We start from the raw sequence: 72089 nt of genomic DNA, 5'->3' as shown, positions 1-72089 counted from the left end.
AATAATATACATAATTTTGATGCATTGGATGAGGAATTGAAGTTTTGTTTGATCATTTGATGAGTTTTGGATCATTTTTTTTTTAAATGCATCTCTAACTTTTTCTTGTAAAAGTATTTTCATTTGGAGGAAGACGGACTTTTTGAAATTCCAGTAACAGTTAGATGACCGTGTGTGAGCAATCCAGTTTCTCAGCCCATTGAAGCCCAATTGGAACACATAACTGAACTGGATAAGTTCAGTTAATACATGACGGTTTGTGCTATAAATTTGGATCGGTCTTGTTAAGAGATATTGGAAAATTGGTTATCTTTGTTAACTGACCAATTCTCTCTCCGAGTTAGACATATGAAGATGTGTTTTAGCTAATTGCAGTGTTATTTCAGCCTTAATGCTATGTTTGTAACTAGGAAGTTTGGAGATGAAGGGGGAAGTGTTTCTATAAAATATAGTATGGAGTGAATAGGAAGTAAATGTATTGTGTTACCTTCTCACTACTTAGATATTTTAACAAGGAAAAGAGACGATAAAAGCAACGCATGTTTTCCATTTTTTGTTAGGTGTAGGAGAAATGAAATGAAAATTTTTAAGTGTAAAATTGGAAAAATATTTTCCATTCTCATCTAAATATTAAGAGAAAAGGTTAAAAGTTAGAAATTGGCAATACAGTCATAAAACTATGGCATCCCAATCTCGTTCTTTACCTTACTCCTTGTTCTTGATGTAGGTGTACAACTTCTGGGTATCATAGAGGATAAGAACTATGAAAATGGATTGTTGATTACCCTTTGATGCAGTATTGGAAGAGGATTATACATAGGAAAACCAAACATTGTATAATTAGGAAGTTTAGATTTTTATTATTTACAAATTTACTTCTCTATTTGAAATTTTTTTTGAATTTTTTTTTTGAATAGGGGGCAATATTGTGGGTATTAACTCTCATGAAAGACTTGAGTAGGGATCCTTTTACAAATGCACCAACAGTAGTTCTGACAGGATACCAATATTTTCTTATTAATCAGTTGATTGAAAAGCAAAATGAAACTTGTGAGGAAGTAAATGTCAGAAGGCACAAAAAATGTGAATTGAAATGCCACTATAGCTTTTAAATGTTGATCTGCAATTGCTAGTTGCTACCATCGGAATTTACTTCTTGATTTGAATTTCCTGTGCCTGTTAGCTCTCATGAATAAAATGCACCATTAATCTTTAAAATAAAGTATGCAATCCAAGATAGTGGACCATATCAATATATCTTATTATAGCCGTAACATAGGTTAGCAAATTGTATCTAACATACTTATGTGTATGTGTTGAGAGGCAGTTTCATTCTGAAGTGATCTATTAGCTAAAATTAGCCCATTGAGCTTTTACAGTTATGTAAAGTACAGAACATTGTCATTTTTATATTAGGAGCTGTCTCATCATTTAGAAATTTTAAATGATTGGATTTTAATGAGAGAGCAATTTGAAATGGTTACTCAACTCTGATGGCATGCTTTCAATATTTATTTTAGTCGAGGGGCCCTTGGAAAGTCTTTAAGACAAAAGTGTGTGGGGAAAAAATAGGAGAGAAGTTGCTACATCAAAATTTAGTTTTATTGTAGGACTGTTACAAGGATTCTAAAATAAAAAACAAATAATTAAAATTTACGCCATTGTATGGTGTGTGGCACAAATGGGATGGCGGGGCTATGCCTAGAAATAAAATAGTATATATGAACTAGACTCTTAATTGAATTGTATCCTATTATTGAGGAGTTAGGCAAGGCGCGATTCTAATTGTTTGGGAGTTTGAATAGGAGTTGATCAGAAAGAAGTTTTCAGAATCAAGAATAATAAGATTCTAAGATTTTCTAAAAGGGAGTTTCACTATTATGTATAATAGAATATTACTTTTCTCTATCCTTTCCTCTGCAGAGGAAATGTTCCACCTGATTTGTTGTACTGTGTGATGAATCATATTTTTTTATTATATTTGTTTTAGTCACTTTCTTCTCATTGTCTTTCTTGTCGTTATAATGTATATGGTTGATGCAGCCATTTTGATGTGAAATGGCTTAATAATTTGTTTGTTAATCATTAATCATAGCAAGGAAATAGCTTATATTAATAAATGTATGTGGTATTGTGGTCATGATTGTGAAATGGATTACTTGGCACCGGCTGGATATAGTACCTTTAATTATAATATATCGATGCACCAGGGTGAGCTTTTACATTGCTTCTTTTTAACTAGAAGATCATGTATTTGAGTCGTGGAAACAATATCTATAAAAATGTAGGGGAAGGTATATGTATAACAGATGATTGCGGAACTGACGTCATTCTTTTTTTATTGTTTATCAATCCATGTGAAAAAAAACTAATTTGCATAATAAAAATAGGTCTCTTTCTTCTTGCAGGTGACGTAATTAGAAGGAGATTTACTCGGAAGTGGGGGGAAGCTTGGGATTTATTAGTTGAACGCATTGCTGTCATTGTGTCTGCTTAATCTGGATTGGTATTATCCAGTGTTTTTTTACTTGTCTTTCCTGCCATGTGCAGAAGCCAGAAATTACTCTGGATCTTATGATCCTTTTGTTTATTGACATCCAAATAACATCAGCGACGTGGACAGGCCCAAGGAATGAAAGAAACTTAGATAATGAAATAAAATTTTTTTTTTTCCTCCTGTCATTGATTGCTTTAGTTTAATTGTGATGGATTATGATTTTGTGACACCTCAAATTACTGATTTGTCGAAGGAGAAAGACATTGGAATTTTTCTATTCTTCTTGCCTTGTCAACATTTGGTTTTAAAAATTAGTTAATTTCGCTATAATGGTATTTCTGGATGTGAATTGATGGGCGGCGCCGCGGTATAAATGGCGGCCTTAAGAAGTCGTTATCCCCTTATCTTCTTCTGGTAAAAGTTGACCTTTTGTTTAACGAGACAATTGTGTTTGAGAATTTGAGCTGGGTGATTTATTATAAAGTTTTTTAAGGTTTTATCATTGTTAATATTTTAATATCTATATTTTAAAAAAATTATTTAATTTTTAAAATTTAATTTCGTCGTGAATCAATTAAGTTGTTCCTTTCATTTTTAATCAATTTGTCATTTAGTTATAATCAGCGTAAGCTAATCGTGATTACATTCATTATGTACTCATAATTTGTATTTTTATATGATTTTTTGTTTATATTTTATATATGATATTATTATAATAGTATTATAAGTATTATATTTAATTATTTAAATTAAAATACTAATTTTAATATTATTTAATTAATTATATAAATAAAAATATTTATCAATATAAGAAATTTTTTTTATTCCATTATATTTTTATGAAAATTTTGTGTTATATTATTAATTCATAATATTAACTTAATTGTCAATTTAAATGTTATATAATAAAAAAATGTAATAATAATTTTTAAAAATATAAATTAGTCAAAATATTTAAAAATTAAAATAAATTAATAATAAAAATAAATTAACTCATTAAATTAAATTCATTTAAATTTTATTATTTTATTTTTTTTAAAAAATAAATTTAATTTACATATATGTTATTAATATATTATTGATTAAAATATATCATGCATTTTAAATTATTTCATAATAATTATATAAGAATATCCTTTAAGTAGTCAATTTTTTTCTTTTCTTATTTGTATCTTCCTCTTATTTTTATTATTTTAAAAATTTAAAAGTATTCTAACTGTACCTTAATAAATAGTATTATAAAAGTATTTTCTTAGAATACTTATTTGACTTCGTTTTGGATTTTTAAATTAAATATGAATATGAATTCTTTTTCAAATATGTTGCTATACTGTAAGTGCAATCCTTTTTTTTTGTATTTTTTTTGAAATAATAATAAACATTATATAAAAGTAATTTTAAAATAGGATTTATAATAAAATTTTAATTTATATTAATTAATATATTTTGTGAATAATATATATTTATAAAGATATTTTTGTAAGTTAAAAGGTTCGCCTCCCATTAATATATATTATTTTTTGCTTTCTTATTTTAATTAGTTATTTTTTGTAAAATTTTATATTTAATTGAAATTAAATATAAATAGATTAATAATTTTAAATTTATATAAATATTAAAATTAATTTAATTAATAGAAACATAATTATAATTAATTTAAAAAATGATGAGATTTTTTAATGAAGGCAAACATTTATATATAGTATAAATAAAAAAGATTAAAGTATATTTTCTTCCTTTTTATCTCTCTGTTAGTTTTACAATAGAACCTTAATAAATTACTAAATCAATGTCGAGTATTTGGTATGAATAGTTTAACACTCTTATTCTTTAAGCGAAATTGAGTGTTTAATCCTTATCAATGGAAACAATGTCTATTGAGATTGTTTCACCCTTTAGTAGGCCGATCTAGCATGAACAAAACTACTATCGTAGTCTATTCAATTGGAGATACTGTGCAATATGAAAAAAAAAATTAAATCAACAAAATTTAAAATGAATAGAAAAACTAAATAATTTATTTTTTAAAATCTAAAAATAAAAATATTAATAATAATAAAATTTGGCGATTGGAGAGCATATGAGAGAGAGGCAATGTATGTATACCTGAAATTATCATCATTATACCCATTCAACAGGCAGTGATTCTTTCACTTATTTTATTGGAAGTAACTCATTTGTGAAAAATCTTATGTAGAAATTAAATCATCGAGAAATGAAAGTTGTTTTTAGGGTAGTTAAATATTTTGTAAAAAAAAAGGAAAAATTATATCTTGACCCTTTTTTCTACTGGAAATGTCTTTTTTAACAAAAAAAAAAAAGAAAAATTTTACTCTTTTATTGCCTAATTATTTATTTACCGTCATAGGAATTTGGTAATGGGTGAGACTAAGTGCACATCTCTGTTTTATTTTTATAATTTTATAAGTTTGATATATATTGTATTGCATTTTATCATTGAAATTAATGTATCATATTTTGAATATTATTAATTAAATATTTTAGAAAAACAATATTTAATAATAATTTATAAAACAAACTTTTCATATAAATAAAAAAATAAAAAAATAATATTATAAGTTTTAAATTGGATAGGTCGAACTTTTTTTTAATTTATTAGAGTTGCAATGGACCAAGTAATAATTGGTGAGCTATACACTAACCTTTTCTTTTTTCACCATAAAAGTGAATAATTTCAAAATAAGTAGATGGAGAGATTTAAATTTGAAATCTCTCTATTTCATATGCCTTAAAGAAAGAATAAAAAGAATTTAACATTGAAGAAATATATTTTATTTTGTTATAATTAAGGACAAAAACTTTATTGCCTTTAGTACTTTAAAGACAAAAGGCTAAATATTGCTGATATGGTGCTGCTAACATCATCATCATATTTAATGTGGCACTGATATGATATGCTGACATCATCACCATATTAATAATTTTTATCTTATAATTCATTTTATAACCTAAGTGTAAAAAGACCGAAAATACATATCCTAAATTGACAAAAGAAAAATTCAATCCATAAATTTTAAAAGTGTAAAAATTTCAAAAATAAATAAAAAATTAAAAAAAAGAGAGACATAAATAGGAGAAAAGAGAGGCATGAAAGAGAGAGAGAGAAATGGAGAGAGATAGAGACAAAAAGACTCTCCCACGTCTCTCTCCTAATTTCTCCCTCTCTTTCCTCTCTCATTTTTTTTTCTTTTTTTTATTTTTTATATACTTTTAAAATTTTTACGCTTTTAATATTTAAGGTTTATAGAATGGCTATATATATAGACTATGGAGTAGAATAAGTTTCTTTATGATGGCTGTCAAACATCATAGAATATTTGCTTAAAAACATAATAAGAAAAAAATTACAATTAATTTTTAGAATAGGATATATCACTGATTGATATTATGTAAAACTAGCTTAAATGTTTATGCTATGCATCAATTTAATAGAAATTAATTTTTTATATATCTTATTTAAATTTTAAATATTTCATTTTTTTTTATTAAAATCACTTTTAATATTTTTTATATAATTTGATTATTAAAATTTCTAATATATACTATTACTACATAAATAATTATGAAAATATTTAAATTTAATAGAATAAATATAATTAGTAATTAGTTATAATTTTATTATCAAATTAAATTATTTTTTTAAAATGATATAATAATCACGATAATCGAATGATAACTAATATTGTGATAAAAAATAATAATTTTCTTTTATTAATTATTGTATAGGTTACAATGTGTACTAATATTAAGAATGTAAACTTTAAATAAAGAAAACAATTTTATAAAACTAAATAGAGTGATCTTGGAGCATAAAAAGAATTAAATAAGACCATTTTTATTAATTAGGCTACAAATTACTTTTTATTAATTATTACATAAGTTGTAATAAATATTAATATTAAATATAATTTAAATAATTAAATAAAAATAATAATAATAATAATAATAATAATAATAATAATAATAATAATAAAATAATTAATAATAAACAAGTCAAACTATCCTCGTGTCAAAATTTAACTTATTTTATATTAAATAAAATAATTTGAATTATTCACTAATTTCAAGATATATATAATTCTTAATTTTCTATAATGAAATGATACTAAAAAATTTAAGAACTATTAAAAATAAATATTAATTAAATATATAAAATATTTGCATCACAAACCATTTTAATATTAATAAAATTTTCGTGATAAAAAAAATTAAATACGTTATAATTTTAATAGTCTCACATTAATCCAAATAAGCTCTATTAGATTTTACAACTCTTATTTTATATATATATATCCTCTTGCTAATTATTCATAAATCACTAAATATTTTTACTGATTGCAATAATTAATAAATCTTAAAATCTTAAATAATTTTATTTAATTATCTCATTTAAGTTAAATTATCAATCCGTTTAAAAAAATTTAAATTATCAATCCTCTAAAGTTAGTTAAATAAAATATGATTCAACTAACATAAGTAACCTAAATTCATCTTATAAAATGTATAATATTCGATGAAACATACTAAGGAGTTGTAAAAGAAGAAAAAATAATCCAAAATAAAAATATATACATACTATGAGATGTGTGAGCATTAAATAAAGAATAATATTATTTCTATCTTTGATAAACTAAAATAAATATATAATAAATTTTCAAATAATATATTTAATTATAAAAGCCTTAATTTTTAGAGAAATTATAAAATAACGGTTTTATTATAACTGTTTATTATAATAAGTGAGTTGTATTATAATTACTAATAAAAATTTATTATGATAATTGAGATAACAATGTCAGTAATAAAGATACTTTAAAAAAATAAAAAGATAATTAAATAATTAACATAATTACTAATGATAAAACAAGCCAATTTTTAATGGTAAGTGCTATATGACAGGAGGAACAGATAAAAACTAGCCTCAAAAAATATTTTCTTTGGTGTTGCCATGTGAAAAGATTTCTCTCTTGGTTATTAAGTATTTAATTATTTTTTTTAAATATCTTTATTATTATCATTGTTATCTTAATTTTCATGTTTATTTAATTGTTAAATTTTTATAATCTCTATTTCTTTTTTTTTTCAATTTCAATGTTTTATTTTATTATAAAAAAATTAAAGAATTATTCATCTTAAAATTAATAAAAAAAACAAAACTATATTATAAAGAACTTTAAACATATTATGCAGACAAGCATTTAGCTAGTTAATTAAAAAAAGTAAAAAAAGGACTCATGCAGTAAGCAGGGCATCTTCTTTGGTATGTGCCAATTGGAGGTAGCTCAACGCTTAGCTAGATATGATCTTTTTGTCATTACCTGCATATCTGGGTTGGCTAGACCGTTAGAATATTGTCATAGAAAAAAGAAGAAAGAAAGAAAGATAGAAGAGATGATGGTTTTACAGTAATTTTTTTAAAAAAATCATTTAAAGATTTTTTTTTCATATATAATTAGATTTAATTGAGATTCAAACTCGAAACTTTACAATCTTGATCCATCAATTATCACTGAGTATAAGCATCACTAAGTTAAACATCATTGGTAAATGAGGTATTGTGTAAGATGAAATGATCTCAAGTATATAATTTCGATTATTAGGCGCTAAATTAGTTGAGCAATATATATTTATCTATGGACTCATTCGCAAGGCATAGAATCTTATCGACCCCATATATGCTCAGGCTCGTGTCATAGCTAGTAAAAAAACTTATGATCTCTGATCTCCTTGACATTCTAAAATAAAACCAAATGCAAGTTAAACATATTGAACATAAACTAGGCAAATATTGGAGACTCACCTGGATTTAGGGTTTGAATCTTGCCAAGATTATGCACAAGATCATTGAAAGAAGTAGCTATGTATAGTTGAAGGAGCTCCCTTCAGTCCAATGGGTGGGCGCGAAGCACGGAAGGAGTTGCTCCCACACCATGCACCTGGCCTAACTTAACATTTCCCTTTTTCAAATGTCAAGTGTTGCCATAGTGCATGAGATGGCAGCTCTTGCCGCCATCAGCCCTCTTTATTGGACTCAAAGGAGCTCCCTTAGCTCCTACTTCTCTCTCTCTCTCTCTCTCTCTCTCTCTCTCTCTCTCTCTCTCTCTCTCCCTTCCTTGAGTATTATCTCTCAATCTCACAAGGGAGATGTCTACGTATATATATTATAATCCCAGTAGCACGGAGGAGGGACATGCTGCAGAGGAAATCTTCTAATCTCTTTCTGGTTTGATTCTTCGCTTCAAGAGGTTTGTTGTTATTCAAAACTTTTCACAAGTTGACAAAAATAGGTATAAATAAGCATATTGCCGTTTTTTTTTTTATAAGCATAGATTTTTTTTATTGACAATATAAAACCGCAAAAAATTTAAAATGGCAACATCCTTCTAAATCCTTGTTATTGGACTTCTTCAGAACACGTAATTTAGGACGAAACATGCTAAGTGAAAAAACTTGACAAAAGAGTACATCAAATTAAGTGAACCAAGATAATAAAAAAAAATGCAAAGCAACAACTATATATAGGCAGCAGAAGATTGCAATTTCGAATAAGCACTAACAAAACTAGCATTAATTTTCAGGATTGATAATCTATCTTTGTTCATTTTAAAAGTTATGCATGTAAGAAGGAAGGATTATACATTCCCTAATAATTTGTAAACATTCTGAGAAAAGAAAATAAAAGATAGAAGGCAAATTCCATCTTTTCTTGTAACTTAAAACTTAAACGTGCGATTATACAGAGAAATCCCATGAGAGACAAAATCATATATCAATTTAACATATCTGAGAAGAAAGAATTCGATTCCAAACACCAAAATGCCTACAAACACTAAATCCCACAGCCACCCATTCCTAAAGTTAAAGGCTTTCCTCGTAACTCACATCGTATCCAATATAAAAACTATATGTGGGATTGCAGCCATTAATGGTGCAGAGATAAAGATACAATATTTTGAAATTATCTTCATCCTGCATTTCTTAAATTTCAAGATTAGGGTTTTCTTGTTACAGATTAGTATTATGCTGGATATTTAGTGGTTCTGTGCATATGGGCACCTAAGTGTTGCCATTAACAGTTTGGATCTTTTTTCCCTTGACAAGAGATTGAAATAAAAGACACACATTCACCTCGTTAATTACAATTGAAATTGATTAAAATAAATCAAAATTTTTAATCAAGATTCGAAAGTGTAAAATTACAATCTCGAATGTTTATATATTATTAAATTTTACTATAAGACAAAGGGAGTTTATTAGTATCCACGTCTCAGTCTAATATAGATTTCATATGAAATGGCTTGTTAAAAATATTAAAATCAAATCTTCTATCTTAATTATAAATTTAAAAGTTTAGATTGTAGGTATATAGGGAGAAAAACATAGAAGAAGAGAGAAGCTTTTGCAAATGTCTTAAACGAGGAAGAGGTAAAATCAGGACTAAACTATTCGCGTTGAATGGGCCAATATGCAATCGTGGTCTTATATATATATATATATATATATATATATATATAATTTGAATTCGAGATCTCTCACTCTCTACACCTTATAACATATTTGGATAGTTTATAGAGCTTTTTTTCATACCTTATAATATATTTAGATAAAGTGTACGGAGTTTTTAAAAATAAGCTAAGGTAAAGTAATTTTAGATAATGTTGACCCCGTGTAGCTCAAAATGAGCATTGATTTTGATGATAACAAAACTCAAAGGGAATCTATCTAACCCAACTTTAAAGTGATGTGTAGATTCTTTGTCTTATTGCTAAAGAACTTTTGAAATTACATCTAAGGAGAAAGGATACTCAAAGGCATATTAAGACAAATCCAAAATGAGAAAAGAACAAGACTATGGAAGCCAAGACTCAAAGAAAAGGTATGAAAGGCATAGTATTAGAGATTGAGTCTTAGGTCTTTTGTGAAAAGAATAGATGGGAATTTAGTCATATGGAGCTCAAAAATGAAATTTTATTTTCTGATTACTTTTTCTCATCATGACCTTGGATACTACTATTGAAATATTTTTTAAGGTCTAAATCATTTGACATTGCAAGTTGAGACATGCAGCTGTTGACTTAGTTTGCTAACTGGTTTGCTAACTGGTTTGCTAAATTTTTTAGTTTGCTAATGAGTTTGCTAAAAACTTTAGTTTACTAACTTGCATCGATCGCTCCTAAAATTTCATTAGTTTGCTAATTTATCGAGTTGCTCAACTTCGTACAAAAGGACAAAATAACGGCTATTTTGTCTTGGGCAGTGTGTATAACGTTCCAAAAGGGTTTCAAACGGTCTAAAATGATTTGGGACTATAAATACACATTCTTGACTTCATTTACACTTGATGAAAGCTTACATTTGAACTCCAACATTGATTTTTCATTTATTGCTTTCATTCAAGAGCTTTAAAGATTTTGAGCTACCATTGGCAAATCAACTCATCTCTTCTTTATAGTTTGATTTGTATTGAGTAAGAGTGAGTGTTACAATATTGAATTGCATTTAAGAGAGGTTGTACAAGCACCTATTGAAGCTTGAGAGAGAAAGTGCTTGTGATAGCATTTGTGAAGGTTTCAAGCTACCTTGGTAAAAGCTTGGTGTTGAAAAGTTGTAAAGGGTTTTTGGTCTCTTGCCTTTAAAAGAGCAAATAGTAGAGAGAAAACTCAAAGAGGGTTCTTTGAGAGAGTGGATGTAGGCTAGTTAAGCCAAACCACTATAAAAATCGTTGTGTTTGATCTCTCTAACCTTTACCTCTTTACGTTTGTGCAATTTAAATTTTTCCTCATATACATGATATTGAATGTTGGTTAAATAGATTGAGTTGATAAATTTGTGGACATATTGAGTGACTTGAGAAATTGGTTGTATGTTGTATGATGCATGTTTTGTTAGATATTGCCATATACATTGATTGAGGCTTGAATTGCAACTTAGGAACATATTGTTGAAGCACATATTACTTTCATTTTATATACAGAAGCACCTAGTTGAACAAAGCCACAATTTTTCATTAGGCTACAAGCAAGGGCCGAAAAATTGTTAAAGTCTAATTCACCCCCCTCTTGGACTATTTTGGGACAACAAATTGGTATCAGAGCCTGACTCTCTTGCTTAGGGTATTACAACCTTAGAGTGATCCATAATGGCTAGTTCATCTAGTATCGCCAAGATACCCGCACCATTAGTCGAAGGCTACTCAATCACTAGACCACCACTCTTCAATGGCACTAATTATTCATTTTGGAAAGTAAGAATGAGAAATTTCATACAATCTGTAAATATTGATGCATGGAGAATTATTAAAAATGGTCCACATGTTCCTCAAAAGAATGGTCCAGGAACTACAAAGGTTCCAAAACTTGAAGATGAATATGATGACAATGATTGGAAGAAAATCTCTATAAATGCTAAAGCTATTAATATTTTGCATTGCTCACTTGACCTTAATGAATACAATCGTGTTTCAGGATGTCAATCTGCTAAGGAAATTTGGGATAAGCTTGAAGTCACTTATGAAGGAGCTGATGTCGTCAAAGAGTCCAAAGCAAACCTTCTTATTCGAGATTATGAGCTGTTTGACATGAGGCCAGGAGAATCAATTGTGGATATGAGTACAAGGTTTACTAATCTTGTAAATCTTCTCAAAGCACTTGGTAAAAGATTTGAGGAAGCTGAACTTGTGAAGAAAATTCTTAGATCACTTCCAAAGTCTTGGGAAGCAAAGACAACAGTTATCCAAGATACCAAAGATTTTAAAACATTCACCTATGATGAACTCATTGGTTCTCTCATTGCACATGAGATGGTATACAAAAAGGATGAAGTTGAAATTGAGCAAAAGAAGAAGAAAAGCATTGCTCTCAAGTCAAACATAGATGAAGATAAGAAGAAAGGAGTTGCATTCAAAGCTGATTCTAGTAACAACTCAAGTGCTTCGAGTGAAGATGATGATGAAATGGCTATACTTGCAAGAAAATTCAAAAGAGCTTTCAAGAAAGGAGGAAGCAAATACAAGAAATTTTTGAAAAAGTATATTCCAAAGATAAACACTTCAAAGAGTCAAAAGAAGAAATTGTATGTTATGAGTGTCACAAACCTGGACATATCAAGCCCAAATGTCCATTACTCAAAAAGAAGAAAGGAAAAGAAGATAGGAGCAAGAAAGCTATGAAAGTAGTTTGGAGCAACAGTGAAGAATCTTCAAATGATGAATCAAGCGATAAAGAGACTGCTCTTCTTTGTATGATGGCACTTGAAGAGAAAGTAGAGAGTTCACAAAAGGAAGAAGAAAGTGACAATGAGGTTTGTTTCAAAGGGATGAAGGAAAGTGAAAAATGGTACATAGATAGTGGTTGTTCAAAGCACATGACTGGTGAAAAGGACAAGTTTTCAAAAATCACAATGAAAGATGGAGGATACGTAAAATTTGGAGATAAAGGGAAAGGAAAAATAATTGGAAATGGCACAATTGAAACCAAACCTTGTATTGAAGATGTATCGCTTGTTGAAGGTTTGAAATACAACTTGCTAAGTGTAAGCCAACTCTGTGATAAAGGTTTTGAGGTAAAGTTTACTTCTTCCCTATGTACAATTAATAACTTAGATAATGATACATTGTTCATTGCAAATAGATCCAATAATGCTTACTTGCTTGACATGAATAATTTTGAAACTAATCATGGTACATGTCTAGTATCTCTTGATAACTCTAGTTATTTGTGGCATAGAAGACTAGGTCATGCAAGCATGCATACACTCTCAAAATTGTCTAAGAAAGAACTTGTTAATGATCTTCCTAAGATTAATTATGAAAATAAATTTCAATGTAGCGCATGTGCACTAGGAAAGCATACTAGAGCATCTTTTAAATCTAAAAATATTGTGTCTACCACTAGGCCACTAGAATTGCTTCATCTTGATTTATTTGGACCCGTAACTCCTACTAGTCTTGGTGGAAAGTCATATGCTTTAGTTATTGTTGATGACTATTCAAGATATACATGGACATTTTTCCTTGCTCACAAAGATGAAACTTTTGAAAAATTCACCTCTTTTAGTAAAATTGTTCAAAATGAAAAAGGCTTTTATATCTCATCTATAAGAAGTGACCATGGAACTGAATTTGAAAATCATTTATTTGAGAAATATTGTGATAAACATGGAATCAATCATAATTTTTCAGCTCCTAGAACACCACAACAAAATGGGGTAGTGGAAAGAAAAAATAGGACTTTGCAAGAAATGACTAGAACTATGTTGAGTGAAAATAATTTGCCAAAATACTTTTAGGCTGAAGCTGTTAATACAATTTTCTATGTGTTGAATAGAGTTTTGATTATACCAATTTTGAAAAAGACCCCCTATGAGCTATGGAAAGGAAGGAAACCAAATATCTCATATTTCAAAGCATTTGGTTGTAAGTGCTATATTTTAAATAACAAGAAGGATAACTTGAAGAAATTTGATGCTAAATCCGATGAATGAATCTTTCTTGGGTATTCAACAAAGAGTAAAGTCTATAGAGTGTTTAATAGAAGAACTTTAGTTATTGAGGAAACCATTCATGTTTTATTTGATGAGACTAACTCTTCTATTAGAAGGAAAAATGTTTGTGATGATAATAATGAGCAGGTTTTTGGAAAAGAAAATATAATATCAAGTCAAGAAATGGAACAAATTGATGACAAAGATGAAGAAACTCAAGGAGAAACTACAATAGATGTCCATGATGCCAATGAAGATCAAATCAATGAAGAAATGCCAAATTTGGAAGAATTACAAGTAAATGAGCCCCAACATGAAGATTTACCTAAAGAATGGAGATTCCATAGAAACCATCCTCAAGAAGACATTATTGATGATCCATCTCAAAGGATGATGACTAGAGCACAATTGAGAAGATATTTTGGTAATGTTGCTTTTGTTTCACAAATTGAACCTAAATGTTTTGAAGATGCTCAAAATGATGAAAGTTCGATTCTTGCCATGCAAGAAGAACTAAATCAATTTGAGAGAAATAAAGTTTGGAATTTAGTGCCTAAACCAAAAGATCATTCAATTATTGGTACTAAATGGGTTTTTAGAAACAAAATGGATGAAAAAGGCAATGTTGTTAGAAACAAAGCTAGACTAGTGGCTCAAGGCTACAACCAAGAGGAAGGGATTGATTTTGATGAAACCTTTGCTCCTGTTGCTAGAATTGAAGCTATTAGAATGTTGTGTGCCTTTGCATGTTTCAAGGATTTTATACTTTATCAAATGGATGTCAAGAGTGCATTTTTAAATGGTTATATTGATGAGGAAGTGTATGTTGCACAACCTCCAGGCTTTGAAAATCATGAGCATCCAAATCATGTTTATAAACTTACTAAAGCTTTATATGGTTTAAAGCAAGCTCCTAGAGCATGGTATGAAAGGCTTAGTAAATTTCTCTTACAAAATGATTTTCAAAGAGGCAAAGTGGATACAACACTTTTTGTTAAGAAGCATCATAATGATATGCTCATTGTGCAAATTTATGTTGATGATATAATTTTTGGTGCTACTAACGAATCTCTTTGCAAGAAATTTTCTAAGATTATGCAGAATGAATTTGAAATGAGCATGATGGGTGAGCTCACATTCTTCCTTGGACTTCAAATTAAGCAAATGAATGATGGCATCTTCATAAATCAATCAAAGCACATCAAGGATATGCTAAAGAAATTTAAGATGGAAGATTTAAAGAGCATGGTGTTAGTAGTATGCCCTAGAGCATATCATTTAGTATGTATCTTGTACATATTTTTAATAATAAAAGGCATTTCCACTTTTCCGTTTACATAATATATTTATGTGTAATAGAAAAGGTCCATTGATATTTTGTTAGAAATATTATTCTTAAGTTTTTAAGAATATGAGTGACAATATTTCTAGCACAAAGTATCATAAATAGGTTCACAATCGAGGATACTTCATAATAAGGACATGACTTATCCAGAAAGATTGTATTCTTGTTTGTTCCCAAGTTATTTATATGAGATATAAATAAGATGGAATGGTGAGTCTCATGCCATATAACAAACATGATAGGCACTTATAAATGATAAGTAGGCCGAACCAGTGACACTTATGACAAGCACATGGAGTTTACTCTTGTCAATGTTTTGTCATAAATCATATCAGTGCATATAATCTTTAGACCTGAGATAGCACAGTTATCTTGTATATAGGTAGTTTGAGTTTGATACTGCTTTCATACTTGTACTATGTATGGGTATATGGGCATGTGTTGGCTCCTGCTAGTTATATATGGAGGTAGATGTTGATCAAGATGGAATCTGTTCCTCTAAGTAAATAGAGTTAAAATCCTATGTTCATTTAATTGTTCTTGATGTTTCAAGTTCTGGCCAGATAGATAGATTTATTGTAAAAGAGTTTCGATGAGAAAAATCTTTTAATCAAGAACTGGAATTAAAGAGAACATAATATTCATAGCAAATGGAGTTTGACATAAACCATGACTCACTTGAGTTGGGGTTTTGTAACAGAGAGATTCTAGTGCATGGTAACATATGATTATAGGTTCATTTAAGGTAAACCTTATTACTAATTGGGTGGCCATGGCATGCTATGCTAGGTGTTAACCATGGTCTATGAGGTTCATAAAATGATTTAGAGAAATCATTTATGGTAAGAAAGAGTTCTGATGATATTAAGAGTTGATATCATGTCTCATTGCCAATTAGTGATGAGCCTAGTAAGTCACACACATACACAAGTTATCACCTATTTAAATATGATTTAATTAATTAATTAAAGAGTTTAATTGATTAATTAAATAGATTTGGTTTGCAATTAAATTGCAAAGTCCCTAGCATGACTTGAAACCAAATCTAGATTATTGGATGTGTAGTATAAATTAAATTTATATTTAAAGTGTTTAAATATGAATTTAATTGATGAGAAATTAATTAATAGAGATTAATTAATTAATTTATATTTGATATAAATTAATTAGAAGAAGAAAATAATTATTTTGGGTTAAGAACTCAAAATTAAGACACAGGGCATTTTGGTCATTTCATTGTGACACGTGGCACCATGAGATGGTGACACATGGCATAACACATAAGCTTGCCAAATATTTTTTAATCATGTAAGATGATTAAAATCAAGATTAAATATAGGTTTGACACTTGGCACAATGTGATTGGGTCACTTAAACCTAGAGCTAATCAAAAGGTGACATGTGGCTAGGGTTTAATGTATTAACCTAGCTATTTAAGTGTGGTTATGAAAAGAAAACATAACCAGCAGCCTCTCCTCTCAATTGTCACGCCACTTTGAGCCTCTCTAGCTATTTCTCTTCATCTCTCATCAATTCAAAGAGATTAGCCATCAATCTCTTGAATTAAGAACACTAGAAATTGTTTCTAGTGTCCTGTTTACATCTCTAATCTCTTAAAAGGCAGAACTTAAATTTCTAATTAATAGAAAAGGCTTTAGAAGCTGTTCAAGGGCTGCCATAGGTGTTCTTGGTGTGGACAAGCTAGAGGGACAACATCCGTGTCCTCAAGACGAATCTCAAAAGCGCAGACACGCCGCAAAGACATCAAGAGGTTAGTGTAATCGTTCTTGATTTAATCTAGGGTTCTAAAATTAATCTGATTAATTTTAAAAATCTTAATTGGCAAATACAGATCCAAAAACATATTAAAAGAGTTTTAATATGTTGTTTATCATTGAAATCAAATAGATAAAAATAAATCTTGCATGGTGCATGTGACCCTAGGTGAAAATTTTTGAATTCAATGGTATAATCTTGTGTTTTTCACGCTTCCGTTCCTTCACATGGGCACCCCTATGAGTTCAACAATTAAAATGGACAGTGATGAAAAAGGTAAAGAAGTAGATACCAAGCTTTATAGAGGTATGATTGGCTCTCTTTTGTATCTTATCGCATCTAGGCGGACATACACTTTAGTGTTTGCTTGTGTGCAAGATTTCAATCATGTCCAAAAGAATCTCATCTAAGTGCAGTTAAAAGGATCTTTAGATATCTCATTGGCTCACAATCAATTGGTTTATGGTATCCAAAGTGTGAATCATTTAATCTTGTTGGCTATAGTGACTCGATTTTCTGGAAGTAGATCGGATAGAAAAAGTACTTGGTACTTGTCAATTTCTTGGTCTTGCACTAGTTTCTTGGCACAAGAAGAAGAAACAAACTACAGTAGCTTTATCTACAGCTGAGGCAGAATATATAGCTGCTGGTAGTTGTGTTGCTCAAATTTTATGGATGAAACAACAATTGGAAGATTTTGGTTTAAAATATAATCTTGTTCCAATTAGGTGTGACAACACAAGTGCCATAAACTTGGTCAAAAATCCAGTCCAACATTCAAGAACTAAACACATTGAGATCAGACATCATTTTATTAGAGATCATGTTCAAAATGGAAATATCAAAATTGAGTTTGTTGCCTCTGAAAATCAACTTGCTGACATTTTTACAAAACCTCTTAATGAAGAAACATTTTGTAGAATTAGAAAGGAAATTGGTATGTGTGAACCATTTGTTTGAAATTTAATTCATAATAATTTCATGTTTTACATTTTGTTTAATATGTGAGTGAACTGCTGTAATATAAGTTTGCTAAGAAATCTTTAAAGAATATTAGCTAACTTGTTTGTGTACTCGTGAAATTAGTTTACTAAGTTGTATGCTAATAGTACGTGACTAAAATTAGTTTGCTATATCTTGTACTGTTCAAATTTCAAACCGAAAGGTGATTATTCTTGAAATTTTCTACGTGTCCAGCAATGCATTTATCTTTTCACATTTGATATCACATTCTCAATGCTGTGTCAGACATGTAGAAATGTTATGGTGTGCATATAGGGATAGATAAACTTGTTTGAAATATAGAATAAAATAAAATAAAAAGTAAGAAAACTGGTTCAGTTGAAAGTACAGTGACACTGAAAAGCGCAGGACTCAAGAGGACTTAAACCCTCTGCCACACGAAACCCCCGCGCTTTCTCTCTCTCCTCTGTATCGATTGCTGACACCTCCCAAAACACACCCATTCTCTCTTTCCGGCAAAACATACCCTAACCCACCAAATATCTCAACTCTCCTTTCCTCGTCCACTCTTCACTCACCAAAACGCCATTATCAGATTTCATTTTGTTTTAATGGCTCGTACCAAACGAAAGTCCCATGTTGCTGCGACTGCCTCATCTTCCTCATCAGCATCCGACGATGTCCCTGTCGCCACATTGCGAAGAAAATGAAAGGGTAGAAAACCTTACCCACCTCGAAATCAGCTAGTGAGTCTTCAAATCCATCTAAGGGTGTCGAACCCACTAAACCGACGCCAGAAAAGAAAAAGAAACGGCAAAAGTCCAGGTTGGATACCCAACGAAAAATGCGTGCCATGAAATCTTCGGGTTCAGTGGATAAAGCACTGTTGGATTGCAAATTTATCAAATGGGAGCATTTTAATCAGGTAAACTTTCAATTCAAAGAGCTTTATGAGTTTCAAGGTTGGTTGGATGTGTGTGAATGTGCGAATGAGTATTACCCTAGGCTTGTTCAAGAGTTTTATAGAACCATGAGAATTGTTGATGATGAGGACAGATTTGAAGTAATTTTGAATAACATTACATATGGTGTTTCTGTTGAACTGATAGCCACGGCTTTAAAATTGCCCAATGATGGAAATAAAATTTCCACACATACGGATGTTGCTAGGGTGGCAGGATTCAATTTGGTAGAGTTTGAAAATGAGGTGTTCCCTGTTAACACTGCCGCAAATGAAAAGTCCACCAGTACAAAAGCCCTTCAAAATATCAAAATCATTCACAGTATGGTGAACTACATTTTCTGTCCTAAATCAGGTAGCTATGGTTATTTGAGTCACTTAGACATGTGTATTATGTGGCACATTGTGAATAAAGTTAGGATGAATTTGGCTTACTTAATTTTCAAGAACATGTGCAAGGCTTATGCAATTGGAAAACTGCCTTATGCACATCTTTTGACTGCTGTGTTTAAAGAGCTACATGTGAATGTTTCTAAGGAAAACTCTAGAACTGATTTGATAGTGCTTAGGGAAATACATTCAGACACTGATGGGAGAAAGAAAAGATTTGAAAAGGGTGGTTCCTCCTTTGCTAAGGTTGATTCTGAATCTGCTAGTAAATTTTTGAGTGAAATTCAAGGGATAAAAGCTACTGTTAATGAACATTTTAGTTCAACAAATCAGTCCCTTGACATTCTCAGAAAATTTGTGGATGTGGTTGACTATAGAGTGAGTCACCTACTCACTCAAAATGAGGAGTTAAAAAGGCCGATTATGGATCTTCAGCGGGCCAAGGAAACTGGTGTTCCCACTAAAGTTGAGGCTGCTACCCAAGTTTCTGCTGATAAGGGTGAAAGCAATAAGGTTGGTGAGTCTCCTGATGCTATGGCACATGAACGTGACCAAGTAGCTGAACCTGAGCTTGAACCTGCAGTAGAAGCTCCTGTTGAGCATGCTACTGAACAGGTCATTGAACCTGAAATTGGCCTCGCAACTGATGTTCCTACTGAGCATGCAATTGAAAAGGTTGTAGAACCTGAAAGGGAGCTGCCTGTTGAACCTCCACCTGCACCACCAGTTGAGACTGCTGCTGTTCCTACGCAGCACCAGGAAACTTCTTTAAAAGATCACCAAGCTAGTGTTCAAACTCAGCTATCTGCAGCTGCTGCCCCTGCAGCCAAGAAAGGTAAGAAAAGGTATAAGTCAACCATGTCAAATCCATACCAGACCCTCACTGCTGCTCTTCACCCACAATCTGAAGACGATGAGCCCGAGAAAGATGATCAAGTGGCTGACCAAGCACCTCAGCCCCCTGTTATTAAACTCCCTAGGAAGAAAATGGTGCCCTTAAAATCCACTCGCAGGAGTAAAAGACTTAAATAGCATCTCATCTGGATGTTTAGTTTACTATCTGCATATTTAGTTTACTAGTCTGTTTGCTAATAGTGGTTTTTAGTTTGATACTGCTACCTTCATTTGCGTTTACTTTGGGCTAACATGATTCTTTTTGGATTATTTTCTCCTGTTTCCTTTTTGATTGATGACAAAAAGGGGGAGAATGGATATAGATATGTGAATATGTGTTCATGTGAATATGTGTTCATACTTGTGTTGATGAACATGGAAATATGGAAATGTGTTGATATACTTGTGAAGTGTGATGATATGTGAATATGTGTTGATACTTGTATTGATGGATATGTGTTTATACTGGTGTTTATATTTGCGAATTGTGAATATGCTTTATAGCATAAATTCAGGGGGAGCTTATAATAGAATACTTGGAAATTATGTGCATATATTTAGGGGGAGCATTTTCGGTATACTATACTTGGATTTACATACTCACATAAACTTTCACACACTTTTATTTTTGATTGTTGATTCAGTTGAGTTTTGTCATCATCAAAAAGGGGGAGATTGTTGACCCCGTGTAGCTCAAAATGAGCATTGATTTTGATGATAACAAAACTCAAAGGGAATCTATCTAACCCAACTTTAAAGTGATGTGTAGATTCTTTGTCTTATTGCTAAAGAACTTTTGAAGTTACATCTAAGGAGAAAGGATACTCAAAGGCATATCAAGATAAATCCAAAATGAGAAAAGAACAAGACTATGGAAGCCAAGACTCAAAGAAAAGGTATGAAAGGCATAGTATTAGAGATTGAGTCTTAGGTCTTTTGTGAAAAGAATGGATGAGAATTTAGTCATATGGAGCTCAAAAATGAAATTTTATTTTCTGATTACTTTTTCTCATCATGACCTTGGATACTACTATTGAAATATTTTTTAAGGTCTAAATCATTTGACATTGCAAGTTGAGACATGCAGCTGTTGACTTAGTTTGCTAACTGGTTTGCTAAATTTTTTAGTTTGCTAATGAGTTTGCTAAAAACGTTAGTTTACTAACCAGTTTACTGACTGCTCCTAAAATTTCATTAGTTTGCTAATTTATCAGAGCTGCTCAACTTCGTACAAAAGGACAAAATAACGGTTATTTTGTCTTGGGCAGTGTGTATAACGTTCCAAAAGGGTTTCAAACGGTCTAAAATGATTTGGGACTATAAATACACATTCTTGACTTCATTTACACTTGATGAAAGCTTACATTTGAACTCCAACATTGATTTTTCATTTATTGCTTTCATTCAAGAGCTTTAAAGATTTTGAGCTACCATTGGCAAATCAACTCATCTCTTCTTTATAGTTTGATTTGTATTGAGTAAGAGTAAGTGTTAAAATATTGAATTGCATTTAAGAGAGGTTGTACAAGCACCTATTGAAGCTTGAGAGAGAAAGTGCTTGTGATAGCATTTGTGAAAGTTTCAAGCTACCTTGGTAAAAGCTTGGTGTTGAAAAGTTGTAAAGGGCTTTTGGTCTCTTGCCTTTAAAAGAGCAAATAGTAGAGAGAAGACTCAAAGAGGGTTCTTTGAGAGAGTGGATGTAGGCTAGTTAAGCCGAACCACTATAAAAATCATTGTGTTTGATCTCTCTAACCTTTACCTCTTTACGTTTGTGCAATTTAAATTTTTCCTCATATACATGATATTGAATGTTGGTTAAATAGATTGAGTTGATAAATTTGTGGACATATTGAGTGACTTGAGAAATTGGTTGTATATTGTATGATGCATGTTTTGTTAGATATTGCCATATACATTGTTTGAGGCTTGAATTGCAACTTAGGAACACATTGTTGAAGCACATATTACTTTCATTTTATATAGAGAAGCACCTAGTTGAATAAAGCCACAATTTTTCATTAGGCTACAAGCAAGGGCCGAAAAATTGTTAAAGTCCAATTCACCCCCCTCTTGGACTATTTTGGGACAATAGATAAATTATCAAAACTTTTTCAACTCATTAATTTAATAGGTTTGAAAAAATGAAAATTTTAGAGGTTTCACGATTTTCAAAAACCTTATCCTTTTTTTAAAAAATCTTCTTTAAAAAATAAGTAGGATATTTTAGAAACTCTTATCTTGCCTTTAAAAATTTCCTCCCAGTTTACTAAAATGAAGAAAAATCAATTAGATAATATGATTGATTATTATTGTATAGTTAAATTTGTCACGGATATATATAAAAAAATAAATAAAAGGAGTCCATATAATAATATACTCACTTTAATTTTTATTTAAATTATAATTTGGAAAAGCTTATAAAATATTTAAAATCTTTAAATATTTTTTGAATTTATTATTAATTTGTATAATTTAATTTAAATATAATTTATTAAATTTAAAATTATAAAATTTTAAATTTAATTTATAAAACAATGTATTTAATATTAACTTATGAGAATAAAATTAATAACAATTGAATAAAATATTTATATTAAAATATATACAAAATTAATTAATATATATATAAATTAAATTCATGTATAAAATCAAGTTTATAGTCACTACAACATTTATAAAATTTCCCATTATAGAATTTATTTATTTGAAACAATCCAATTCACAATCTAAAATTTGCCATCCTATGAAGCAACAAAAAATGATATTCTCCTTATTTATAATGTAGAATTTTTAAAAATTTAATTCAAATAATTTTTTTTATTAATTTTCATAATTTAAAATTTTTTAAATTTTAAAAATTTTCATTTAAGAAAAAATAAAATGCATACAATCATAATTTTTTTTTTTATAAACAATATATTTCAAATCAATTCATTAAGAATTATATATATATAATTGAAAACACGGTGTCACAACTCAACCTATAGGCCGGACCGGCACTAGGACCTGGGCCAGCCTAAAGCTCTTGAGACCCGTAGTAAGCCTAACTATTCCTCAACCCAACTCTAAGGCCCATTTGGGCCCAATTTCAAGAATTCAACCGGACAGAGTCCGGCCATAAAATGGACCATTTAACGTGGAGTTTTTGACTCGCCCGACCTGTAAACACAATATGTAATAAGTTGGGGAGCTCAGCTCACCTTCCACATAATCAAAATGTCATAACTCAAATGGGAGCTTAGCTCCCTCATCCAATCCCATCATGCATACAGTTAATAATTTTACAGGTCCAATATAACTTTTATAATACAGGCCCAAAATAAAAATAACTTTTATAACTAGTTATGTAGAGCTCCATCCAAGTGTCAAGCGTACCCTACACCACTTATCAATATTGGAAAGTGAACTGGGTCTCTTCTCTTATAGGATAGATGTATTTATATTCCCTAACAACCCAGTTAATCCAACTTTATCGTTTCCCACTCCTTCTCTGGAATGGAAATATCTAGACTTCTTCCTAAAGCTTCTTAGTATGTAGCCTACTTCTGACACATTGGCACTCAGATCGAGCCTCTATTACTCCTTTAATCTATCATCTCATAATAACTTGTTTCAAACATTTCTTAGTGTGTTCCTAGCATACCTATTCCTTATTATCCTCATCATTATAACTAGCTCTACCGAGCTTTCTTCCTGTCCTTTGGATCTTATCCATTTTCTTTTCCTATTTCTGCTATTGTTGATATCTTTTCAACATGCTGTACTTATTCCTTAATCTTAGTCCTATCTCACTCTTACACCTTTTCCTTCGAGGATGTCCATCCCATCATCAACTTTAACTTTTTTTTTTCTTAGTCTTATCTTGATTACTAGTTCCATTACTTCGAGAATTCTAACTTTACGATTGACTCCTTCCAGCACATTTTTCACATTACGTAACACTTATAATTAACCATAGAAAATTCTTTTTGTATTCCCTTTCCCAACTTACCTATCAGAACTTCATCATTCCCTACCAACCTTAGTAGGAAATTGCTGATCTTGGATGGATAGGAGCCCCAGAAATTATAAGTTCCATCTGAACTAACACGGCTGTGGGAAATATGTGCCATGCCTTAATTCTGAACAAGATACTTCACGTGTTCATTCTCCTTAATATAATCACATATACTGCCCATAGCTTTCCAAACTTCAGCCTCAACTTTTCCCATTAGCAACAATTTCATTTGCTGTAACTCATTAGCAAATAGCACTTCCTCCAGCTTATAGTTCAAAAGGGTTGTAAGCCCTAGTAACTAGCTCGATTTAACTCCTGTCACCTCTCTGATCATTCTTTCATACTTAACATTAGGTACACCATTATCGTCATTTTCGCCTCAAAAGATTAGATATGTACTAATGCCCATCAAATTTTCAATTAATTGGGTCACTTTGACACGACCTCTCTTCTTAACATAATCTCCTAGAATCGAAACACGAGCCAATTTGAAAAGAAGGAGAAATGTTCTCCCACCATTTATGGTATACCATTGTTTGATAAACAAGATTTAGCTCATACCCCTTAGTCTCCCTTTTTAGTTTCATTATTTCTTTGTAATTATTGTGCTTTATTACAAGATATCAGTTGTATCTACCATTTGTTATACTGTTGTCCTGCCTGACATATCATCTTAGAATTTACTATTTTCTTTTTACTCTCCATTTATCTTCCATACTTATAATTATTTGTCCAATGCTCCTTATACTTAGTTATATTCTAGAAGATAAAAGCACTCACAGATTCTTTCAGATCTACTCCAATCTTACCAACAATCACTCCTCTAATCCATGTACTTCTCAATATCTTATAATTACACCTATACCTATCTTGTCCTATTCTGATCGTTATTAGCATTTTGCTACATATTATCATACTATTATTTATTTATTTATTTATTATTACTCTTTTTTTACATAATTATTCTATCGATCACACTGAAAATATATGTCTAACTCCAATTTTTGACTCTAGGTCTCACCACTCTAAATTTTAATATCAAGCCTCTGTGACATTATCCCTCATCTTGCATATTTATATCCCTTATGTTGACTTTTATCCAACTTACTCCTATTGATTTTGCTTCTTTATCTAACAATACAATTCAAGTTACCACAGCACGCTCAACAGTTACTACCTACTTTGGTTGCACACCTCACCTAATTTCCATTATACTGTCAACAACCAAAAGGGTTCTTATGTCATTGTCCCATTATCCTACCTTGGGAGTAGAAAACAGATAAAGTCTAATCCAGATCCTGTAACTCTAGGCTCAGGCTCCTAACACTACATCAATTATGACCTGCTCTAAGTCCTGTACTTCTGGGTTCCATAACTTAACAATGTTCTTCCTAATGCCATCCTTTTCTATGCTCTCTATCCTTTTTTTTTTTTTTATCTCGTTTACCCTTCCTAGAACCACATTCACCTCCTCGGTATTTTGGCTCTATTCTTCCTAATCTTATCCTAATATGTTTTTCCAGTTTATTCTTTAGCCAACTCTTTTTATCTTACCCAAATTCGAACACTCTTCCATCCTTTAGCTCTATTTTCTTTTTGAACCTGATTGTCATATCAGAAACTTATACCTTTCCACTATCCCTACCACGTCATCTATACCTCAATGTTACTCAGAATTGATCCTCTAACTACCCTAGCTAGACTTCTACTGGCATTCAGGCTATCTCTCCTACTGCATTTGAACTGCACTATATATATATATATATTCTATGATTTATCGATGCTAACTTTTGTCATTTTTCTTTTATTTTATTTGGAGTATACTTTAGTCTTAAGCATTAAGAAGCTAAGTATGAACTTAGGAATAGTAGTCATACTTCTCCTGCGTGATCTCTATTCTTACCCTTTTGGACTGCATACTACCCCCTACTACCTTAGGGAGGGGATCTATAGCAACTCTAATTTTTCATATCCATTTAATTAGCTGAAACTTAAAATAGTAGGTATCCAGACCCGTCATTCAATTTAAAGGCTTACATACATCTTGATCTTACATCTTATAATTCCTACATGGATCTTGTATCCTCTCCAGAACACTTGAGCTAGCAACTCTCTATCTCACGCTACAATCCCATCTGAGACACTACTCCATAAGTCATCATTATCAATAATAATGTAACACCCCTATTGGTATAGCCTAGTATATTTCATTGTTCCGGTGACTGGTGTAGGTCCGGACAATTAAGGAGATTAGAGCCACACTTAAGACAACTTGAGAAGCCATAAACACAAATAATTAGTAATGTTTAATTAGTTAACTATAAATAAGAAAAACAGAACATAAGAGGTTAAACGAGCCGAGAGTCACAGCGATGAGTGACCTTCCTGAATGATGCTAAGTCATTTTAAACTCAAATTTCGAACCGTAAAATGTGACGCCGCGGTCCTTAGGACCCTTATGGACACAGTGGAAAAGAGAAAATCACGAAAAAGAACTGTTAAGATAGTCAAATAATTAGGTCAGGGAACCGGAAGAAATATTGGATTATTTGCAAACCGGGATGAATCGGCGAGGGGCAATTTGGTCAATTGACCCCGAGAGCTGAATCTTGACCTAACTGTCAAATAAAATCGGAGAAAAGAAAATTTTGAAATCGAGAATTAAATTAAAGAACTAATAGAAAAAAATAAATAGAAAAAAAAAGAAAGAAGTTAGAAAAGTCAAAGGTGATGACATCATGAATGATGTCATAAAAGATTAATTAAATTATTCTATTAAATTGGGAATTTTGGTCTTCAAAAAGGGATAAAGATAAAGAAAACAAAAGAAAAAAAAAATTTAGAAAAATGTCTTCTTCTCCCTTGGTTGCCGCCCCATCCTTTTCCCATAAACACTCCATGAAAATCCTTCATTTAAGCCTACATCTAAGCTTAAATTCATTCACCCAAACTACATAACTCCCTTAAATACCTCACTAGACCTTGCAATCTCAACTTAAGCGCAAGAAAGAAAGAAGAAAAGGAGAGGAAAATTGAAGATTTAGAATCCAAAGCAAAGGTTAGTGTGCTAACTTTCAATTTTCTACTTCAAATGCATGTTTAGGTATTTAAGTGAGCTTATAACTTGATTAAATGAAACAAATATGGGGAAGGACCATTGCTGAAATTTTGGCCTGGTTGAAGGGAGTATGAATTGCATGAATTAAATGAGTTAAAATGAGTTTAAAAGACTTAATTAGTTGAATGATGATAGTTTGGAATTTTGAATTTGTTAATGGCAACAAAGTAGTGAAATTAGGGTTTGAATGCTAGGGTTTGTGAATCAAATTTTGGAGAAATGCTTAAATGATGACTTTGGTCTATTATGAGATGAAAAATGGTCAATAATGACCAAAAGAGATGTGTGGGAATTGTTGGAATGAAAACCAAATTCGTAAGTCAAATGACCAAACCAACTTTGAAGGACCAAAACGGAAATTTTACAAGTCCAATTGATATACCACCAATTGGGGATGAAAATAGACATAAAATAGCACAATTTTCATTAAGGAACCATGGCCAAAAACTGACTAAAACTTGGTGAACCAATTGACCAAAGTGAAATGAGAGCAGGCTGCCTCTCAAGATTAAATCGACCAAATGAACAGTAACTGTTCATTTGGTCATAATTCGAGCTAGACAGGTCAAATTGACCTGAAATTTTACCAGCAATTAGATAAGATATAGATCTAAAACTTTCATGAAGAACACCACCCCAAATTATGCCATTAACCCATTCAAATTATTGAGCAAAGTTGAGTTACTGTACCTGCGATTCTGCAGAATTCCATTTGAGCAGTAATGTTTGAAGGGCTATAACTCTCTCTAGGAAACTCGGATTTAGGTGATTCTTGAACCGATGGAAACCTAAGACATAGTAGAACATTTCATATGAAGAAAGTTAGACCAAATTATGAACTTAACTTGATCAAATTACTGAACAAAGTTGGACCAAAAATCTGCCAGAACCAAAATCTCAGCATGAACAGTGCACGTGAACAGTAATTGTATTTTGGCTATAACTTGAGCTACAAAACTCCGATTGGGGTGATCCAAAAATGAGAATACACTTAAGACAATAAGGAACATTTTCTATGAAGGAAGTTTTGCCAAATTCCAACAGTAGATTGACCAATGGAACAGTGCAACTTCGGAGCACCAAAACCGAAAATTGGCAATTTTGCCAAAATGACTTAAGCTTTGAGAAAATGACCAAAACCAACAAGTTTAATGGCCAAAATGTGGTTTGTGGGTGAAGTTGGAGTTTCCATACCTATTAAGCCTTAAAAAGTCAACAATTTAACTTGAATAGTGTAGTGAATAGTAACCCAAAACACAAAAATTTCAAGAACGTCGAATTAGCACGTTAGAGCTAGGTATAAGTGAAGTTAAATTTATTTTTGGATTTATGTTAAATTATGGTACTGAAACACTATAAAATTGTGTGTTTCAGTGGAAAAGAATATCGACGTAACCCGAGGAGTCGAGTTAAGGCCAAAAGGCGACTCATTTGAGGTTTGTGCACAACATCACTATGCTTTAAAATGTGTTGATAAAGTGAATGAAATATGTATTTTACATTTGCTTTGAATTATTGAGAATTTATTTGTGACATTAGTTATGATGTTTTGACTTAAATTGTTGGAAGTTATTGTGTATATTTGAAATGACAATGTTTAACAAATTGTTAAGATAAGTTTTAAAACCACAGTATCATGACCATATATTTGAACACCTCACTAACACGATTAGTGGGGGTAATTATTTTCGAATTTTGATTCCTTCTCTGGAGAAGTGTTGAGGTGTGCGAGAAGAGGATTTGAATGGATATCCATATATTTGAGCTAGCTAGCCTTGTGATGTGATTTCTCTTTAGCCTCTGGCTATTGAGATTCTATTTGTTTCGAATGGCATGATCTAACTGTGGGATTTATGAAACGTGTTTTGATACTTTGAAATGAACTTGGTTTTCATTAAAACCTCATAATTCATGTTTTGTGTTTAATGTTCATGTTTAGTCAAATTTTTGAAATAAACGTGATTTATATTTTGCATAAAAATTATTTTAGTATGTTGTGTACCACTGAGTCCTAGTACTCGTGATAGCCTATTCATTGCCACAGATACAGAGACTAGAGGAGCAGCAGACTGAGCTGCTGAGGTGTGAGGAGTCATCAGCTTGAAGTCTTTGGGTATAATTTATACCCTAACTGTAAATATTTCTTTTGATGTATATATTGCACATAAATGTATGGACATATAAATGGGTTTAGAGCAGCTTGTACAAGAAAATTTTATATGAAATTTGTAATAAAGTTTAGTTGTATTTCTTTTGATGTAAAGTTTATAAGAATGTATATAAATTATTTTGTCTCTAATGAAATATGAGTACAACTATTTTATTTAATTTGAATGAAATGGATTGCTAATATCTTGATGATCGTTGGATAGTGGATTTGAAATTTGAAAGTTGATAAATGTGTTGAGAAATTGATTGGGATTGAGTATGAAATTGAACTAGTGGTTGAGAAAAATTTTTAGAAGTGCTTTTACAATGTATTTGAAGAACGGGTTTCTCAAAATACAGAGGAAACTCACAAAATTTTTATAGAATTTGCGGAAAACAAAAATAGACCAAAAATATTAACTAGTTTTAATTTTAACTAAATGTTTTAAGTACTTACTAGAAAATGCTCACCACTTGTCAAAAATAAGAAAATTGTTTTAAAATCCCTTGTAGGGTACCTAATGAGTTATCGGTAGGTGAAGTTCGGTAGTTCATTAGGTATTCTATGGGATCATGTTATGCCTTACAGAGGGGTAAGGTGTGACATGTTTTAGTGGTATCAGAGCAAGTTTTTGAAGTACGTTTTAAATTGTGAATTTGTGTAATTTTTTGTTAAGTACAACTGCTCAATGTCCATAATTATTACATACAGTGCATTACATCATGAATATGAACTAACGAAGAGAAATCTCCATGTGTTACTTGTTCAGGAGATACCCTACTCCAGACTGTTATGGAAGATAGGGATCGCTCAGTTGAGCAGTCTGTTGAAGCTAAGGCACAAGGGGAAGCCCCAGCTTTACCGAATGTTAGTGGGTCAAGAAGACCACCCCACAAATGCCGCAGATTCCTCGCATTTGCACAGATGGTCGCGATGTTTCAATAAATGGTCAGTATGCTGCTCAATCTCCACCCCAACCACTGTGGCACAACCATCGCCTCCACCGGACAATATGATAAATTATCAAGTATGGGGCTGCAGAATTTAAGGGTACAGTGGACCTTTTAGAGGCAGAGCAATGGCTTGAAAGAATGGACAGAGTATTTAAGAAGCTACATTGCCAAAATGAACTGAAGTTTGAGTACTCTGTGTCGCTACTGCAAGGGGATGCGTATGATTGGTGGAAGACCATCCCCCACAGCTTGGCTGAACCACCAGTGTTGACCTGGGATGACTTCATCAGAGAATTCAGACAGAAATACATCCCAGATGCATATGTTGACCAGAAATTGCAAGAATTTTTGAGTCTGAAACAAGGGAACCGATCGGTGGCAGAGTATGAGAGGGAGTTCTCCCGCCTGAGTCACTATGCGGGGAGTCTCCTTACTACCAGTAAGGCAAGATGCAAGAGATTTGAGACGGGTTTGAAGCCCAGCATAAGGATGCAAGTTGTGGGATTCCGACACAGCAACTTTTCAGAGCTCATGTCTCAAGCACTTGAGTTGGAAAGAATAGAATCAGAAGCAACCCCAGTCAAAGAAAAATCAGAGAAAGCTGAGAAATCAGACAAAGACAAGGGGGAAAAGTCTGTAGAGCCGAGTTCTGGTGGGACTTCTGGGAAAAAGAAGAAGTTTAGTGGACCCAGCAGGGGTCGAGGTGGAAGATTTGGTAGGGGCCGATTCTCCGGACAGAGACCCCCTAGGTCTGGTCAGCAGTCGAGCAGGGGTTCACATTCTGCCCGCCCCTGTGAGACTTGTGGCAAGATTCATGGGGGGGAGTGCTACTGGGCCACTGGAGCCTGCTTTAACTGTGGTGGCAAGGGCCATATAGCTAAAGACTGTACTAGTGCTCCGAGATATAGTCCAGCTCCTACTACTGTCGAGGGATCTATTCAGAGTCCTGCTCTCAGAGGTTCACAGTCAGTTGGCAGAGGAAGAGGTAGAGGTAGAGGCACTACTTCAGGCAGTCAGGGCACAGTTGGTCAGTCAGGACAAGGAAGTGCTTCAACCAGAATCTACACAATGAGACAGCGAGAAGAGGCTGAGACTTCTGATGTGGTAGCTGGTACATTCTCTATCTCTGATCAAGAAGTATTTGTGTTGTTTGATCCGGGTTCAACCCATTCATATGTTAGTACTAGCATAGTTAGTTTACTTGCTGTTCCATGTGTGCAAATGGATTTTGAAGTGCTAGTAACTAGTCCGTTAGGACAAGAGGTCCGGGTCAACAGAATTTATAGAGACTGTCCTTTGGTGATCCAAGGACATATTTTCCTGTCAGACTTGATTGAAATGCCCTTCAGAGAGTATGATATTATCTTGGGCATGGATTGGTTAGCCAGGCATCATGCTATGATTGACTGTAGACTGAAGACAGTCACTTTTGGTCTCCCTTTGTACGGTGATGTGGTAATACATGGGGAGAGGCATTTACTGCCATCAAACATCATTTCGGCTGCACTAGCCAGAAGAATGATCAGAAAGGGGTGTGAAGCATACTTGGCACATGTGATAGACACCCAAGTGGGGAGTCCAGCACTAAGGGACATCCCTACTATATGTGATTTTACGGATGTGTTTCCTGATGAATTGCCAGGATTACCTCCAGAAAGAGAGGTGCAGTTTGAGATTGATGTTATGCCTGGTGTGGACCCAATCTCCATAACACCATATAGAATGGCACCTGCAGAATTAAAAGAGTTGAAAGTGCAGTTGCAAGAATTACTTGACAAGGGCTTTATCCGCCCTAGTGTGTCACCTTGGGGAGCGCCAGTGTTGTTTGTAAAGAAGAAAGATGGCACTCTCCGTTTGTGTATTGATTATCGGCAGTTGAATAAGGTGACAATAAAGAATAGATATCCATTGCCCCGCATTGATGACTTGTTTGATCAGTTGAGGGGTGCAGCTGTGTTCTCCAAAATTGACCTGAGATCAGGTTATTATCAGCTGAAAGTACAAGAGCAGAGTATTTCTAAAACTGCCTTCAGAACCCGCTATGGCCATTATGAATTCCTAGTCATGCCATTCGGGTTAACTAATGCTCCGGCTGCTTTTATGGATCTGATGAACACTATCTTCAGACCATACCTCGACCAGTTTGTTGTGGTATTCATAGATGATATATTGGTCTATTCGAGGAATGCAGAAGAGCATGATAGACATCTGTGGATTGTACTACAGACTTTGAGAGAGAAACAACTATATGCTAAATTGTCGAAGTGTGAATTTTGGCTGAAGGAGATATCCTTTTGGGGCATGTAGTATCGAAGAGGGCATTAAGGTAGATCCAAGTAAGATTGAAGTCGCCCCACTGGAGGCCACCTAAAATGTCACGTAGATTCGCAGCTTTCGGGTTTAGCCGATACTACCGTAGATTTGTGAAGGATTCTCCATGTTGGCATCTCCATTGACCAAGCCGCTTAGAAAAGATGTAAAATTTCGTGGACGGATAAATGCCAACGAGTTTTGATGAATTGAAGAGATGTTTGACAGAGGCTCCATCGACTTTACCTACACCGTAAAGAATACACCATTTACTGATGATGCTTCTCACAATGGGTTAGGCTGTATTGATGCAAGATCGAAATGTCATTGCCTATGCATCACGCCACTAAAACCGCATGAGAGGAATTATCCAACACATGATTTGGAGCTTGCAATTATTGTGTTTGCTCTTAAGATCCGAGACACTATTTGTATGGGGAAAAGTGTAACATCTATACAGAACATAAGAGTATGAAGTATTTGGGCACCAAGAAAGAGTAGAAATTGAGACATAGGAGATGGTTAGAGATGATAAAAGACTATGATTGTCTGATAGACTATCACCGTGGAAAGCTAATGTTGTGGTGATGCCTTAAGTCGCAAGACTATGACAAGTCTACGTTACTCCTTTGTCTTTGGTACATGAGTTGAGATCATTGCATGCCGCCTTAGAGATTAATGATGATGGGCGATGCAGCTTGCATGGCATGTACAAATGTTGATTGATCGATTAGAATGGTCGCTCGTAATGATCGAAGTATCGGTCGTTGGAAGAAGTTAAGCGGGCAAGAAACCAGAATTCTCAATCGAGATGATGGTCGATCACACGAGGCGTAATATGTGTTCCTAATGATGTTGAATTGAGGAAGATCATTTTGAAGGAAGCACATGAGTCTCCTTTTGCCATGCACCCTGGTGGTACAAAAATGTATAGAGGGCTAAAGGAGCATTACTGGTGGATGGGTATGAAAAGAGATGTGGCAGAGTTTATTTCTAAATGCCTAACTTGTCAGCAAGTAAAGGCAGAGCATCAAGTACCCGCTGGGTTGTTACATCCACTACCAGTACCAGAGTGGAAATGGGAGAGAATAACGATGGATTTTGTGATGGGACTTCCGAGGACACAGAAGAGTCATGATGCAGTTTGGGTCATTGTTGACAGACTGACTAAATCTGCTCATTTTCTGCCAGTCCGAATGGACTATAGTTTGGACAGATTGGCCAGGTTATACATCGATGAGATTGTGAGACTTCATGGAGTGCCAGTATCCATTGTATCAGGCAGAGATCCTAGATTCACTTCTAGATTCTGGGGTAGTCTTCAGAGAGCCCTAGGAACTAGATTGAACTTCAGTACTGCATTCCAACCACAGACAGATGGCCAGTCTGAGAGGGTAATTCAGATCTTGGAGGACATGCTACGGGCTTGTGTGATTGAGTTTGAGGGTAGCTGGGATACACACTTGCCTTTGATTGAGTTTGCTTATAACAACAGCTACCAATCAAGCATTGGGATGCCTCCATATGAAGCTTTGTATGGCAGAAAATGTAGAACCCCATTGTGTTGGGATGACGTGGGTGAAAGAAAAATGATTGGACCCGAAATAGTTCAACAGACTGAAGAGAAAATCCGGGTGATCAGGAGTCGACTTAAAATTGCATCGCATCACAAAAGTCCTATGTTGATTTGAAAAGAAGGGATATTGAGTATGCAGTGGGTGAGAAAGTTTTCCTCAAGGTTTCTCCTTGGAAGAGGATTATGAGATTCGGCAGAAAGGGGAAACTAAGTCCTCGTTTTATCGGGCCATATGAGGTATTGGAAAGAGTGGGTCCTTTGGCATATCGGTTGGCACTACCTCCAGAGTTGGAGAAGATACATAATGTCTTCCATGTGTCCATATTGAGGAGGTATCGATCAGACCCATCTCATGTACTACCAGTAGAAGAAATTGAAGTAAATCTAGACCTCACATATGAAGAAGAACCCATAAAGATTCTTGCTTATGAGGTGAAGCAGCTACGGAACAAGCAGATATCATTGGTAAAAGTGCTGTGGAACCATCATTCAGGCCAAGAAGCTACTTGGGAACGAGAGGAGGACATGAGGAGACAACACCCACAGCTGTTCAGAGATTGATACCAGGTAAAATTTCGAGACGAAATTTATTTAAGGGGGGAGAATTGTAACACCCCTATTGGTATAGCTGAATATTTCATTGTTCGGTGGCCTGGTGTCATCCAGGACAATTAAGGAGATTAGAGCCACACTTAAGACAACTAGAGAAGCCATAAACACAAATAATTAGTAATGTTTAATTAGTTAACTATAAATAAGAAAAACAGAATATAAGAGGTTAAACGAGCCGAGAGTCACAGCGATTAGTGACCTCCTCGGGAATGACTGCGAAGTCATTTTAAACTCAAATTTCGAATCGTAAAATGTGACGCTGCGGTCCTTAGGACCCTTATGGACACAGTGGAAAAGAGAAAATCACAAAAAAGAACTGTTAAGTCAGTCAAATAATTAGGTCAGGGAACCGGAAGAAATATTGGATTATTTACAAACCGGGATGAACCAGCGAGGGGCAATTTGGTCAATTGACCCCGAGAGCTGACTCCTGACCTAACTGTCAAATAAAATCGGAGAAAAGAAAATTTCAGAATCGAGAATTAAATTAAAGAACTAATAGAAAAAAAATAAATAGAAAAAAAAGAAAGAAGTTAGAAAAGTCAAAGGTGATGACATCATGAATGATGTCATAAAAGATTAATTAAATTATTCTATTAAATTGGGAATTTTTGGTCTTCAAAAAGGGATAAAGATAAAGAAAACAAAAGAAAAAAAAAATTTAGAAAAAGGTCTTCTTCTCCCTTGGTTGCCGCCCCATCCTTTCCCCATAAACCCTCCATGAAAATCCTTCATTTAAGCCTACATCTAAGCTTTAATTCATTCACCCAAACTACATAACTCCCTTAAATACCTCACTAGACCTTGCAATCTCAACTTAAGCGCAAGAAAGAAAGAAGAAAAGGAGAGGAAAATTGAAGATTTAGAATCCAAAGCAAAGGTTAGTGTGCTAACTTTCAATTTTCTACTTCAAATGCATGTTTAGGTATTTAAGTGAGCTTATAACTTGATTAAATGAAACAAATATGGGGAAGGACCATTGCTGAAATTTTGGCCTGGTTGAAGGGAGTATGAATTGCATGAATTAAATGAGTTAAAATGAGTTTAAAAGACTTAATTAGTTGAATGATGATAGTTTGGAATTTTGAATTTGTTAATGGCAACAAAGTAGTGAAATTAGGGTTTGAATGCTAGGGTTTGTGAACCAAATTTTGGAGAAATGCTTAAATGATGACTTTGGTCTATTATGAGATGAAAAATGGTCAATAATGACCAAAAGAGATGTGTGGGAATTGTTGGAATGAAAACCAAATTCGTAGGTCAAATGACCAAACCAACTTTGAAGGACCAAAACGGAAATTTTACAAGTCCAATTGATATACCACCAATTGGGGATGAAAATAGACATAAAATAGCACAATTTTCATTAAGGAACCATGGCCAAAAACTGACTAAAACTTGGTGAACCAATTGACCAAAGTGAAATGAGAGCAGGCTGCCTCTGCACCAAACTGACCAAATGAACAGTAACTGTTCATTTGGTCATAATTCGAGCTAGACAGGTCAAATTGACCTGAAATTTTACCAGCAATTAGATAAGATATAGATCTAAAACTTTTATGAAGAACACCACCCTAAATTATGCCATTAACCCATTCAAATTATTGAGCAAAGTTGAGTTACTGTACCTGCGATTCTGCAGAATTCCATTTGAGCAGTAATGTTTGAAGGGCTATAACTCTCTCTAGAAAACTCGGATTTAGGTGATTCTTGAACCGATGGAAACCTAAGACATAGTACAACATTTCATATGAAGAAAGTTAGACCAAATTATGAACTTAACTTGATCAAATTACTGAACAAAGTTAGACCAAAAATCTGCCAGAACCAAAATCTCAGCATGAACAGTGCACATGAACAGTAACTGTATTTTGGCTATAACTTGAGCTACAAAACTCCGATTGGGGTGATCCAAAAATGAGAATACACTTAAGACAATAAGGAACATTTTCTATGAAGGAAGTTTTGCCAAATTCCAACAGTAGATTGACCAATAGAACAGTGCAACTTCGGAGCACCAAAACCGAAAATTGGCAATTTTGCCAAAATGACTTAAGCTTTGAGAAAATGACTAAAACCAACAAATTTAATGGCCAAAATGTGGTTTGTGGGTGAAGTTGGAGTTCCCATACCTATTAAGCCTTAAAAAGTCAACAATTTGACTTGAATAGTGTAGTGAATAGTAACCCGAAACACAAAAATTTCAAGAACGTCGAATTAGCACGTTAGAGCTAGGTATAAGTGAAGTTAAATTTATTTTTGGATTTATGTTAAATTATGCTACTGAAACACTATAAAATTGTGTGTTTCAGTGGAAAAGAATACCGGGACAGAACCCGAGGAGTCGAGTTAAGGCCAAAAGGCGACTCATTTGAGGTTTGTGCACAACATCACTATGCTTTAAAATGTGTTGATAAAGTGAATGAAATATGTATTTTACATTTGCTTTGAATTATTGAGAATTTATTTGTGACATTAGTTATGATGTTTTGACTTAAATTGTTGAAAGTTATTGTGTATATTTGAAATGACAATGTTTAACAAATTGTTAAGATAAGTTTTAAAACCACAGTATCATGACCATATATTTGAACACCTCACTAACACGATTAGTGGGGGTAATTAGTTTCGAATTTTGATTCCTTCTCTGGAGAAGTGTTGAGGTGTGCCAGTAGAAGAGGATGTGAATGGATATCCATATATTTGAGCTAGCTAGCCTTGTGATGTGATTTCTCTTTAGCCTCTGGCTATTGAGATTCTATTTGTTTCGAATGGCATGATCTAACTGTGGGATTTATGAAACGTGTTTTGATACTTTGAAATGAACTTGGTTTTCATTAAAACCTCATAATTCATGTTTTGTGTTTAATGTTCATGTTTAGTCAAATTTTTGAAATAAACGTGATTTATATTTTGCATAAAAATTATTTTAGTATGTTGTGTACCTATCCTAGTACTCAGCGATAGCCTCTATTACTGTCGCAGATACAGAGACTAGAGGAGCAGCAGACTGAGCTGCTGAGGTGTGAGGAGTCATCAGCATGAAGTCTTTGGGTATAATTTATACCCTAACTGTAAATATTTCTTTTGATGTATATATTGCACATAAATGTATGGACATGTAAATGGGTTTTGAGCAGCTTGTACAAGAAAATTTTATATGAAATTTGTAATAAAGTTTAGTTGTATTTCTTTTGATGTAAAGTTTATAAGAATGTATATAAATTATTTTGTCTCTAATGAAATATGAGTACAACTATTTTATTTAATTTGAATGAAATGGATTGCTAATATCTTGATGATCGTTGGATAGTGGATTTGAAATTTGAAAGTTGATAAATGTGTTGAGAAATTGATTGGGATTGAGTATGAAATTGAAGTAGTGGTTGAGAAAAATTTTTAGAAGTGCTTTTTACAGGTATTTGAAGAACGGTTTTCTCAAAATACAGAGGAAACTCTGTCAAAATTTTTATAGAATTTGCGAAAAACAAAAATGGACCAAAAATATTAACTAGTTTTAATTTTAACTAAATGTTTTAAGTACTTACTAGAAAATGCTCACCACTTGTCAAAAATAAGAAAATTGTTTTAAAATCCCTTGTAGGGTACCTAATGAGTTATCGGTAGGTGAAGTTCGGTAGTTCATTAGGTATTCTACGGGATCATGTTATGCCTTACAGAGGGGTAAGGTGTGACAAATAACCTTCGATCCCTTCTAAAAAGATAGGACTATACCCTATCTTACTGCAATAAAGGTACTAAATTTACCACCTTGCCAAAACCATGTCAAATTAATGACTCTCTTATCATATCATAGCTTTGTAAATCATCAATTCATAGTTTCAACCTTCCCTAGGTAGTAGGGTTACACTTTACACCTTGCTGATACACACAAGATATACTATTCTCACTAAGCTCTAAGCAAAACGTTTGTTGTACTGCAAAAACCATCTAAAATTCCATACCAAAGACCAGATGGTCTCACTCTATAGATGTCACCTTTACTTTGCAACTAATCCGCAACCTCTAGTCTGATGGCAACTCTTGATGTAACTCGAGCTCATGCTAGGGTAACCGAGTTACTGACTCTAGTTACCACCCAACTGTGACCTTTCGATATTCTAGCTCTAAATCCCTAACCAGGAGTTCCCAACTCCTCTGCAGATATAAAACTCTATTCTGGCATAATTGTACTAAAACAGAGGCCATCCACAAACACTCTCATTATGGAGCACCACGGGGATGCATGCAGCTCTACACAATAATCACATGTCGGTACTGTAATCTGCAGCTTACAGAGCAGATATCGAGAACATTGTATAGTTACTACGATACGTTCTGACAGACTAGGTCTCCTAATCTCTTATCTCTCTTAAATCTACTATTATCATAAACTTACTCTGACTAGGTCATCCACTAACAACTGCCAGCAGTGGTATCCTCACCCTTATCTAGTGCAATTATACTATCAAAAACTCACCTTTATGTACTCGTGCCTAGTACCAGATAGACACAACACTTTGACCCATACTGATAGAAATATAGTGTTTCTTGGAGAGCTTATTTCCATGGCATACCTCAACATATATGCTAACTCTATTTTACACTTTTATGTACTTCACAAAAATCAAGACACTAACTAAGGCACTCTTATATTTCCCGAGATATAACGCAGAATCTAGAAATAAAGAATTACAGAAAAAGACGAAACAGAATCCTATACTCCGCATGTGATAACTCTAGGTGCACACTTTCCCATGAATCTAAAGCCTAAGCTCTGATACCACTTTTGTCCTGACCCAACCTATGGGCCAGACCGGCACTAGGACTTGAGCTAGCATAAAGCCCCCGAGGCCCGTAGTAAGCCTAACTATTCCTCAACCCAACTCTAAGACCCATTTGGGCCCAATTTCAAGAATTCAACCGAACAGAGTTTGGCCATAAAATGGACCATTTAACGAGGAGTTTTTGACTCGCCCAACCTATAAACACAATATATAATAAATTGGGGAGCTCAGCTCACCCTTCACATAATCAAAATGTCATAACTCAAATGGGAGCTCAGCTCCCTCATCCAATCCCATCATGGATACAGTTAATAATTTTACAGGTCCAATATAACTTTTATAATACAGACTTAAAATAAAAATAAGTGCTTCTAACACATGTGGAGTCTAAAATTTAACTCAATTGTACAAAATACAGTAAATACTATTAATGGACCTGTGAAGAAGAAGAGCAGGTTAGCCACAATAAATAATCCTCCTGTAGCCTGGAAAAATAGATGAACAGGAGTGAGCGTTAAACTCAGAGGATAAAATGCCAATTTTAATCATGGTCTCTATAACTATCTAAAGCTAATGCACCCTGTGGAGTGAAATGCAACATCGTCATAATTTTCATATCATAATAGCAAAAAGGCAATTTGGAGCACTCACACACCCAACACTATCAAGCAATACATATATGGGAGCTAATCCCCTATACAGCCCTTTTAATGCAACCTCTGCCAGCGAGTGTCTCTCAAGCCGGACTTTTGCTTAATAAATCAAATGCGGGATCCCAGCGATGTCTCTCAAGCCGTGTCTACCTCGAAGGACCGGGTCCCAGCCAGTGTCTCTCAAGTTGTGTCTACCTATCCTGTCCATATCCAATACCATACTACACGCACGCCATGCACACACACTGCTCCAAATTACCACAAACATCATCCATGGCACTTCAACAATTATGAATGCAATATAAAACGTGCATAGTGTTTAACTACATAGATACATATTTATAAGTGATGCATGGGCATGCTTGAACATATAATAATATCGAAATTACAATTAAAATTAATATTTTACTCACAAATTTAACCGAAGTCACTGCAGCGGCTGGGTGGAGGAGGAAGGCTGTCTCGGCTCATCTGACAATCTCATAGCAATTATTTAATATATTTGACTCGATACAAGCTTGGAAAAAACCAAATATGTCCTAAGTCGTGCCGAAAATCCGGCAAAGTCTCCTCTATACCTAGGACCTACCCAACTTGCAAAATGGTTCAAATAACACTTCTAAACTCAACCCATATCTCATCATCATTATATGGCCCCTCTTGGGCCCTCCAAACCAAGCAATAATCACAACATCAGAGAACTCAATTATAAGACTTCAAAATTAATATTTTTCAAAAACTATCCAAACTAACTTTAAAAAATTCTATAAACCTGTCCCACGATCCTTAACAATATTATAAGGCTATTGCAACAGGAATTGTAATTTTCTTATCATTCACGAATATTTTATAAATTTTATTCTAACCCAATACAAGGCAAAAATTGAGTAATGTAGAGTTCGAGTTTACCTATGCCAAATCTGACAACTGGAACGCGTCCCAGAACGCGTCTGAAAATGGTGAGGTAGCCTATAATCTTGACCCGGTTCTGAAATGGTTCCAGTAGCTTATCTGCTCGGCCCTAAATTGCAAATCCGGGCTACGATCGAATTTCCATAAAATGAAAGTACATACGCGAAGTTCACAATACCAGGGTTAGAATAAAAAAAATATATATAAAATAATTATTTAAAAATTAGGGATGTTACATATATATATATATATATATATATATATATATATATATATATATATATATATATATATATATATTTATATTTATATTTATATTTATATATATTCACAGTGAAAACAAACAAAGATCGCACTCCAAGCACAAAAAATAGCATTTTAATGATATCAAGACATATGGAGATCACATAAATCCATGCTAGCTGTTGATCATAATGTGTGTGTATATATATATATATATATATATATATATATATATATATATATATATATATATATATTTATTTATTTATTTAAGATTATATTATAAAAATAGTTAGAGCACATCAAAATGAAGACTGATTGTATCCAAAACATGAAAAATAAAATGTAATAATTAATTACTGATTCAGCAAATTTTTGTAAGAAGGAACATACAAACCAAAATGCCAAACCAAAATTTGTCCAAGGGGATCTTATCAAAGAGGTCTACTAATTTGTTTGGGGTAATTAAAGTGAGGTTTAAGCAATTTTTTATTTTAAAAAATATTATTTTAGATGTTATTAATTTAACAATTTTAAATTACTTTACATGTTAATTATTTTTTATTTTTAGTTAAAATTACAATACATCAATTTTAATTAAGAAATAATTTTTAATAATATCTAATTATTATATTCAATCTTCTCAACAAAAAAAATATTATATCCAAGATAATATTTTTCTTAATAGTTAACTTTAACAACCATATTAAACACTACATACCAATTCAATCTCTTCATTATATGGACTGTATTTAAAATTCTACTGATTATTGGATAAAGTTAATGATTGGTTTACTGATATGATTGGTTAAATTAACTTTTTTTAAGAAAATTTGTTTAATTAGTTTTTTTATATAGAATAGGAAAGATATTTCATTAATTAAAAATAGAATACAAAGATAAGTATATTCTGCATAAATGAAATTAATCACTTATTAAAAAAATAATATAAAGAATTTAAAAAGTTTAATTGTATTGACAGAATATGCAGATTAGTCAATAGATGAACTACACACTCCACCTTTTAATTTATAATCTTTTTACGAAATTAATCAGATAACCTTCAAAATTAAATTTTAAAGATATGCACTTCTCAAAAAAGATAAAATAAAACAACTTAATAATAAAAATGCATTATAACTCTGTTAAAGGAGAAAAATACAATAAATATAACTCCAAAATTAGATCTTCTGTTGAAATAAAAATCTACTATTCTAAAAAAATAAATAAATAAATAAACAACTCAACAATAAAAACACATTTTAACTCTATTAAAAGAGAAAAACACAATAAAATTATATACTGAAAATCTACAAACAAGTTGTTATTGGTAAATAGGTACCAAAGAGGAGATTAAAGAGAGAAAATAGAGAAAAAAAAAGAATGATAAGTAAAATGAAGAATTTTTAAAGAAAAGGTAGAGCCTCTTTCTAAAAGAAAAAAAAAAATCTTCCATTCACGCAATTGAGATGTATTGCAATAGGTTAATTTAATTAATTTGATACAATAAAAAATTAGATAAAAGTTCAAATTTTCAAAGATTATATTTGCATTTACACACGCTTTTTTACTCTTTGAAGATGACATTCTAATAATTTAAATTTGAAAATGTCAAATTGAATATTATAAATTCAATTTCCTTTTGTATGAAGGGACGATTCCCATTATCTCGCCGGCCTCTAGAGGAGAGGCAGAGTGAGAGGGAAAAAATCTATCATTGTTACAAGCGAAGAATCAATTTGATATTTCATAATTAAAATTTAAAAATAAAATTTAATAGTAAAAGTTAAAAAAATAACGATTAAACATTATTTTTGTTTAAAAATGACAATTAAGGGCTATTTTTGTTTCCGTTTTTTGGGCTTTTTTTCTCTGTTTATAATTTTTTTAAATATTTAAATAATATAAATGAGAGGTTAAAAATTATGAGAATAATGATTACTCATTATTAATCTTGTAATAAATGTTCAATGTCAACATTTAAAAAAATTATACTACTTAAATTTTATAATTTTCATAATCATTTTGATTTTATTAATTATATATATCTTTTAAATTTGTCAATTAATTAAGTCAAATTTGACAAGAAATGCCATACAATTTCAAATTGCTAAGTGGCAAAATATATTTTTTTTAAGTATTTATGATTAAGGATATTTTTGGACTAACATTGAGACTAAGTCTATTTTCGAATGATTTTAAAGATACACCACTACACATTAATTTGATGCATTCAGAATAATTTATTTTAGAGTGTTTCCTAACAAAATTAAACCTACGTAAGGAAAATGCAGTGAAAATTTTATCTTAATTTTATTTTATATATTTAATAATATTTTTTTTCATAATTACATTTTACTATATCATATCCCATACTAATATGAAAAGTTTTTTATTTTTTTAATAATATGTGGTAATTTAAGAGTTTTGCATCCTTTTTAAGTTTGGCTCATATAACTATTACAATTGAAAGGCTTAATTATAAATTTTAGAAAAGGTTCAATTTTGAAATATTTTTAGGATTATAGATTACATAAATAAGTGTGTATTTTTTTAAAAAATACTATAGCTTTTTTCATATGCCAAAGTTCTTCCTATCATTATTATTATTTTTTTAATTTTCTTCATACCCTAAAGTGTTGGTTAAAATTTATATGAAAAATGTTGGATTAAAAGCTCTCACCCCCTAGAGTGAATCAAATTACAACACCTTTCTTGATCTTCCTAAAAAAAATAAATAAATAAAATTCATGTAATGCTAATCCTCTAGAAGGTTAGAAGCCCATTCATTTTTAGACTCAAAACCTTAATTTGTTGGACAAAGTCAATTAACTACTCAGCTTTTCTCCTGAAAGGTAACTATATATAAAATTATAGCAATTTTATTATATATTATACAAAAATCAACAATATTTATACGAAAAAATAAATATTTTTTTGAATGTATTTAATAATTTTCTCTATTTGTACATAAAATTAATTGTATTTAATCCTACCTAAGGATATATTTGTTTCACAGAAAATATTTTCCTAAAAAATATTTTTTACATTTTTTATCATTGAAGCATTAAAAAAATTAATCAACAAAAAATATTTTCTTAGTCAAAGGGAGAATTAAATCATTTTTAAGGAAAATGACTTCTTTCTTAAAAAAAAGTCACTTTTTATTTTTTAAAATTTTGATAATCTTATCAAAATGTGAAAATACTTATATATGTATGAAATAAATACATACCATTAATATAATATTGCAACTAAATAATAAAAAATATTTTTATAAAAATATTTATTTAAAAAATATTTTTAATAAAAAAATATTTTTCTTATATAAATTATTTTCTACGAAACAAACAGAATCTTAATATATATATATATATATATACATATACTATCACTACTTATTTTGCTAGTGCCATATTTATTATAACCTGCCACACAATCATCAAATGAAAATATATACATAGAGGTTTTTTAAAAAAAAATCCATGGAACCTACCCTGTAGAAGTGTTGGTCCAAAAACAGTCGATGTGTGATGTGTAGCATTATACAATATGATGCAACAATATATATGTGCTGTACTCATCATAAATTAAAGGTCAAATTCCATTGAAAAGCAAAAGTAATAAAAATAAATTAATAATTCCATTCATGCAATTGAGTTGTCCTGTCATCTACATGAAAATTTTTGTTTTTACTCCATACAACCATATATATGAATCTTCCAGGTTACGTATTAGATCTTCTTCTATATGTAGCTATTTTTAATTTCACACGCGCCTAACATTTCCTCACAAGTATTCTTTCTTGCCTAACCTTAACTGGTTTCCTAAGGGCTAAATATGCTTGATTTGGAACTTTAATTTGGATGTGTTTGTGTATCTTGAGGATTACAATGGGTGGTTGTGGAAATTTCAGTTTTCTTCCCAGCAAGTATATTCATCACCCATGAAATTGTTTTCAATTTTATTCACATGATCATATAAGCAGTCAATGTAGGATAATCTCTCTCGCTCCTATATAGGCATGGAGTGCATAAAGTTTACAAGATTAAACATTTGCGGGTATCTCAATATCAACTTAATTGACTTAGATACGTGATCAAACCTAACTTAATCCCAAAATAAAGAAAGTTACTCAAATTTTTATATTTAGTACTTTTACCTTATACTCTACTGATGTAGAACAACATTAATTACTTATAGTGCTTACAAGACTTTTTTTTTTCCTTAGCCATCTTAATCTATGACTTAAAACGCATATATATACTTCCTTGTGCTAGCTACACCTGCATATATATTGCCAACTCAGTACTGTGCAACTAAACAAAAAGAAAGACAAGCTCTTTCTTCTACTACCACTTGTTCTCCTTCCTCCACCATTCCCTCCTCTTCCAACTTCATAAAATAATTAATTAAGGTTGAGAACTTGATATTAATACCCGAGTCATCTATTTGAAACAAGGTGGGCACAAAAACAAACAGAAAGAGGAAATAGAAGAGTATACTACCAAACAAGGAATTACATGAAAGAGGGAAATAACAGCAGACACACTTACAATATTATAAAATCAATGCTTTTAAAAGAAAATTACAAAATCAACTCAACTCTTACGAATATAGCTCAAACGCACATTTATGTATAGAGTAGTAATTATGTAACTCTTCATGTGCAAGACGCTTCACATGCTATAACAACTAAACTCTTCACTTACTAGACTTTTCACATACTATAACATTAATTAGACTCTTCACACAAATCATGCATTAATTCAAGCACAAATATCTATATTTATTTATGTTTAAATTTATATTTCCAACATCATCTTCATATGATTATGATATAACTCAACCTTAAGTAATTACATAAATTTTGCTCAAAAGAGAGAGAATTGCATGTCCAGAATTTCTATGTGCAACCAATTGATGCACACATGCAGCGATCCGAAAGACATTCAAGACAAAGAAATTAATTCATAGAAATTCTTGCTTTGTCAAGATGACATCTTCATAATGCCAAATGTTTAATTACATTACAGTAATCAAAGGATTGAGAGGAAGGCAAATGCCTAAGTTACTTCTTTTTTTTTTTCACAAGCCAACCAATTTTATTAATAAAATATACAGGGAAAAACTTAGCAGGCATAGTCTAAGCTAAAATGCAGTACACCCAACCTTGGATGAGCCATACTAAGTAAAAATACCCGGAAAAAAGTTACTTTCCTCTTATAACCTTATTAACAAGGTTAGCCCATAAATCCAACCATCCCTTGTTGCCAGCAACAAGAAACAAACATATATAGGCATTAGTAGTTAAAACAGTTATTTGTTGATGCAAGGATATGCAGTTCCCATGAAGGACATCCTCTTAACGAATCGACCTTTCATTCTAGGCCTTTTCTCTGCATTCAGTTTCCTCACCTCGTATCTTATCTTCTTTGAAAATAATCTTGTCCTTCGCTTCTCCTTGTACCTTAATACTCTTGCTTCTCTTCCTCCATTGCCACCTCCTGTGTGTCCTCCCAGGACCCCATATGGGTGGTGATGAGCATTAGGGCATGTACCCTATAACATCACAAATAGAAAGATAACTAATTATATAGATCAATTAAAACTTCTAATTAATTTTGCATAGCCATTTTATTAAAGACTATATTGATGCACTACAATGACGTTCAAATTAGCTAAGCATGCTTGAGAGAAAGACAAGTAGTGTATATATACCATGTAGTGAGGCCAGCAATCATCAGGATTGAGCTCTGGTCGGCTTCCTGTAGTCCATGGAGAGCCATGGCTGGCCCAGGCAGTGATAACTGCTTCATAATCTAGCCTCAAAGATACGTTTCTTCCCATTTCTTTCGTGTTTCCACTATTCATCATGGTCGTGTCAGTCACAGATGGTACTGCCTTCTCCTCCTCTTCCTCATCTCCAGTTATCGGTGACTCGTAATTGAAATTCCAATCAAATGGTTCTCTTGCTATGTCGAAAGCTTGATCGAAATGGCAATCTGTGAATGCTTCAAGTTCTTGTTCATCCTTGACCTTCACTACTTTGTCCTCAAAACAAAACTTGTCATCATCTTCCTCTTTATAATCTAACAACCCAAAATCCTTGATATCAGGAGAATTGTCCTCAAGTCCTCTTCCAAGTAGGTTCTTAACATCCGCAGCAAACTCAGTAAGATCCATATCTGAAGGTACAAACGCAGGTAAATTATCCAGGTCACATGTGGTTCCTTCCTGTCCACAACCATCAAAAACCATATTTCCCTCTTCGTTCCCCATGGCTATTTCTGTTTCCTTCACATGCTATCATATCATCAGTGCATAGTTCTGCAGCAAAATGATCAAACACAGGAACCCTATACAGCAACTGATCTTCATCTTCGTCGACAACAGTATTACCCTCTTCTTCACTGTCAATCTCGGAACAAGAGGAAGAGAATTCATTAAGATTTTCTCTTCATCTTTAAGTTGTTGATGTGCTAATAAAGACTTCTTGTTGTTGTGCCTTGGGGTTCTTGCCTTTTAGTGAACCCTTGAAGCCAAGGGGGAGAATCCACACTGTTTATCGAACCACTTGTCATAGAAGAAGCAGTTTCGAGCCGGACCCTTTCATGCCTGCTGGCTAACTGGTTGGCGGAATGGACTGATTCATCACAGGCCTGGCAAAGAAAAGCGTCATCAGAAGCGCAGAACCACCGAGCTCTCTTGCGGGAACAACCATCGCAAGGTCGAGCAGTCTTGCCTGCCAGGGCTTTTGCTGCTTTCCTTTCAGTAATCATTGAAGAGATTTTTGTGTAGAAATCGAATTAGCCAAAGGGAGGATTGAAGAGCTAACGAAAAGTCAAGGTGACCGTTAAAAAGAGTAATAGGGTGTCTTGTATTAAATTTGGGGGGCCATTTGATACAATTATTGATTAGAGAGAGAAGTGTCGTTTTAGGATTCTGACCCACAATTGTGCTTTTACTCGTTGCACTAGGTTGCTCGCACTTTTGGTAGGTTTCTACAGAGGCTTGATTGCGCGTTTTGGGACCCAAGAATTGCTCTTATCTCAGTGTTGATTGGCTAAAATTTTGAAGATAATCCCAATCCCTGGAATCTCATTGGTTGCCAGTCGAATGTAGGGATTCCTAGTGGAACCTCGAGGGATAATCAAGGGTCCCTTCTCTCTCTTTCTGAGTCAATGAAACTTGAGTAAGACCCTTTTGTCACTGTTTCACTATATTTGAATAATTCCCGATAAAATTTAAAGCTCCTGCTTGCGGTCCCCTTGGGTAGCTTTCAACTCTCTCTATTGTGGTTGCCTTCAACTCTCTCTCTTTCTCTCTCTCATCTAGAGCATTAATCTTCTCTAGTTGATGCATGGCAGGACTTGAACTTGGGGCACTTGGGCACAGTTTAGCTATACAGGAGTTTTACCTGTATAATGTTTCAAGTGCATCTGAGCCTTGAATTTTAGGGTCCCAATAGAAAACAATTTGCACCTCAATTTGGTTTCAAATTAATAATTTTAAATAGAATCAGATAATAATTAATGGACTATATCACTATAAAGGTTGATAATTTCAAAATCGATTTTTCTAATGAGTGCAACATTACGCACGTTAAACTTCATTAAATATATTTATTTACTATTATTTTTGCATTAGTAACATAAGAACTTATATTTTCTATATCTTGTTTCACTTGTAATATTACAACTTTTTATGTAATATTGATAATTATTAATAAATAAATAAGGAGACTTATCCATTCCCTTGACCTTAATTAAAAGTAAATGAAGATCAATCAATAATTGGTACATAAGGTAAAACAACACATATTTAAGTGGATAGAAAACCTGAAACCTTTAATGGCCTATTTTGTAGTGAGGAAGAGGTAGAGGAACATAGTAAAGAAAAAGGAAAAAAAAAAAAGTAAATTCCCTTATTTTGTTGGAAGGAAAAAGGAAGAATGAACAATTAAAAGTTCAATTCCCCTATTCTGTAAGAAGGAAAAAGGAAAAAAAAAAATTGTAAAGATTTGTGTGGAAAATGCTCTTGAGTGTTTTGAGCCATTTTGTTTTCCACCTAAGTTAGGTAAAAAAGAGTGGAAAACAATGTTAATTTTTCTATTTTCCCTCCATGAATTTTTTTCTCCTCAATTAGTTATTTTTAATAGAATTTTATTTATTCAATATGTGCATAATAGAAAAGATACAGTAATTTTCTCTCCTCATTTTCTTTCCATCAAAACATGGAAAATAAGCAAATCTTTTCATTTTCTTTCCTTTCCTTATGGAAATTATTATTTTCCTTTACATAGAATTTAACTTTCCTTATAATTTTACTCGCTTTCTGTGAAAAATATTTTTTGAAAAAATAGATTATTTTCTGTTGTTTGATATGACATGAAAATCAATTGAAAAATAATTATATTCATTGTCAAAAATTAAGTGAAAAAGGGAAAAAAAGAAAAAACTAAAGACACTAATTAAGTAGTCGCTAGTTCTGATGATCCAAAAGCCTAAGTGAGCCTACAACCAAAAGAAAAGGATCAATGATAGTCAAGTAAGCATTGGGAAAAATGATTTCCCAATCTTGAAACAGAAAATCATTTTTCCAAACTTGAAGAGCATTTTCCCATAAACGGGAAAATGATTTCCCTACAGTGTTTTTATTTTGTGCCCCCAAATAACAAAAAACATCAGAAAAATATTTTTCATAAAATAAATGGAGTCTTAATTATAAAATTAGTATGAAAGATTACTATAATGTAATTTTTAGTAAGATGTGAGGTGATTTTAATTTATAATGAATTAAATTGCAGGCCTAGTTGGTGCGACAAGGGTTATTCAAGGCACTTGAGAAAAGATATGCTTTTACCGGTAAGCATATATAGAAGATCCTAACAAAGGAGAAATTTCAGAGCGAGTGCATAGTGCGATCCCATTATGCTGGGCTAAATAGGGGTTAATAAAAATTGCGAAGGAAAAGACAATAACTGAATTAGGTCCAAATTATAGTCTTTTTATATTATCAAATCTCTAACTAACCGGTTGTATATAAAAAAACGATTACAGGCTCTCTAAATGAAAAAAAGGTACATCCATAATATATATATATATATATATATAGAGAGAGAGAGAGAGAGAGAGAGAGAGAGAATAATTCAATAGAATTATTCTAGGGTTAAAAAATATTGATATAAAAGTTGAAGATGAGGACTAGGCTATTATTCTTTGGTGGTGTTCTTTACCTCCCTCGTATGATCATTTTATTGATATCATATGATGTATGAGAGAGACAGTCTCTCATTCGAGGATGTCAAGATAACTTTGAACTCAAAAAAATTTTAAGTGACATTTGTATTAGAGTCATATTAAGGATCAAGCAGAGGGTTTGATTTGTAAGAGGTAGAAAAAGAGAAAAGGGATCCAACTGTAGAGGCAAGTTCCAAATCAAAATCTAGGTCCTAAAAAGGCTAATACTTTGAATGTCATGAGGAGGGAAGATAGATTTTTTGAAGAGCAAAAATAAAGGAAAGCATAAAGCACGAGAATCCATTGATATTGTAAACGTAAAGCATAAAGTACAAGAATCCATTGATATTGTAAATGTTATAAGTGAAGATGGGTGTTATGATGATATTAAAAATATTCTAACACTACTTATCAATAGCTTGGAAAAAGAGTGGATTCTTGATTATGCTTACACTTTTCACATGACTCTAGATAAAGATTTGTTTTCCATGCACAAAATAATTAATGGAGTTGTAGTTTTATAAGAGAACAACAAGGGATTTTCGGTTATTAGTGTGGGTATGTTATTAGAGTCAAATTATGTGATGGTATAGCATGTTATAAATTAGAGATTCGGCATGTTTCAAAGCTGAAGAAAAATCTTATTTCTTTGAGTCTTTTAGATTCTCATGATAATCTATATTCAACTGAAGGTGGTGTCCTAAAAATATCAAAAGATGCACTTGTCATGATCAAAGGGAACCAAATAAAAAGCTAGCACTATTGTTGATAGTGTTGATACATCCTCCTCAACTTATATATAAAAAATATTGATTGCTAAAACTTAAAATTATATTCTTGTTTAGAATCTAGAATTTCACAAGAATTTAATTCAATTTTTTTTTTGTCAATTTTCATGTTTAAAATGAAAGAATTTAATTCTTTCTAATTTTAAAAAAAATAAAAAATCAAATATGAATGTGTGAGGACTTAATTAAATTCTTTTTTTTATAAATAATTTATTTCAAAAAAAAAGTCCATATTAAATCATGAAAAATGATTCACTTACGAATTAACATGTTTTTTTAATTAATTTTGTTTAAATTTTGTAATTTTGTAAGCTACAACTAAGATGGTTATCCTGACAATTCAGCTTTCTTATCTGATTGAAAAACAGCCTGGGCAAGAGCCACAGTTGGTGACACAAAATATTTGGCCTGTCATAGGATATTAATTTACAGATAGTGTTCCTGAGAGAGATAGATCGATCCAGGACATATATTTTTGTTTTCCATCTATAGATTGAAAGAGAGGATACATCTGAGAAAATAAGCAAGCATGATTTTGATTATCTAAAATCTAGCACAACTGATGGAATGGTTACCTAATCATCCTTGAACACCTGTGTGTCCCCTACTCCATCAGATAAGATATTTGGGTTTTACTACTTCATTCTTTTTTATCTTTTGCTGCTCATTGGAGTAGAGAGGGACCAATGCGCAAAATTCAGCACCTGAAATCAACTGCTCCAACATCTGGCTCTGCCTTTGCCTCTACATTACTCTCTTGGTAACCATGATCTGTCTATTCTCCACATTGTGATGTCTTAGTTTGGCTTTATATTTTTAGTTTGGCTTTATATTTTTACTGATTTTTATTTTCAATAACTAAAACTCATTAATAAAAAGAAATCTTGGCTCAATTTTTTAGCTTTCTCTTCACTCCAAACATGTAATGTTATGGCTACACACCACTTTCTCGAGAAATTATTTCATATAATCATTATGTGCATACAGATAAATTTTAATAGTTCATTATAGATTTATAAATAAAAATAATAAAATATTATTATTGTTGCTTACATTTTATTTGATTATATTTTGAAATAAATTCTAGGTCGTTTTCATGCAAGAGATAAGATGTACAGAACAGAAAACGTGCCTTCTTGCCATTGGATACTCTGGCACTAATTCGACGGTGACTGCTCGTGTTTTCATGGCCATTAAGTGTATTAACTTGTACTGCAAAATATCTACTGAGCCTTATTTTTTTTCTTATTTAATTTTAATTGAAAATTTAAATTTTAGATTTTATAAATTTGAAAATAATTTAGTATTATTAAATTAAAATTTATTTTTAATTTATTAAATTATTATTCTATATTTAATTTATTATATATTAATTATAATTAAATAGATAAAAATATGATAAGTAATGAAAAGGAAAAGGTTGGTTGGGTTATAAACAAAATGTCATTATTTTATCTCTTATTAATGTGATATTTTACTCAGTTTTAAAATTTAGAGATTTTAAGTATGACTTTAATGAAATTTATCTTTACTTTTTTTTTTTAATAATAAAGTTGGGATAACTAAAAAATAATTAATACTCCAATGTTCAAGATTGTAACATATTTACTAATAAAAAAATGAAAATTTTATCAAATTTTAAATTATAGTCATAATTCTCAATAATAATTTAAAAAGTTCATAACATTTTCCATCTCTTTGACTATATATATATATATATATATATATATATATATATATATATATATATATATATATATATATCCATGCGAATTAATTAATTAATCTTAAAACTCTACTCAAAGAAAAAAAGAGACTTCAAAACTACTAGAAATTCTCCTTCACAGCAAATATGATAATACAACAAACTCAGAAAACTAAAATAAATATCTAAATTTAAAAAAATTATGCAAACATTCTAATTACATGTATTTAGGTAAATAATATATATTTTTATTTATCAACAATATCTTTCATTTTATCTAAGCAGAATTTGAAATATTTATCTTATTTGGGTAATACTTTTGCCCATAAATTTTCATTATTTATAATTTTTAAAAAAATTAAATTAATCCTAATAATGAAAAAATTAAATTTTTTTAACTTTTTACTGTTATACTCGATTCATTTAAATATTTATTATTTTTTATCGGTAGTGAAAATTGAAATAGATCAACGTACAAACTCATGATATGTCAATTAACTGAAAGAAATATTATGGTTAAAATTATCTTTTTTTACCATTAAATCTTTAAATTACATAGTATTGCTAAATATTTTTTGAAATAAGATTTATGATAAGATAAGGATTTTAATATATTAATTATAATTTATTACAAATTAAAAAATTATAAGAATAATTTAATTAGTTCATAAATTATTTTATTTATATTTTTATATTTATTACTTATTTATTAGGAAAAAAATTAAGACTACAAGTAAGTGTAAAGTTTGATTAATGAGATGGATTTTATAATATTTTTTATTCTTTTATATATATACTTTTGTATAATATAAATTAAAATCTTCAAAATTGAATTATTTAAAATAAGTTTAAATATATTAACGAAATCTTTAATTATAGAATTTAAAAATATATTATTATAATTATATACTATATATTAATTTTATTTTTTTAATATAATTTTTATGTTAAATACTTATGCATTTAAATAATAAGTAGATAATATAAAAAACTTATTTAAAAAGAAAATTTTTAAATAAAATTTTGGAATGAGTAAACATGTAAATTTGATATTATGATATTTTATTATATTTTAATAAAAAATTAAATTTTATTTTAAGATTAATTATCCGAATCTAAATATTTCTTAATAGTATCTTTTATTTTTTTAATAAATTTATAATTACAATATTTTATTAAAGTAAAAAAAATTAATTGAACATAGGACAAATAATTAGGAAAAAAAAAAGCTCCAACAACTTTTCTTAATTTTATTTGAATTTTTAATTTATTAATTTTATCAAGATTATAAAATTAGTGTTAGTTCTGTTTATCCTAAATTAGTCAAAATTTAAATGACATTCTAATAATTTTATTAAAGCTTCCAATAAAACTATTTTTACTTTATCATAGATGAAAATAATTTGGGAATATAATAATATTTTATTTTTATTTCTACTTTTACTTTTAATGAAAATAAAATATATAAAAAATTATTTATACATAAAAATAAATTCTAAGTTTAGTTAAAATTATATTTTTATTGATATCAATAATGTTATTAGAAAAATAGTTATAAATTTGTAATCAGTAGTTTTTATATTTAAATTGAATTAAAAATTCAAATTCTCCATTTTAATATTTAGTTAAAATTTGTCCGCTATTAATATTTTATAAAAAAAAGTAATAAAAAATTTATAACAAATAAAATAATTGTCATTGAAAAAATTAGAATTTATATCTGTTTTTATAAAAGTAAATTTTTTTATTTAATTAAATAATTAATCTTTTAAAAATAATTTTATAATTATGTTAGGGATATTTTTGTTTATCCTACTATTTTCCCTCCTTTTCATTTTTATACATATAAACAATTAAAAAAATAAATTAATAGAAGTGAGATTCAATGTTAAGGTTTTATTAATTTTATTTTAATAAATTAAATAATTTTAATTGATTAATAATTATTATAAGGTTAAGCTTATAGAATTACTATATTAAGAATGATAATAAGATTTTTAGTATAATTAAAATTATTATTAAAATAATATTAAAATTTTAATTTATTTTAAATATAATAATATTTAAAATTGAAATTATTTATAAATTTAGCAACAAATTTACCATTACTACAAATTATTAGCGATAAATTAAGATGCATAGCCTCTTGTTAAATGTTAAATATTGGTGATAATTTGCAGTCGCAAAAATCAATAGCGACGATTCAAAATGGATTAGCAACAAATTGTAGTCACTAAAATATTTATTTAACCATAAACTCATATATATATATATATATATATATATATATATATATATATATATATATATGGCTATAAATACATTTTTATTAATATTTTAATAAATAATGTAAATTATGAAGTATTTGACAATTCTATTGTTACTTTACTTTCCACTTTTCTATATATATATATGAACGAGGTGGCTATTTAATTAAAATTTATATATCTTTCACTAACTAATTCAATAACTCACCAAAATAGACAATACTAGATAAGTAAATATCTTGATTATATTTCACAAGAAAAGGCAAAAGACAAGTTCCACAAGGAATGAAATACACCATTTAGGGTGAGTAATACTCAGTTCTCCAAAACTAGAAATATTGAAATTCTGGTTATTCCTTGGATTAGATTTAGAACCATCAATCCCAACTGTTGGATAAGGAGCTGAAGATGGTGATAACAATGGAGGTAATGCTACAGATGGGCACATAGGATTAAATGAGGGAGAATCCAGTGGAGGTATTGCATTATTGTAATTACTTTGATTATTACCTGTTCATAGATACATAACCAAATGTTAATACAGTTGTTAACAAAGAGAAATTAAAAAAAAAATCACCCATTGAAAGTAATTTAATATAGATTTTTTATTGTCTAAAACAAGTCTATATCTTCAATATGAACCAAATTAATGATTTTTCAAATTTAAAATTTTAATTTAAAAATTTTTATTATATGTAGAAAAAATGAGTTAAGTCTAATTCAATCCCAAACCGATGTGGGATAGCAAACCTCTTTCACTCCACCTCTCTCTCATCCAAGCATATGTATTTGTAGGGTTGACGGGCTCTGGTACCATATAAATAAAATGGAGCAGACTTAACTCAATTTCAAAAGTTAGCTTAAAGGAGGGATTACTCAAATCATTATACTTAGCATAATTTTCTTATCTCAATCCGATGTGGTCAACATTTTATTCTAAAAATTTTTCTATGAATCAAGAGAGATAAAATGCTGCAATATCATCGATTGGATTTATTGGACCTAATAAAAATTTCCATACATATATACCTGGACATTGAACGCTTGAGGAATTTAACAAACTGCAATAATATAAGATGTAAAATAGATTAAAAGAAATGCTTATACATATGAAAGAAATTGTTGTAATTAATAAAATAAAAATAAATAAAAAAAGGAGATAGTATTATTAAAAGTTACCTTCTGAAAATTTTGAGGCCATAATGCCCACGGTAAACCCAAGCACTTGCATTGCAACCTTTTGCAGTATGGATCACAAGTATGTCCCCTATGAAAAGATGAGAGTTTTTGCATTGTAAATGAGAACATGAGACCCCAATGCCAGATGCTAAATACTGCAAGCTACCACTTAAATCAACAGGGTTAATATTATTGATCATATATATGCTTAATTAATCATGATTAGGGATAGATTAATAGAATGATTAGTTAGTTAATTAATTACCTGAGATTGCTTGGCAAGCAAATGCATTTGATGCAGTCGTTGGCAGTTAGAGCATAAGAACCATTTGGAACTATTAGACTCTCGTTGTGCCAGTTCAGATTTGCAGATGAACACGCTGCACTTCCATTAACAAGGAGGCTAAGGGATCCAAGTTCAGAATAAAATTAAAGTATTAAGTTGGAGTGTTAATCACAGTCAAAATCTATAAATTAATTAAAGCTGGTTAAAATTAAAAGTTATTATTTTTCCTTTTATAAATTTCCAGGACAAAAAAAGTTAGGTACCAGGTAACTTTCAACATTAATGGCATAGTGACAACACAAAATTACAAACTAATGGTAAATTAAAAAAAAAAAAAAAAAAAAAAAAAAAAAAAAAAAAAAAACTCTTGTTAAAAAATTTTGTCCTTTTATATTTAAATAATATTAATAAAATTTGAAACCTAAAACGTTTAGGTTGAGTTCTTAATAATCTCACTTTCTTTTATAATTAATTTCTATTAGAACTTAAATTCAAGAATTTATACGAATTTTCTAAAAGGTCATTTTTGATAGAATTGATGCGAAGCCGATGAAAACAAAAAAAAATCAATTCAATTAGATATGTATTCCCACTCCTGGTGGATGTACATATCTTCATCTTCTCTGGGTAAATGTATGTTTTGGCTTCCTTCGATCATTAGTTAAAGCATACACATCAGAAAGTAATTCATGGGGGACCATATCTCTCTCTGATAGAGACCACAGAGACAATCATTGGCTTCATAAACATGGCCTCTCTCTGGCTATTCCTTTGTCAGGTATTGCATATGGGGAAACATGGACTCGTTTGTGAACTGTGATCGATCATACTCTGCGAAAAATCTATCCCTTAATTTCACCTCTAACCAAGTTAGGATCATTCAGGTTTTCTACTTAACCCTTTCATATCATGAAGTTTTGGTCAATAATTCATATATTTATTTTAATTAAATCGTAATACCGAGTTAAATTTTATTGCTAATAATTCATATATTTATTTTAACATCGTAATTATATATTTAAAATAAATATAAATTATTAATAAGTTTTAATTTTATAATAGTATGAGTTAAATAATAATAATAATAATAATAATAGTAGTAGTATTAGTAGTGTGAAATGACCCACGAACATGAAATTGGAATAGCTAGAACGTCACCAGCATCAATCGCTGGCTGGCCAAGTCCATTAACAGCCTCCAAGTCTGCAACAAGGTTTTTTACCAAAGGGGTGGAAGCAACAAAAAAATATATCAAAAAAGGAAGTATTTGAATTTAATTATTAAAAGATGATGAATTATGCAGAGGTGAAAGATATGAGGGTGGGATGTTAATTATAATAGCATTTTAAGAATTCAAATATTATTATAAATAAGATATAATTTTTAAAAATTAAAAGGAAAGTTTACTTAGCGTAATATCGAGCTTTCATTTTAATATTTTTATTATTTTATTTTATATTTTAAATAAAATATAAATAATATTATAATAATTAATATTATATATTATAATATTTTTTATTATAAAAAATTATTTTTTTAATTTAAAATTAAATTAAATAAAAATTAAAATATAAAAATTTATTAAAATAAATAATTAAAAATTAAAAAATTAGATGCTACTAAGCAGCGTGCGGTTTTTATTTTAATTTTTTAATTATTTTATTTTTTTATTAATTAAATAAAATATAAATATTATTTTAATAAAAATATTATAATAATTAATATTATAAATTATAATATTTTTATTATAAAAAATTATTTTTTAATTTAAAATTAAATTAAATTTTTATTAATAAAAATTAAAATATAAAATGAAAACTCTAGCGCTATAGAAACGTTTTAAAATTTAATTAAATTCTAATTAAATAAAAAAATTAAAATATAAAATGAAAGTTATAAAATTTTTTTCTTTAATTAAAATTTAATTTAATTTTAAATTAAAAAATAATTTTTTATAAAAAATTATTATAATATATGATATTAATTATTATAATATTTTTATTAAAATAATATTTATATTTTATTTAAAATATAAAACAAAATAAATAAAAAATTAAAACTAAGTTAGACACTAGTGTCCGACTTTTATTTTATATTTTAATTTTTTATTTAATTAAATTTAATTTTAAATTTAAAAATAATTTTTTATAATAAAAATATTATAATTTATAATATTAATTATTATAATATTATTTATTAAAATAATATTTATATTTTATTTAAAATATAAAATAAAATAATTAAAAAAATTAAAATTAAAACTGGATGCTATTTTTTTAATTTTTTAATTATTTTATTTTAATAAATTTTTATATTTTAATTTTTATTTATTTTAATTTTAAATTTAAAAATAATCTTTTATAATAAAAATATTATAATATATAATATTAATTATTATAACATTATTTATTAAAATAATATTTATATTTCATTTAAAATATAAAATAAAATAATTAAAAAATTAAAATAAAAGTTAGACGCTGTAACGTCCAAATTTTCTTTTTAATTTTTAAAATTTAGACAAGATTTATAATAGCGTTCGGAACGCTATTCCGTCTCTTCCCTTTTCAATAATTAAATTCAAACGCATCCTTTTTTTTTCATATTTTTTTTATTCCAACGCTTTAGTAAAAGACCCTCTGCAACAGCAGTGCCAAACTCCATTGCTAAGCCGCCCAAGCTCTCCCCTCTCTACACCACATATGACATATACACTGCAGGAACAGCATTATCACTGTTGTTGAAGCACGTGCAAGGCAAAGGTATTACCAGTGGCTGCCCATTCATCAGCGGGTACTTTGCACTAATACCATTAGTGCTACGAATTTGCTCTCCACTAACTAGTCCTCCAAATCCCTCTGATATAGAATCGACGGTGTCAGCTGGCCGGACAATGTAAGTGGTCGATCTGGACCGTCGGATGCCATCCACACATGGACAAGAAATGGGCATTTTAAGGAGAGATTTGGCATGAAAAATTAGGTTATGAAGGGATGGTGTTGTTCGGCTGATAGAGTTTGCTGCTAAGATATCAGAAACGTTTACTTGGAAGCGAAAGGCAATCTCAGAAAGCTGAGAATCAAAAGGTAGGATATATGAGAGAAGAGAAGGGCAAGAATCTGAAGAGTTGCATGGTTCGATCATAGATTTTGCATGTGTAGCATTAGGGAAAACAATAATCAGTAGTATAGAAAGCAGAAACTGTGTTTGATTTTTCTTTTTTCTTTTTCTTTTTCCTTCAAAATTCTAATTAAGTTCTATAAGCTAAAGACATTTTGAACAGAAACTGTAGCTAGCTAGTTGTCATGTTAGCCATATTGATCATTTTTTGCATTTGAGTTGTTAGGTGAGGTTGTCTTTAATGGCATGGGCTTATATGCCATGAGTTTGAATGGATGGTTTCAACTTTTTTTTTTCCTTGAGGTTGCTAACGAGGCGTTTGGTTCCGGTTCGGTTCGAGATTTGTTTAGGAATCGAAGCCAAACCAAAATTTTGATATAGTTCAGATTTGATTCTTCATTATTTTAGTTCCGGTTCTATACAGTTTTAGGTTCTTCGGTTCAGTACGATTCCAGTTCAGTTCTCAGTTCTTAAAATAATTTTATGTAATTATTTTTTAAAAAAGTCACACTTGAATTGGCATTTAAGTTTTGAATTGGGTTATTAATACATAATATATCATATAATATATCTTTTAGCTATACTTAAATTATATAATCTTTAATTATAAAGTCCATATATAATTTAGAATTAAATATATTATATAATATAATAGTATAAATATATCATATAATATACATTTTAACTATTTATTAATTGTCTGATATTTAACTATAAGATACAAATATAATTAAGAGTTTATATATATATATATTATAAAATAATTTAATATATTTATAACTAAAATTATTAAGAAAATATAAAAAATAAATATAATATTAAGTTGTATTTAGTTCATAATTATACATATATAAATATATATAATTATATTAAAAGTATATAATATATAAAAAAATAGAAAAATATATGTATAAATTCAGTTCTTGATTCAATTCTGGTTCGGTTCTTAGTAAAAAATCATAATTGAATTAAAGTATCAAAATAAATTCAGTTCGATACAATTCCTATTAGTTCGATATAATTTTTCAGTTCAGTTCGCTTCCCCAAGAACCGTGCACAACCTTAGTTGTCAATCAGATTACACCTGAATACTAGAAATAAGCTAACACTTTTAAATAAAATTGAATTAATTTAATTTTATTTAATTTATCAAAATTATAATAATGAAATTAAATTATAATTTTCCGAAAATATTTGAGAAGAGATTATTAATTTACTCTACTGTATCCAAACCTATAAGTCCCTCTAAAACAATTTATTTTTAATTAAGGAGTTTTAATTTAATAATATTTAAATCGTTTTCAGCAGGATTGTAATATCTTAAATTCAAATCTCTATCAGAATCTATAAATAGAACTCTCCACATAATTTAAAGAATAGAACTCTTGTAATTAAAAAATTTTCTGTAAAGACATATCTTGAAAATTCACTCGACATAATTTATTTACACATGAAATTTTTAACAAAAATATAATGTATATAGCAAAACAATAAAAAAATATACTTTTTCAATTATCACATGGAAAATTTTATCTTGTTAAGGTTGGGATGTCATAAAAGTCTGCAAAATGAAGCTAAAAATACTATACATGAAACCTCATGTTTTAATTTTGGAACAATGTATTAGATATGGGCCAAGCCTTAACATTTCTCAAAAGGAAGCACTATAATTTTAGGGCCATTGAAATAATTTTGGACTGATTTAGAATTAGTAAATCGGTGTCATCTCAATGAGGCACTTGTTTGCTTAAAATCCCAGTCCTAGTCCTAGTTTTTTCTGGCAAAGCCAAAAGATTATATGGTAAGGTGTACTTTTCTTATTGTTTCTCCATAAAATTCATAGTTATCATAACTGGTCTTTGTGTGTATAAATTTTGCTTTATTATCATGGATCCTCCATATTGAAGTAGACATACCAAATTCTTCGTACGCTACAAAAGTTGCAGATAGAGGCAAAGGATCGGATTTTTATGGATATCCAATCCGTCCGAATTTTAATAGAATGGATTTGGATAGTATATAATTAGTGTCACGACCCAACCTATGGGCCGGACCGGCACTAGGACCTGGGCCAGCCTAAAGCCCCCGAGGCCCGTAGTAAGCCTTAACTGTTCATTTACCCAATTCTGAGGCCCATTGGGCCCAAATTCAAGAAACCAAACGGACAGAGTCCGGCCATAAAATGGACTTTCTAACGGGGAGTTTTTGACTCACCCGACCTGTAAACACAATAAATACTCAATTGGGGAGCTCAGCTCACCCTCCACATACTCATCAACATAAAATAAATGGGAGCTCAGCTCCCTCATCCAATCCATCAAACATACATAACATATTTAAGTTTACAGGTCCAACATGATAAAAGTATTACAGACCAAATTCAAATAAATACTGCTAACACATGCGGAAATTCTAGGAGTAATTAAAATTACACAAACATGGATAAACAACTGCGAAGGATAAAAGCGAGTTAACCTGCAACAAAATATCCTCTGTGGCTGTAAAAATTTTTGAACAGAGTGAGCGTTCGACTTCGAGAGAGTAAAATATCAATCTTAACTATAATCTCTATAACTATCTCAAACTAATGCAACTCGTAGAGTGAAATGCAACATTAACATCATATTCACATCATAGCATCAAAAGGTAATTTGGAGCACTCACACACTGTAACATCATTCATAGTATATGGGAGCCGATCCTATCTGACTCTCTTAAATCCAATCTGGTGCCGAAGAACTCACTTTCGGACTTCCACTTAAATACCAAATCGGGGTCCCAGTGAAGAACTCAAGCCGTGTCTACCCGAAGGACCGGTCCTGAAGAACTCAAGCCGTGTCTACCCGTCCTATCCATAGTCCACACCACATCACACGCACGCCAACGCACGCTGCTGCTCCAAATTACCACAACAACACTCATGGCACATTAATGATTATCAATGCAACATAATTCGTGCCTAGAGTTTAACTACATAAATATATGCATATAAGTGATGCATGGGCATCTCGAACATATAATAATATCGAAATTACAGTTAAAATTAATATTTTACTCACAAACTTGACGACAAATTACGTGTGGTGGCGGAGGAAGAAGGCATCAGCTCACACGACAATTATATTACAATTATTTAATACACGACTCAATACAAACAAAGAAAAAGATCAAGTACGACCAAAGTCGTTCAGAAAATCCGGCAGAGTCTCCCCTATACCAACTACATACCCAACCTGAAAAAGGGCTAAAAACGCACATCTATATTCACAATACATATATCAACAGTTCAATCATATCACACAGCCCTCCCGCCCATCAAATCAATCATCCATCACAATATGAAAAATTTCAATTTAGTCCTTATTATTGATCATTTTTGCAAAAGCGCCCAAACAAGCTCTAAAAATTATAAAACTTTGCCCCACGGTCCTTAGCAATATTACTAAGCTATTGCAAAAGAATCGTAATTTTCTAAGCTACCACGAATATTTTATGGATTTTTAATCCTATTTAAGCACTAGAAAATTACGAAAAAGCAAGGTTCGGGTTTACCTTTGCCGATTCCGACTTCGGGAACGCGCTCGGGACGTCTGACAACGGTGGGGTAGCCAAAACCTCGGTCCAATCCGGAGACTTTTCCAGAACGGTGCATTCGCCCGAAATTTGCACTTGGTCAATCGCCGAATTTCCGCGAATCGAGGATACCTACACGAAGCCCATAACACGGGGTTAGTACATAAAATTTTCAGAATTTTCTAAGCTCATTTAATGCTCGAAAATACACCGCGGTTCCGTGGGACCCACCAAAAGCGGTGTCGGAAAAATTCAAAATTTATGTCGTTAAGCTCTCTCGACGAATGGAGCGTGCTGGTGGCCTCGGTTTCCTCGTGGGATTCACGGTTTTCGAGAAATTTAGCCCAAAAGTCGAAATGGGCTAAAATCTTCCCGAGCAAAAATCGGACAATCCGCTCGATGGATTTCGGCGTTCTTGGTGTCTATGGAAAGCTCTCGCCGAGTAGATGGTTTTGGACACAAGACCCGGTCCAATCGGTGGCCGGATCGGCCGGATTTGGCCGAGGAAGTCGAAGCGGCGCGGCGCGCGCAGGGGGGGAATCGCGCGCGGCCGCCGCTGGCCGGGACGGCCGGGAGGAGGCGCGGCGAGGAGGACGCAGGGAGGCGGGCGCAGCAGGGGAGGAGGAGAGAGAAAGAGAGAGAGAAGGAGTGCGTCGCACGCGGAGGAAGAGGAAGAAAGAGAAGAGACCGGTCCGATTCGACTGGTCCGATCCGTCCGATTCGATTCGGCCGGTTCGATTCGAATACAAAATTTTGAATTTTACTGCGCCTCGGGACCAAAACGAGGTCCAAAATTCGAAAAATTTCAAAAACTTCGAGAAAATACGTAGACTCCAAATATATTTTTAGTTTTGCCACGTGGTCTTTAAATTAATTTTTAAAATCATCAAAGTTTATATTTTGAAAATCGAACCCGATTTTTAAAATCAAAAATCTCAAAAAATTCCTAAAATTCAAATAAAATTAAAATATCAAAAATACTCATAATTAATAAAATTTTGGGGTGTTACATTCTTCCCCTTACGTAAAAATTCGTCCTCGAATTTTACACAAGGCGAATAAAACACATGATTATACATTGAACAAATACTTGCTACGCATGTCCCGTTCGACTCAGTGCACTCTTCCACCGATCGACTCCTCCACAAAACCTTAACCATAGGGATCTGTTTAGATCTCACTGTCTCACTTGGTAGTCCACTATGGCTCTGTCGCTCCTCAAATGTCAAGTTCTCTTTTAGCTCTATCACATCCATTGCGATGCGTGAGAAGGATCGGGAATGTATTTCTGAGCATGGAGATGTGAAACACGGGATGAACGTGAGAGAGGTTGGGTGGTAGCTCCAACCTGAGGCAATCGCTCCCACTCTATCAAGAACCTCAAAGGTCCTATATACCGAGGTGCCAACTTGCCCTTCTTTCCAAATCTCATGACTCCCTTCATTGGAGAAACCTTTAGGAATACATAGTCGCCCACTGCAAACTCCACATCCCTCCGTCTGGGGTCTGCATAACTCTTCTGTCTACTGAAAGCTGTCCTCAGTCGTTCCCTGATTAAAGGAACTACTTCTGAAGTGTACTGCACTAGGTCTACATCATGCACCTTCGCTTCCCCCATTTCTGTCCAACACAGAGGAGACCTACACTTTCTTCCATATAGTGCCTCATAGGGTGCCATCCCTATCTTTGGAGTGATAATCGTTGTTGTAGGCAAACTCCACCAAAGCTAGTTGCTCATCCCATTGACCTCCAAAATCCAAGACACTCATGCGAAGCATGTCTTCCGATGTTTGGATTGTCCTTTCAATTTGTCGTCTGTCGAGGGTGGAAGGTCATCTTGAAGTTCAATTGTGTGCCAAGTGCCTCCTGCAACTTTCTCCAAAACCGAGAAGTGAACTGGGGCCCTCTATCAGATATTATGGAAGCCGGAATTCCATGCAATCTGACTATTTCTCGAATGTAGAGCCGGGCATACTGTGCCACAGAGTATGTAGTCTTCTGAGTAGAAGTGAGCTGATTTGGTCAAGCGGTCCACAATTACCCATATCGAATCATATCCTCGCGTGGTACGAGGCAACCCAGTCACAAAATCCATAGTGATCATTTCCCACTTCCATTCTGGGATAGGGAGCTCTTGCAGCTTCCCTGACGGTCTCTGGTGTTCAAACTTCACCTTCTGACAAGTCAAGCACTTGGACACAAAGTCTGCTATGTCTCTCTTCATGCCATTCCACCAGTAGCTATCTTTCACATCATGGTACATCTTGGTGGAACCTGGGTGGACACTGTACAGTGTGTAGTGTGCCTCTTGCATGATTTCATTCCTGAGATTGTCCACATCGGGCACACATATTCTAGAACCTTGCACTAGGGCGCCATCATTGGCAAATCCAAACTCCCCACCTTCACCTTGCTGCACTCTTTCTATGATCTTCATCAGTTGTTGGTCTCTGTGCTGGGAAACTCTAACTCTGTCCTCAAGTCCGGCCTCAGAAAAGTGAGCCAACAATACCCCCTCATCTGAAAGATCTAGGATTAAACCTTGATCCATCAACTCATGTACCTCCTGAATCAATGGTCTCTTTTCTACTGAAATGTGCGCCAAACTGCCAGAAGATTTTCTGCTCAAGGCATCTGCCACGACATTGGCCTTTCCAGGGTGGTACTGGATGGTGCAATCATAGTCTTTCAGAAGCTCCATCCATCTCCTCTGTCTCAAGTTTAAGTCCCTCTGTTGGAAGATGTATTTCAAACTCTTATGGTCGGTGTATATCTCGCACACTTCCCCATACAGGTAGTGTCTCCAGATTTTTAGTGCAAAGACTACAGCCGCCATTTCTAAATCATGGGTGGGGTAGTTCTGCTCATGCTTCTTCAGCTGCCTTGAAGCATAAGCCACTACCTTTCCATTCTGCATCAAAACACACCCTAGGCCAATTCTGGAGGCGTCACAATACACGGTGTATCCTTCACCACTCACAGGTAGTGTCAACACAGGGGCAGTGGTTAGACACTCCTTGAGTTTCTGGAAACTCACCTCACAGTCATCTGTCCAAATGAATGGAACATTCTTCCTGGTCAACTTAGTTAGGGGAGCCGCTATCCTGGAGAAATCTTGTACAAAACGCCTATAGTAACCGGCTAAACCAGAAAACTTCGCACCTCGGTGGTATTGTAGGCCTAAGCCAATCGATTCTGACTTCAATTTTCTTGGGATCCACTTGAATGCCATCACTAGAAACCACGTGTCCCAAGAATGAGATGCTTTCTAGCCAAAATTCACATTTTGAAAATTTGGCATATACCGGTGCTCCTCAAAGTCCGCAACACCATCCTCAAGTGCCACACGTGTTCTTCCTCGGTCCGAGAGTATACTAGAATGTCATCTATGAATACGATGACAAAACGGTCCAAAAATGGCTTGAACACCCTGTTCATCAAGTCCATGAAGGCTGCTGGTGCATTAGTGAGTCCAAAAGACTTCACCAAGAACTCATAATGACCATATCTTGTCACGAAGCCGTTTTGGACACGTCCTCATTCCCGATTCTCAACCGATGGTAGCACGATCGCAGTCTATCTTGGAAAAGAATCTAGCTCCTTGAGTGATCAAACAAATCATCGATCCGAGGAAGTGGATACTTGTTCTTCACGGTGACCTTGTTCACTGCGTAGTCGATACACAACCTCAATGACCCATCCTTCTTTCTCACAAATAGAACAGAGCACCCGGGTGAAGTGCTCGGACGTATGAAACCCTTGTCCAAAAGCTCCTGTAGTTGCTCCTTGACTCTTTCAATTCTGTGGTGCCATCCTGTAAGGTGGCATCGATATGGGGTTTGTACCGGAATAACATCAATGCAGAACTCTATTCCCTTTACGTGGCAACCACGAAGCTCCTGCGAAGACATCCATAAATTCTCGACAACAGGGAACATTTTCCATGCCGACACCTTCTACAGGTATCTCTCACCAATGCCAAATACCCTTGGCATCCACGCCTCAACATTTTTCTAGCACTAATTGCGACACCAAATTATATGGAGCCACGCTCTGTCACCATCAAAGCTAAACTCTTCCACACGGTATGTGGAAATACACCTTTTGTTCCTGCGGTCTAAGGTGGCATAATGAGTTGCCAACGGTCCATCCCGTGGATTACATCGAAATCCATTCTTGGTAGAGGAACCAAGTCTGGGGAGGATTTTTCCATCCACTACCACCTGGCTACCGGAAAAACCATATCTACCTCTATGTTGTCACTAAGTGGGGTAGCTACGACAAAGGGCACTCTAAAGTTGTAGGGTTTCTACCCAACCTCATGGCAAACACGGGAGACAAATGAGTGCGTAGCACCGGATCTATCAAAACACGAGCCTCATAAGAAGCAGACTGGAAGAATACCGCCACAACCGCATTTGAAGCTTGAGCATCCCGGTGGGTCGTGGTGAAAACCCGTGCTTGACCCCTACCGAGTGGCGTAACTCGACATCGACTTCTACCTCTGACCGCCTCCAAATCCACGTCCCCCTTGTCCTCGGCCCCTGTACCGAATCGATCCGCCATGTTGGAAGCACCGGATACAATGGCGAGGAACATTTGCAATGTAACCTCGTGACCCCATCCGTGGCTCATCAAAACGGGCGATCTCTAGCAAAGTGGCCCGGTTGGCCACACACAAGCATACTCGACCCCATCAAACAAGGTCCCGAATGTCCTCTTCCACACTGTGCACACGGTGCCAAAGAGATCTGAACGAGCGAATCGCTTGCCTGAATCGTTACATGCTTTGGATCCGCACAGTGCGAACCCTCGGATTTGTGTCTAAAACCACTCCTCTTATTTCTCGCTTCTTCCTCTGTAAGTAGTTTGGCCACCACTATCCATAGTACCCGTGTGGGGAACACACAAGAACCCTTCGCTCTGCTTTTCTTTGCTCTTCCTGTCATCCACAAAGATAGCTAACCTCAATCTGTCTGGCTCGATCCACCACCACATCAAAAGACTGATCAGACATCATGGCCAGGTTCGCATACCTCCTGTCAAGCCCCTTTAGGAATCTTTTCACCTTCATCTTTTCTGTAGCTACTGCTGCAGGGGCATATCTGCTCAATTCCAGAAATTCTGTAGCATATTCATCTACAGACCTGCCATTCTGTCTTAAGGCCTCAAAGGCCCACTGTTTCTGATCTCTGAAGCTTTCTGGCACAAACCGATTGATGAAAAGTTCCACAAACTGAGCCCATGTCAAACCCTCCATCCGGGGTAACACGTAGTCACTCATCCACTGTCTAGGCATAGGCCCCATGACGTGCTGCATACACTCTACCAATCTTCTATCAGTCAACTGTAATTCTGTTCCTGCCTGTCTGCAGGAATCTAAAAACCGATATGCGTCGTCTGACACATCATAAGTACCGGGCACCAACTTCTTGAAGTTTATGATCTGCTTGTAAGATTCCTCTCGTGGTGCGGTGGACTGCTGCTGCTGTGGAGGATGGACCATATACTGCGCCATCATGTCGATGGTTCTCTGCAGACCAGCTAGAGTAGCTGCCATGGGGTCCATGGGACCCTGTGCCATAAAGGATCGATCTCAGATCGGGGTGGCTGCTCCTCTACTTGAGCGACTCTAGGCCTCCTACCCGCCTCCTGGCGGGCGCCTCATCTGTGGCCGACACTTCGTCGGGCACATCCGGTTCAGTGCAAGTGCGGCTCTCCGCTTCACGCATTTTCACGAAATTCAGCAAGATTAGCCCACAAAATTCAAAGCGCACATTATACACTCTATAGACTCATATTTATACATAACATATGGAGCGTAAAACTAGAAGCAAAGATGACAATGCAAGACGAATGTGGACCCTATATTTCCGCATGTGACTCCTATTAGACTCTTCTCAACACTTTAGACAACATTCCTAAGAACTGGAGCCTAAGCTCGATACCACATTTGTCACGACCCAACCTATGGGCCTGACCAAGACTAGACTGGCCACCCTAAAGCCCCGAGGCCCGTAGTAAGCCTTAACTGTTCATTTACCCACTCGAGGCCCATTGGGCCCAAATTAAGAAACCAAGCGGACAGAGTCCGCCATAAAATGGACTTTCCAACAGTGAGTTTTTGACTCACCCGACCTGTAAACACAATAAATACTCAATTGGGGAGCTCAGCTCACCCTCCACATACTCATCAACATAAAATAAATGGGAGCTCAGCTCCCTCATCCAATCCATCAAACATACATAACATATTTAAGTTTACAGGTCCAACATGATAAAAGTATTACAGACCAAATTCAAATAAATACTGCTAACACATGCGGAAATTCTAGGAGTAATTAAAATTACACAAACATGGATAAACAACCTGCGAAGGATAAAAGCAGGTTAACCCAGAACAAAATATCCTCCTGTGGCCTGTAAAAATTTTTGAACAGGAGTGAGCGTTCGACTCAGAGAGTAAAATATCAATCTTAACTATAATCTCTATAACTATCTGAAACTAATGCAACCTGTAGAGTGAAATGCAACATTAACATCATATTCACATCATAGCATCAAAAGGTAATTTGGAGCACTCACACACCTGTAACATCATTCATAGTATATGGGAGTGATCCCTATACTCTCTTAAATCCAACTGTGCCAAGAACTCAGCTCGGACTTCCACTTAAATACCAAATCGGGTCCCAGTGAAGAACTCAAGCCGTGTCTACCCAAGGACCGGTCCCAATGAAGAACTCAAGCCGTGTCTACCCGTCCTATCCATAGTCCACACCACATCACACGCACGCCAACGCACGCACACCGCTCCAAATTACCACAACAACACTCATGGCACATTAATGATTATCAATGCAACATAATTCGTGCCTAGAGTTTAACTACATAAATATATGCATATAAGTGATGCATGGGCATCTTGAACATATAATAATATCGAAATTACGCTTAAAATTAATATTTTACTCACAAACTTGACGACAAATTATCGTGGACCGGGCGGAGGAAGAAGGTGTCGGCTCACGACAATTATATTACAATTATTTAATACATCGACTCAATACAAACAAAGAAAAAGATCAAGCACGCCTAAGTCGTGCGAAAATCCAGAGTCTCCCTATACCTAGGACCTACCCAACTCAAAAAGGGCTAAAAACGCACTTCTATATTCACAATCCATATATCAACAGTTCAATCATATCACACAGCCTCCCTCTGGGCCCATCAAATCAATCATCCATCACAATACGAAAAATTTCAATTTAGTCCTTATTATTAATCATTTTTGCAAAAGCGCCCAAACAAGCTCTAAAATTATAAAATTTTGCCCCGCGGCCCTTAGCAATATTACTAAGCTATTGCAAAAAGAATCGTAATTTTCTAAGCTACCACGAATATTTTATGGATTTTTAATCCTATTTAAGCACTAGAAAATTACGAAAAAGAAAGGTTGGTTTACCTTTGCCGATTCCGACTTGGAACGCGCTCGACGTCGACAATGGGGCTAGCCAAAACCTCGGTCCAATTCGGAGACTTTTCCAGAACGGTCCGTTCAGCCCAAAATTTGCACCAGGCCAATCGCCGAATTTCCGCGAATCGAGGATACCTACACGAAGCCCATAACACGGGGTTAGTACATAAAATTTTCAGAATTTTCTAAGCTCATTTAATGCTCGAAAATACACCGCGAAGTTCCGTGGGACCCACCAAAAGCGGTGTCGGAAAAATTCAAAATTTATGTCGTTGAAGCTCTCGACGAATGGAGCGTGCTGGTGGCCTCGGTTTCCTCGTGGGATTCACGGTTGCGAGAAATTTAGCCCAAAAGTCGAAATGGGCTAAAATCTTCCCGAGCTAAAATCGGACAATCCGCTTGATGGATTTCGGCGTTCTTGGTGTCTATGGAAAGCTCGCCGAGTAGATGGTTTTGGACACAAGACCCGGTCCAATCGGTGACCGGATCGGCGGATGGCCGAGGAAGGCGGGCGATGGCGCGCGCAGGAGAATCGCGCGCTTTCCGGGCCGCTACTGGGCCGGGTGGCCGGGAGGTGGCGCCGCGAGGAGGACGAGGGAGGCGGGCGGCGGGGAGGGGAGGAGAGAGAAAGAGAGAGAGAGAGGGGGAGGCGTCGCGCGGGAGGAAGAGGAAGAAAAAGAGAAGAGACGGTCCGATTCGACCGGTCCGATCCGGTCGGTTCGATTCGGCGGTTCGATTCGAAATACAAAATTTTGAATTTTACTCGCCTCGGACCAAAACGAGGTCCAAAAATTCCGAAAAATTTCCCGAAAAC

The 72089-nt window shown here is 32.7% G+C and overlaps 2 protein-coding genes and 1 pseudogene across 4 annotated transcripts in view; 1 reads left to right on the top strand and 2 right to left on the bottom strand.

The window, feature by feature from the left end:
• LOC131177138 (NADH dehydrogenase [ubiquinone] 1 beta subcomplex subunit 10-A-like) overlaps window positions 1-2774 on the top strand; it is an 8874-nt gene extending 6100 nt beyond the window's left edge. Inside the window, exon 3 of one of the 3 annotated variants that reach the window (XM_058142116.1) lies at window positions 2391-2774. The gene's annotated coding sequence lies outside the window, so the exon portion shown is untranslated. Of the gene's footprint in view, window positions 25-2390 lie in introns of those variants that run through there. The other 2 variants (XM_058142114.1, XM_058142117.1) reach the window with 2 other exon arrangements.
• Window positions 2775-46589: 43815 nt separating this feature from the next.
• On the bottom strand, window positions 46590-48578 carry LOC110647090 (zinc finger protein CONSTANS-LIKE 16). The gene is given in 5 exon segments (XM_021800765.2): window positions 46590-47200; window positions 47360-47945; window positions 47947-48053; window positions 48056-48165; window positions 48168-48578. Coding segments are annotated over 5 exon segments (1299 nt in total). The 5' UTR covers window positions 48421-48578; the 3' UTR covers window positions 46590-46957.
• A 7312-nt stretch (window positions 48579-55890) lies between these two features.
• Window positions 55891-69530, bottom strand: LOC110647094 (lysM domain-containing GPI-anchored protein 1-like; annotated as a pseudogene).
• Between the last annotated feature and the right edge of the window lie 2559 nt (window positions 69531-72089).

The sequence above is a fragment of the Hevea brasiliensis genome, unplaced genomic scaffold (genome assembly GCF_030052815.1).
Source record: "Hevea brasiliensis isolate MT/VB/25A 57/8 unplaced genomic scaffold, ASM3005281v1 Scaf339, whole genome shotgun sequence".
In the NCBI taxonomy this organism is placed as follows: domain Eukaryota; kingdom Viridiplantae; phylum Streptophyta; class Magnoliopsida; order Malpighiales; family Euphorbiaceae; genus Hevea; species Hevea brasiliensis.
This window is presented reverse-complemented; position numbering and strand designations above follow the sequence as displayed.